This window comes from Tamandua tetradactyla, chromosome 4 (assembly GCF_023851605.1).
Source record: "Tamandua tetradactyla isolate mTamTet1 chromosome 4, mTamTet1.pri, whole genome shotgun sequence".
NCBI lineage: Eukaryota > Metazoa > Chordata > Mammalia > Pilosa > Myrmecophagidae > Tamandua > Tamandua tetradactyla.
In genome coordinates this window covers 794,887-865,516 of record NC_135330.1, presented here as the reverse complement: position 1 = coordinate 865,516, position 70,630 = coordinate 794,887, and the positions used below count along the sequence as shown (strand labels likewise).

The 70,630-nt window shown below is 49.3% G+C and overlaps 1 protein-coding gene across 3 annotated transcripts; it reads left to right on the top strand.

Annotated features, from left to right (window-relative positions):
• The first annotated feature begins 40,012 nt into the window (after window positions 1–40,012).
• On the top strand, window positions 40,013–65,563 carry ACP6 (acid phosphatase 6, lysophosphatidic). Of its 3 annotated transcripts, none has more exons than XM_077155898.1 (10): window positions 40,013–40,096; window positions 50,500–50,631; window positions 50,723–50,853; window positions 51,171–51,250; window positions 54,158–54,245; window positions 55,006–55,138; window positions 56,037–56,137; window positions 63,126–63,221; window positions 64,663–64,828; window positions 65,364–65,563. In XM_077155898.1, the coding sequence occupies exons 1-10, from the start codon at window positions 40,040–40,042 to the stop codon at window positions 65,505–65,507; spliced, it is 1,128 nt and encodes a 375-aa protein (XP_077012013.1). In that variant the 5' UTR covers window positions 40,013–40,039; the 3' UTR covers window positions 65,508–65,563. The 3 variants fall into 3 exon arrangements, with proteins under 3 accessions (XP_077012013.1, XP_077012012.1, XP_077012011.1); XM_077155897.1 differs by lacking the exon at window positions 40,013–40,096 and adding an exon at window positions 40,139–40,547 and having other exon boundaries at window positions 50,503–50,631; XM_077155896.1 differs by lacking the exon at window positions 40,013–40,096 and adding an exon at window positions 40,139–40,547.
• Window positions 65,564–70,630: the final 5,067 nt, after the last annotated feature.

Below are 70,630 nucleotides of genomic sequence, written 5' to 3'. Positions count from 1 at the left end.
AGCAGGCACACTCGGGGGCCCTCCGCAGGAAGCAGGCACACTCAGGGGCTCTCCTCAGGCAGCAGGCACACTCAGGGGCCCTCTGCAGGCAGCAGACACGCTCGGGGGGACTCTCTGCAGGCAGCAGGCACACTCGGGGGCTCTCAGCAGGCAGCAGGCACACTCAGGGCTCTCCGCAGGCAGCAGGCACACTCGGGGGGCCCTCTGCAGGCAGCAGGCACACTCGGGGGCTCTCAGCAGGCAGCAGGCACACTCAGGGCTCTCCGCAGGCAGCAGGCACACTCGGGGGGCCCTCTGCAGGCAGCAGGCACACTCGGGGGCTCTCAGCAGGCAGCAGGCACACTCAGGGCTCTCCGCAGGCAGCAGGCACACTCGGGGGCACTCAGCAGGCAGCAGGCACACTCAGGGCTCTCCGCAGGCAGCAGGCACACTCGGGGGCCCTCCGCAGGAAGCAGGCACACTCAGGGGCCCTCTGCAGGCAGCAGACACGCTCGGGGGGACTCTCTGCAGGCAGCAGGCACACTCGGGGGCTCTCAGCAGGCAGCAGGCACACTCAGGGCTCTCCGCAGGCAGCAGGCACACTCGGGGGGCCCTCTGCAGGCAGCAGGCACACTCAGGGCTCTCCGCAGGCAGCAGGCACACTCGGGGGCACTCAGCAGGCAGCAGGCACACTCAGGGCTCTCCGCAGGCAGCAGGCACACTCGGGGGCCCTCCGCAGGAAGCAGGCACACTCAGGGGCCCTCTGCAGGCAGCAGGCACACTCGGGGGGCCCTCTGCAGGCAGCAGGCACACTCGGGGGCTCTCAGCAGGCAGCAGGCCCCAGCCCTGATCTGGATTTGAAGTTTGATCTCTGGATCCAGGAAGGGAGCCTGGCCTGAGCCAAGCTGTTCTAGTTTGCTAGCTCCTGGAATGCAATATACCAGAAATGGAATGGTTTTTAAAAAGGGGAATTTGATAAGTTGCTAGTTTACAGTTCTAAGGCCAATCAAAGGCATTCATCCAGGCAAAGATACCTTGGTTCAAGAAGGCCAATGAAGTTCAGGGTTTCTCCCTCAAGTGAGAAGGCACATAGCAAACACAGTCAGGGTTTCTCTCTCATCTGGAAGGGCACATGGTGAGCATGGCATCATCAGCTAACTTTCTCTCCTGGCTTCCGGTTTCATGGAGCTCCCCAGGAGGCATTTTCCTTCTTCATCTCCAAAGGTCGCTGGCTGATGGACTCTCTGCTTCATGGTGCTACAGCATTCTTTGCTCTCTCTGAATCTCCTTTATTCTCCAAAATGTTTTCTCTTTTACAGGACTCCAGAAACTTATCAAGACCCACCCAAATGGGTGGAGACATGTTGTCACCTAATCCAGTTTAACAACCACTCTTGATTAAATCACATCTCCAGGGAGATGATCTGATTCCAGTTTCAAACATACAGTATTGAATAGGGATTATTCTGTCTTTTTGAAATGGGATTTTGGTTAAAACAGGGCTCTTCTAGGAGACATACATCCTTTCCAACCAGCACACCAGCAGAGCTTCATCTTAGGTGACTAAGAGCAGCACCGGGACACACACGTGGGCAGAGTATGAGGGAGGAGTCAATTTTCAGAATGGCAATAAACTGTTGATGGATAAGCTGATGAATAGAGCTACTGCAGGTAAGATTTAGTATTTCAATAGATATCGTTAAGGCCTGAAATCAAAGGGAGACTAAGAGTGAGAATTTCAGCCTCTCCCAATTAAGATGCTGGAGTGAGACATTTCAGGGCTCTGTCCCCCCGAGTGACACTTTGAACAAACAGCAAGAATGGGCAGCACTTCTTCCTCAAAGCTCCAGGAAACAGTTAACGGACTGCTGTAGTAGGGTGAGTGCCAAACCAGGATAAAGGTTACCTAAAAGTGTAGGACCTCCCCGCCCCTCACCAGCTCAGCCTGGGGCCAGCCGTGCACACACAGGGCACTGCGTGCCTGGTCCAGTGTGTCTGGCAGTGGCCTGAGGGACTCCCTGTCCCGGAGCTTGCTGGCATCTATGGGGAGCTGGCATCCACAGGGAGCTGTGAAGCAGCACTGCCTGGGCAGGGGACAGCTGGCTGGAAGACTTACACGCAGGGCTTAGGACGGAGAGAATGCCGTTTCCTAAGGAAGAGGGGACCTTGCAAATGGAGGATTCCCAGAGCCACATGTGCAGGCACCCAAGATACCAGGCATGAGGAGGCCTCTGCAGTGGCCTGGAGTGATCCCTCACTCACTGTACAGCGAGGCCCTGGAGGAGACACTGGCACAGGCAACCTGCAAAGACTCGGGACAATGTCTTCTCCCTTCCTCTCTCTCTTTCTTTCTTTCATTAGCTCCTGGTATTCAAGGAAAGCTCCATCATAACACTAGCTGGATACAACCTTAAGGAACAGAAGTCTTAGAGTCTAAATTCCAGGAATAACACACTAAAATATCAAAACATCCAGGTTGCAACAAAAGGTTATAAAACATACAAGGAAACAGCAAGCCACGGTCCAGGCAAAGAGAAGATGGAAGCGTTACATCCCATCCGTGAGGGAAACCAGACCTGGGACGTTCCACGCAAAGGCTTTTTAAAAATGATCCTAATTATGCTCAAAGAGCTAAAAGGAAACATGGACATTAAACTAAAAGAAATTAGGAAAACAATAGATGAACACAAAGAAAATGTCAATAGAGAGATGGAAGTTATGAAAAGGGACCAAAGAGAGCTGCAGACCACAGTAACAGTAATTAGAAATTCCCCAGAAGGGTTCAACGGCAGGGAGGGACCTGATGCCAAGACAACTGCAGTCATCCAGTCCGAGAAAAGAAAAAATTCAACAAATGACGCTGCAACAACGGGATGCTCACACGTAAAAGCGATGGAATGTGACCCCCCCCACCGCACAGAAAGAAGAGACAAATGGAGGCCACGAGGGGCACCGCGGCACATGCGGGGCCTCACAGCACCATGGGCTGCCCCCGTGGAGCCCCGGGCCGCGTGGGGTGGCGCGTTTAAAGGGCTGGAAGCACCCAAGGATTCCACGGCCGCGGCAGCGGTCACGCGGGGCGGGGCGGGGCAGGACGGGGGCAGAGCCGGGCCCGGAGAGGGGGCGGGGCGGGGTGGGGTGCCGCGCGGGGACGCGGAGGAAGCTCGGGCGGGCGGGTCCCGGGTGCGCGGGGCGGCGGGCGGCGGGGCGGGCCTGCGCGCTCTTCCTTGGCCTGGACGCGTTTCCCTGAGAACGCGCAGGTGCAGCCGCTGCCGCGCGTCGCCCGTGGGCTCGTCCCGGGCGTGGGGGCCGCGCCGTGCCTCCTCCCTGCACCCGCCTTCAGGCGCCTGGACTCCCCAGCTTCGCGAGGCCACGCTCCCAGACGTTCAAGGGGGAGGGACGCCGCCCTGCCGTGCGGGAGCGCCGGGCGCAGTGGGCCGGGGAAGTCGGCGGAGGGACGGCGCCCAGTGGAGGCCGCGCGCTCAGGGGCTTCAGGAAGGACCCGCTGACCCCCGCCGGGCCTGCGGGCGCCCTGCACGGGGAGCCGATGCCTGGACGCCCCCCTCGGCCCGGGCCCCCCTCCGCGCCCCCCTCCGCGCCCCCCTCGGCCCCTCTCCACGTCACCGCCCACGGCCACAGCACATCCCCTCCCCACGCCTGCGTGATGGCCCCGTCCATGATTCCATCCCACGTGCTCCCTGGGACTATGATGGCTTCCCTGTGGAGAAGTTGTGCGGTTTCAGCGCCCCGCACCAAAGCACGTATCTTGTTTGAGGCTTGACTCAAGACTCAGTCTTAAGAAAATAGAATAATAATGAGACCTAAGCTCACCAGAGAGGTTTCTGCTCCAGTGTTATGCATGCCCACGGCTGCTCTAGCAGCGCCCACAGCCCGGTCTAGCAGCGCCCACAGCCGGGTCTAGCAGCACCCACACCTGCTCTAGCAGCGCCCACAACCGGGTCTAGCAGCGCCCACAACCGGGTCTAGCAGCGCCCACAGCCCGTTCTAGCAGCGTCCACACCTGCTCTAGCAGCACCCACGCCCGCTCTAGCAGCGCCCACAGCCCGGTCTAGCAGCGCCCACAACCGGGTCTAGCAGCGCCCACAGCCCGTTCTAGCAGCGTCCACGCCTGCTCTAGCAGCGCCCACAGCCCGGTCTAACAGCGCCCACAGCCGGGTCTAGCAGCGCCCACAGCCCGGTCTAGCAGCACCTATGCCCACTCTAGCAGCACCCACACCTGCTCTAGCAGCACCCACGCCTGCTCTAGCAGTGCCCACAGGTTGCTTCACCAGCTGGGGCAAGTGGGGGCCTGAGGACGGTTTTACATTCCAGGGTTTTTAAAGGTCAGGTTCATGACTTCCACACAACACCCTCCAAACCAGTAGGGTTCCAATCAACTCCACGCATGTACCAAAGTCTCTCATGGATGGTCCAGGTGGCCACATTTCTTTGCTTCACCAGCCTCAAGTCTCTCTTTCAGCTCACTGGACACTACCTGAGGCTCTGAAGCGGAAGGTTTGAGCGGGAATGCGCCAACCTCAGGCTGGTCATTGTGGCTGAATCCCTGATTTAGCTGTGAAGTTTTAAGGGACTTTTACTGTGCCGATATATTTTGCATCTTAATTCCAGTTGTTTGGGACCCAGAAGATTTGATTTTTCCAGTCATACAAGGTCCCAATTTCTTTCTTTACTGTCCCTGTCTCCTTTAATTTTCCATCCCTTAATATATCACTACAAACAAATCTTCATCTTGTGGTTTTCTTATAAGTTCCTTGTACATTGTCTGTCTCCCTATTAGAATACAAATTCCACCAAGGCAGAGCCTTCTGTCTTGTTCAACAGTGCGTCCCAGAGCTTAGACCAGTGCCTGGCACAGAACTAAGCCGGTAAATAATATCAAATGAATGAGTGAACAGAGTAGGCAGAGACAAACACTTATTCAGTGAATGAATGAAAGAGCCAAATTCAGTGTTCTCCTTGAGAGGTGTTCTGGTAACATCATCTTTTTAATCTCATTATGTCCCGTGATGGTTTAGAGCCCAGTAATGTTTAGCAGCCCTTGTAGACTGGCACCATGGACCCTGCCTGGCTCGCCTGTGCCCAGCCTGGGACTGGGGGGGAGCAGAGGGCACATGTGGGTGGGATAAGGTGAAGCCCATGAAGTTTGATTGGGTGGGGGCAGCTCCACCACTGGTGACCAGTGAGGAGCAGGAGCTCCCTAAGATTCCAGCACCCCAGTTTTTGTTGGCCAAGCGAGGGAAAGGCAGCCCTTCCCTAAGAGATGCAGGAGGGAAGGGAATATGGCATTCTCGATGTTTCCCTTTAATAAGGTGTGCTAGTTTGCTAGCTGCCAGAATGCAATATACCAGGAACGGAATGGCTTTTAAAAACGGGAATTTAATAAGTTGCTAGTTTACAGTTCTAAGACTGAGAACATGTCCAAATTAAAACAAGTCTATAGAAATGTCCAATCTAAGGCATCCAGGAAAAGATACCTTGGTTCAAGAAGGCTGATGAAGTTCAGTGTTTCTCTCTCATCTGGAAGGGCACATGGTGAACACGGTGTCATCTGCTAGCTTCTTCTCCTGGCTTCCTGTTTCATGAAGCTCCCCAGGAGGCATTTCCCTTCATCTCCAAAGGTCGCTGCTTTGTGGTGCTACAGCATTCTCTGCTCTCTCCAAATCTCTCTCATTCTCTGAAATGTTTCCTCTTTTATAGGATTCCAAAAACTAATCAAGACACTTCACCTAATCCAGCTTAACAACCACTCTTGATTAAATCACATCTCCAGGGAGATGATCTCATTACAGTTTCAAACATACAGTACTGAATAGGGATTAGAAGAAATGCTGCCTTTACAAAATGGAATTAGGATTAAAACATGGCTTTTCTAGGTACATACATCCCTTCAAACTGGCACATAAAGTAACCTCTGACACCCTCTGGGGGCTGAGCCTGGTCTCACTTTAATCCGTAGTGTCTTTAGAACTTTCTAGAGGGTGGGGGCAGGGCTGTGTAGCAGCTAAAATTGGCTAAAAATAAACCCTGAAACAGACATTGTTTGTCAGAAGCAGGTGCTTTGGGGAAGAAAAATTCCACTTCTGGAAATGAAAACCCTCTGGGGTCTGCATCATGAGAGACAGGCACCTGGTGGCAGGGATGGGGTTTCCTTCATGCCACAGACCCCCAAAGGAATGCCGCCCCAGTCTTCCCCCACCCCTGCCCCGGCTGCCGCCACACCCCACAGCCCTAGCACGCCCTCCTGGGTGGCTTCACCACGTCCCGCCGGATATAGAGTCACAAAGCCAGCACCTCTGACTCAGGGATTATGGAGTTTCTCAAAATAAGTTGCGCTGAACAACTGCTGTGCCCGGAAACAGCCTGAGCGGACATTCCAAGGCTCTGGGCCTGTGCAGCCTAAGCTCCTGCCCGTGCCCTGCCCCTGCAGGCGCCTGTCCAAAGAAGCAAATAAACACAGCAAATCTTTTGGGTCATTTACTTATTTTTGCAACAAGAGGTTGGCCAGGTCAGTGCGTTTCAAGCTGACTTGTGGCACTGAAACTCTCCAAACTAAAGCTCCTGAGAGCCAGCTGCAGACCTGGGCGCACTGAGCAGCTCTGATTAAACTGTGGGGTGGGGAGAGGTGTGCGGCCAGTCCGCACCCAGCCGCCCCTTCCTGGCCCCCTCCCGGAGGGGTGGGCTGAGCTCAGGGCATCCCAGCAGGGCGGGCACTGAACACAGCCAGGAGGGAACGGGGTCCACGCAGGTCCACCGGCCCCCTGTCAGCACTGCCCGAGGACGCCGGCCGAACTGAGCCTGTGATGGAGGAGCTGGGCCGTCAGGGGCCTGCGGGGCCTGCGGGGCCTGCAGGGGCTGCGGGGCCTGCGGGGCTGCGGGGCTGCGGGGCCTGCGGGGGCTGCGGGGCCTGCGGGGCCTGCGGGGGCTGCGGGGCTGCGGGGTCTGCGGGGACTGCAGGGCTGCGGGGCCTGCGGGGCCTGCGGGGGCTGCGGGGCTGCGGGGTCTGCGGGGACTGCAGGGCTGCGGGGCTGCGGGGCTGCGGGGCTGCAGGGGCTGCGGGGACTGCAGGGCTGCGGGGCTGCGGGGCCTGCGGGGCTGCGGGGGCTGCGGGGCTGGGCCGTCAGGGGGCTGCTGGGCTGCGGGGCTGCGGGGGCTGCGGGGCCTGCGGGGCTGCGGGGCTGCGGGGCTGTGGGACTGCGGGGGCTGCGGAGGCTGCGGGGCTGCGGGGCCTGCAGGGACTGCAGGGCTGCGGGGTAGAAGCCAGGAGGGAGGAGCCGGCTGCTCGCCATGTCCGCGTGGGCAGGTGGCAGTGGGTCAGTGACGGGGTGACTCGCAAGGTCAGCAGGGGCGAGCTGAGAGCTGGATGTCTCCAACAGGAGACAGAAAACTTTCTGAGGGGTCACCTCCTGAAAGAGCCCCCCAGAGAGCAGCGGCCCTGCTCACGTGGCACCAGCTGTGAGGAGATCCAGGTCTGTGAAACGACCTCTAACACACGCGTCCCTGCGCGCGGAGGCCCCGCCTTCCCCCCCGCCCCACCTGGACCCCTCCGGAATGAGCGCTGCGCTGGGCATCTGCCCGGAACACCAACCCGGCACAGGGGCGACCCTCTTCAACTCTTGCAGGGGCTCCCCACTGAGGGCAGTCCAGCCCTAAGCCGGGCGCTCGTCCCCCACGCTGGGGCCAGACCCCTTCGCCACACCTGCCCCCTGCCCGCGCCCCCTGCCAGCCCACGCTCCAGCTGAGCCACCCGGCCCTCCCCACGGAGGACCCTCCCTGAGGCTCAGTTCTGATTTCATGGCCCTGGAAAGCCGTTCTCAGACCCTCGCGCCTGCAGCAGTTCCCAATGCACTGTTTTTGCCATGACTTTCTTGTGTTGATGATCAGTTTATAAAATGTTTCAGAATATTCTGTGGATATTCAAAAACTACAAACAGCTGTCCTGGTCCCAGGACACACTGAGCTTTCCAAGGCCGGCTCCTTTCCTCCTCCTTGTTCTGCGGCAGCTGAGCTCAGCACCAGGTGAGAAATGTCACCGGAGTCACCCCCCCGGCCCGGGGTCAGGGTTAGGGTTAGGGTTGGGGTTGGGGTTGGAGTTGGAGTTAGGGTTAGGTTAGGGATTGGGGGTCAGGGTTAGGGTCAGGGTTAGAGTTAGGGTTAGGGTTAAGGTTAGTGTTAAGGTTAGGGTTAGGGTTAGGGTTCCGTTAGGGTTGGGGTTGGGGTCAGGGTTAGCGTCAGGTTAAGGTAGGGTCTCACAGCGGAGCTGGGCTGGCGCTCTGTGGAAATAGCGTCTGGCTTCCATACCAGACCCCAGGAATTCACCCACCACCAGCTTTAGTCCCTGTACTCCCCACGCTCGATCCTCCCCGGTGCTGACACACACCTCATGATACAGTCTCTGGGGGAAACAGGCACTTAGAGGTGGTAGCAAATGATAAGAGAAGCCGCAGCCAGAGGAGGACGTTTACTGAGCAGCACCTGTCATGGCAGGCACTGGACGGGGCGCTTGGGAGAAACCTGGAGTTAACCACGGGGCCCCACCCATGTCTCCTGATAGGCTGTGCCCCACACTGAATTTCTTGACATCGAAAATATCTGCTGCAGAGAAACCTATGTACAGACAGGGAGGCTTCCAGGTTATCCCACAGGAACCCATTTCATCCATAACGTCTCTAAGTAGAGAGTCATAAAACTTTAGAAACCAAGCAGCCTTTAAAATTCTGTCCCAACAGAAACGGTCAGTCCAGTATGGCATGCCAGCCTGTCCTCCATGTGCTGTGCTGGCTGGTTTGGGGTCCCCTCTCCTGCACAGGGCCACCTCGTGCAGCCCCAGCTGGTTTGGGGTCCCCTCTCCTGCACAGGGCCACCTCGTGTAGCCCCAGTTGGTTTGGGGTCCCCTCTCCAGCACAGGGTCACCATGTGCAGCTCCAGCTGGTTTGGGGTCCCCTCTCCAGCACAGGGTCACCACGTGCAGCCCCAGCTGGTTTGGGGTCCCCTCTCCTGCACAGGGCCACCGAGCAGCAGGGGCTCTGTGTTCCGAGGGCTTCACCAGTGTAAATGGCCGCAGGGGCAGGCCCTGCTCTCTCCAGTGCTGATGTTGCGGCCTAAGGGTCCCCAGCACAAGGAGGAGAAGGGAACTCAAATGCTTCCTTGAGAGATGTGAGTCCTGACCTCAGTGGCCATACATGTGCAGTGGACATTCCCTTAGCGTCCCTGCAGCCAGGGGGCTCGTTGCATCGGCAGGAGAATATCAGAGTGGAAAAGATGTAAGGTGGGCGAACCCCACCCCACATTAGTGGATGAGGGGCCTGGCACTAAGGAAGAGCACGGCGTGCCTGTTTCGACAGGATTCACAGCCCCGTCGGGCACACTGTGTGCCCAGACCTACCTCTTCCTGCCTCTTTGTCTTAGTGGCACAACGAGGGGGACAGGAGGCAGGACATGTGGTGGGAAGGAACGCCAAGGGAAGCGCCAAACCCTGCCGGCCCACTGGCTCAAGAAGCCGCATGACCTGATGTCACCCGTTGCCTGTTTCACGTCCTTCTGCCCTCAAGGCAGCAGTAAGCATCCTTGCTTTTCTTACCCAGGCAAGACGTGCCCAAATTCCTGGGGGTTTCCCAGCTTCAGAGAAGACATGGGCTTGCACAGGAGAACACCTAAACACCCCAGTGCCTGCCACAGTGGTTCTGAGACCCCCGGGTCTGCCCTATAAGGGGTTCTAGGGAGGAAGGCGTCCTCAGGAGAAGCCCCGAGGGAGACCAGCTGCCTCCCTCCAGCTGCACACACCTTCCCGCCATCTGCCCAGGTTGTCATTTCTCCTCCCTCTTGCAGTTATTCTTGCAATAGCTTAAACAGTACTTCATATTCCTTGAAGAGTTGTTTCTCTAATTTCTCTATGTCTGGCAGTGCCCCATCAATATCACCGTTTAATTAGGGGTTCTGGTAGCTGGGGAGCGAGGCTCACCGCTGGGTGACTGACTTGTAGGAAGGGCCTTGCCCAATTCTGCATGTTCGGTTTTCCTTACAGTCCGGCTGATGCCGGCACGAGTCCATGCAGACGGTTTGCAGGCTGCGGCAGATGACCAGCTCTCCACTGTAGAGCACGCAGCGCCTCAAGTGCCGGCACAGAAATGCTGAGCAAACAGGCTCTCCTTTAATCCTCCCAAGGCTGCTTTGAGGCAGGTTGCTGTTGCTGTTCCCATTTTTCAGACAAGGAGACTGAGCCCTGATGTACTCCGTGAGCAGCCCACGGCTCCCCAGCAGGAAGAGGGGGATCGGGGGTGGCACCTAGGCCCATGGACTTGCTATGCGAAGTTCCCAAAGCTGAATAAAAATAGATGCACCTTGAAAAGTGCTCTTGCGTGAAGAAATGGAGAAACGTTCCCCTTTCACTGCCCTCAGCCCTTGCTCCAGGCGAGTGTTTCCATGGCCCGCCACAACCCCACAGCCCATGGAGGGGCCTGTGTGAGGGGGCCCGAGGCTGGCACCTTGTCCTGACGACGGGAGAGTCCCCGCTAGGCCAGCCTGAGGGCGCCCCGAGGCAGAGCGGGCCCTTCCCCATGGCCAAGTCCCTCTGAAGAACCGAAATGCCAGGAGGACCTCACGCAGCCCCTCTTGCCCCAGCCCCTGCTCTGCTGAGACCCACGGCCGCCCTCCCAGCATCAGGCCACTGCGCAGACCGCTGGGGACCCGGGCAGCACCGGGCATTGCAGCCCAGGAGACCAAGCCGATGTACGTCGTCCGGGCCTCCTCCTCAGCCCCTCTGCCCCTGGCCTCTCCTTCGCTTCCCCAGGAGACCGGGACTGAGTGTGTGGTTTGCTCAGTGATGACAGGGCAGCCGGCGCAGGGGAGGGGCAGCCTCCTGGTCACCAGCACAGCGGGCCCTGTCCCTCTCCAGGCACACGCCGTGGCCACTGCTGCTGCAGCAGCGACGCCGCACACCAGTTTTCAAGGGTCAAAGTGTTCCCCAGGGAGCCATTCACACCCCACAACTCCCTCACCTGCCCCGAGGTGCTGCTTTGCTCATTTCCTGATTTGCCGGTAAAACAAGGTCAAAGTAACTTCAGCTCCCTGAGAGCGGCCATGCTAACCAGCCGCCGCCCTCCAGCCCTGCTCCTGGTAAGGAATGCGTGGAGAGCGAACTGCAAGGACACGCATTAAAAACACAAGACCAGGCGTCTGGGTAGGAGGAGAAGCAAGAAGGAATAAAGCAGAAAACGTTATATGTGCCCGTTTGAAACTATTAGGTACCCCAGAAAAGCCACGTTTCAGTCCTCATCCAATTTTGTGGGGCCAAACCTATTGTTTGGGGTGGAAACCTTGGATTACATTGTTTCCATGGAGAGTAACTGCTCAATCGTGTGTGACCTTTTGATTGGCGGGAGGTGTGACTCCCCAGGTGGGCCTTGGTTAGTTCACTAGAGGGGAAATGTTTCGGAGAAATCCCAGATGCGGGCACTTGGAGAACAGAAGTGACAGAGCCAGCCGACAGGAGACCGGACCTTTGGAGATGCAGAAAGAAAACGCCCCTGGGGAAGCTGTTTGAACCCAGCCGCCAGCAAGGCCCTCCCAGCTGACGCAGGTGTTTCAGAGGCACCGGCCTTTCTTGAGTCAATGTGTGTTTCCCCGGGTGGTTGGATGCTTTCATAGCCTTAGAACTGTAAACTTACAGTGCAATAAGTTCCTTTTTTAAAAGTGGTTCTATTTCTATTCCCGGAGGCTGCCCATGTGGAAAAAAAAAAAGAAGCTGTTCCATTTCTGGTCTATCGCATTCCAGCAGCTTTAGCAAACCAATACAGTGTACAATTTAAAAATTCCCTAAATATGTCAAAAAGTGGGGATATGGGGGAGGGATATGGGAGTCTCTGCAGAAGAGAAGGAAATGCCTTCATATGGATGGTGGTGGTGAAGGCGTGGCTGTGTGATTACACTATCACCATGGATGTTTTACTTAGGCTGGATTGTGTGAGGTGTGAAAAAAGCTGTTTAAAACAGAGAACCAAGTGCTAGAGAAAATGTGGAGAAAGAGCTGTACCTGTTCACTGTCGGTAGGGAAGTGAGAGGTGCAGCCCTTGGAGGGCAGTTGGTGGGTCCACAGGAGGCTGGGGTGGGGCTGCCATAGGATCCTCAACCCCACTGCTCAGTGTACGCCTGGAGGAGCTGCGTGTGGGACACGAAAGGGCAGTTGCACACCGGTGTTTCTGGTGACAGTGTCACCATTCTCAATGGATGGAGGTGGCCTAAGGGGACAACAACTGAGGAATGGAAGGGGAACTGTGGTGTACACACACAATGGACTACTGAGTGGTCACAAGAGCGAATGAAATCATGAGCCATGCAACTAGGTGAATGAACCTTGAGGACAGTATGCTGAATGAAATGGAAGGAATAGAAAGACAAATATTATCATGTCTCATTCACTACAAACTTGAACAACTGAAGTTGAGAGCATGGGTTATCACGTTGGGCCCTATTGTAAAGCGTCCTGGACTGTCAGCTCTTACAGCAGTCACATATGTTCCGAGTTGTAGCTGTTATTGCTAAATTCTGAGATACTGAGCTGTTTGTGTATAACCTGGTCATTCCCTGAATCTTCAGGTATTTATGTGACACTTGAGACTCAGAAGCTATTTAAGTCATAATTATCCCATACAGCAACTATTTAAAAAGTTGAAAAAGGGATCAGACTTTGACTAGGAATATGAATGAAGCTGATGTGGATAGGACTAAGGTGTATCAGAAGACTGGGTAAAGGATGATATGCTCCATATGTTAAAACTTCATCTTCTGTGTGAGACTAAAGGAAGAGATGTTTATTTGGTACAGAACTTATATTTTGGGTAGGATGTTATCTAATTTAACTTGTATGGCCAGTTTATTTGACCACCAGTAACTACATGGAATTTTGACTCGGGTATGACAGCTTGTTGGTGTGTCCAGGTTAGTGTGATGCCCCAATACATCCCAGAGTAATTTGGGCAGTGAACAAAAAGTGTTTGCAAAGTGCCCTTGGGGGACTGGGGAGAAAAGAGAAAATATTCAACTTCCCCATTTAGAGAATTTCTGATATTCTCGTAAGCAGTGGGGACAACCAAATCAATAGGCCGAGCCCTTCATCTTGGGGTTTGCCCCTATGAAACCTGTCCCTGCAAAGGATAGGCTTAGCCTGCTTATAATTACGCCCAAGAGTCACCCCCAGAGAACCTCTTTTGTTACTCAGATGTGGCCTCTCTCTCAAAGCCAACTTGTCAGGTGAACTCACTGCCCTTCCCCCTATGTGGGACATGACTCCCAGGATGAGCCATGACCTGGCATCATGGGTTGAGAAAGCTTTCTTGATCAAAGAGGGGAAGAGAGAAATGAAACAAAATAAGGTGTCAGTGGCTGAGAGATTTCAAACAGAGTGAGAGGTTATCCCGGAGGTTATTGTTGTACTTTACATAGATACCCCTTTTTAGTTTATGGTGTATTAGAGAGGTTGGAGGGAAGTGCCTGAAACTGTTGGGCTGTGTTCCAGTAGCCATGTTTCTTGAAGATGATTGTATGATATAGCTTTCACAGTGTGACTGTGTGATTGTGAAGATCTTGTGTCTGATGCTTCTTTTATCTGGAGTATGATCAGATGAGTAAAAAAATAAGGACAATAAATAAAAAAATAATAGGGGGCATAAGGGATTGAAAAGTGGGTAATGGCCAATGAGAGGGAAGGTTAACGGGTATGGTATGTATGAGTTTTTTGTTTTTTCTTTTTATTTCTTTTTCTGGAGTGATGCAAATGTTCTAAAATGATCATGGTTATGAATATACAACTATGTGAGCCACTGATTGCATACTTTGGATGAGTTGTATGTGTGTGAAAATATATCAATAAAAATATATTTTTAAAAAGTCCCCTCAATAAACCTATGGTGATATGGAGGCATGAGCTGAGGAGTGTGACCAGCTCAATTCCCTACACCTGAGGTCCAGTAGAAACTAAATGAATGAAGAGGTGTGTTTTAGAATTAAATTCCAAGATGTTAAATCCTGGAGTGAGGTAAAAAGATGGCACCACTCACTCACAGACAGCAATTATCTACTTTGGGAAAACTCACCCATATTTACCCTCCTGCACTGACAGTATATACTTAAAATTATAGCCCCATATGATTATAATACAGTGCAAGAAAGTTCAATTCATTGTAGAAAATTCTACAAATTTACTTCTATCAAACGCATGAAGTTACGGTAAAAATGTGGTTTGAAAGAGACCCAGAAAATACAAAGGGACATAAAGGCAAAGATGTAGAATCACCACCACACTGTGTGGGGACACTGGGCCTCTTGGATTTCCCCGACCTCCTTTCCAACAGGACCCGCCTCCATTCCTGTGCTTAATGACAGCTGGCGCTTATATACAGGGTTTCTGTTCCAGGCGCTGTTTTAAGCACTTTAGATACATCATCTCACTCTGTTCTCACGACAGCCCTATGAGTAGGTGCTGTTTTCCCACATATATTGGTGGGTCTGCTCTCTCTGCCTGAGAAGGTGTCTGGCTCTAGACCTCAGCTTCCATGGTTCTGCGTTAGAAATTATTTTTCTTTCAATATGTCCATTTTCTGTCCATTTGTACAGATCTCTCTCTCTCTCTCTCTCTCTCACACACACACACACACACACACACACACACACACACACACACAAAACATGTTGGTTTCACATGCAGTACATGGGGGTTACAAACAACAACCATCAGACAATAGGACTTTTCACAAATCCTTTCTGGATAACTTCATTTCCAGTCCTGACTTGTACTGAAATGGCTGGCTGGTTCCATGTTCAGCTAAATCTTCACATGTGGCACCATTCTCTGGGGGCTTGTTTTCTGGAAGCTCAAAATTTTCCAAATCACGAATTTCTGGTTTCTTTGTGCCAAGAGTTCGGTTCTCAGCTTACCCCTTTCCTCTAGCATTTTACTATAAGCTGCAAGGAAAAACCAGACTGCAATTGGCCCATTTAGTCTGGAAATATTTTCAGCTAAATATCCAAACTCATCACTTTCAAATTCTGCTTTCCATCGGTCATTAATACTTGATTTTCCCAAGTTCTCTGCCACTTTAAAATGAGGATCACTTTCCTCTAGTTTGCAATGACACATTCCTCTTTTCTGTCTAAGACCTCAACAGAAGTGCTGTCAGCACCCTCATTTCTACCAACAGTCTCCTCAAAACAGTCTAGGCCTTCTCTCTCAAGCACCTCACAATTCTCCCAGAATCTTCTGCTTACCCATTTATGAAGCAGTTACAGCATTTTTGATATTTGTAATCTCAGCTGGTACCAAAATCTGATGAAATGCAATAGACCAGATAAAGTTTGGCTTTTACAACAGGGATTCATTAACTTACAAGCTTACACTTCTCAGTTGATGAAAATGTCCAAATGAAGGCATCAGCAGGCAATGCTTTCTCCCCAGAAATCAGCTACTGGTCTCCAGCTACTAGGCGAGCCAGTGTCTGCTCCTCCTCCTCTACTGGGTCATTGCCTTCAGCTTCTGGAAGAAGCTGCTTCTCTCTCAGCTTCTTTCTTTCTCTCCTAGCTTATAAAGGAGTCTGGTAAGGGCAATTAAGACCCATCTTGGGCACACCTCAACTGAAATAACATAATCAAAAGGTCCCTCCTTCCCCCACAATAGGTCTACACCAACAGGAATGGATTTGCTTTATGAACATATCTTTTCTGGGGTGTATATAACAACTTCAAACCACCAAAGATGTCCATTCTACCCAAAGCAATTTGCAGAGTCAATATAATCCCAATAAAAATTCCAACAGCCTTGTTTGCATAAATGGAAAAGCCAATCATCAAATTTATCTGGAAGGGTAAGTGTACCTGAGCAATCAAAACTGCCTTGAAAAAGACGAAGGAAGTTGAAGGACTCACATTTTCTGATTTAAAATTCATTACAAAGCCACAGTAATCAAAACAGCACAGTACTGGCACAAGGACAGATATATAGACCAATGAAATAAAACTTCGAGTTCAGCAATAAACCCCTATTTTTTATAAGGATGCCAAGCCCACTCAACTGGGAAAGAACACTCCCTTCAACAAGTGGTGTTGGAAGAACTGGATCTCCATATGCAAATAATGAAGGAGGACCCCTCCCTCACACTATATACACCAATCAACTTAGAATGGATCAACGACTTAATTTAAGAACCAGGACTATAAAACCTCTAGAAGAAAATTTAGGGAAGCATCTTCAGGGTCTTGTGTTAGGCAGTGATTTCTTAGATTTTATATCCAAAACACAACCAACAAGATAAAAATGTGATAAATGGGACCTCATTGAAATTAAAAACTTTTTAGTGCATCAAAGGACTTTACCATGAAAGTGAATAGACAACCTACTCGATGGGAGAAAATGTCAGAAAATATGTCTGATAAGGCCTTAATATCCAGAATATATAAAGATCTATTAGAACTCAACAATAAAAAGAAAAACAACTCACGGGCAAGACTTGAATAAACATTTCTTCCAAGAAGATTTACAAATGGCCAAAAAGCACAGGAAAAGATGCTACACATCATCAGTCATTGGGGAAATACAAATCAAAACCATAATGAGATACCATTTCACACCCACTAGAATGGCGACTACAAAAAAAGATGGAAAATAAGTGTTGGAGAGGATGTGGGGAAATGGGAGCACTCCCTCGCTGGGAGCATAGAGTGGTGTAACCACTGTGGAAGGCAGTTTGGCAGACCCTTAGGAAGTTAAGTGTGGAATTACCGTATGATCTGGCAGTCCCACTTTTGGGTATACACCCAAAAGAATTGAAAAGAGTCTCTGAAACAGATACTTGTGCACCGACGTTCATAGCAGTTCATCACAGCTGCCAAAAGTCGGAGGCAACCCAGGTGTCCATTAACAGATGAATTGATAAGCATCTATATAAAAGCAGTGTACACACAACGGAATAGTATTCAGCCGTAAAAAGAATGAAATTCTGATACATGTGCCAACATGGATGGAACATGAAGACATCATGTGGAGTGAAATAAGCCAGATTCGAAAGGAGAAATATTGCGTGATCTCGCTGACTTGAAATAATTAAATAAGCAAACTCACAGAGTCGGAACCTAGAATAGAGGTTACTAGGGGGCAGGGTGGTAAGGAATAGGGAATGAAGACTTTAAATAGTCCTATTTGGGATTATGGAAATGCTTTGCTAATGGGTGGCTGCCATGGTAGCACAACAGTGTGAATGCAATTAATAGATCTGAATTATATATTTCACGTAGTTAAAAGGGAAAATCTGAGGTTGTAAAAACATTATTTGAGGGCACTGTGACAGTGGCTCAGTGGCAGAGTTCCCACCTGCCATGCTGGAGACCCAGGCTCGATTCTTGGTGCCTGCCGATGCAAAAAAACAAAACAAAACAAGAAACAAATGTTATTAGAATACAATTTTTAAAAAACATAAGACTGTACAACACAAGCAAGGAATTCTAAGTTATACCATGGACTATATAATAGTACAATTATAACAGTGTTCATTCACAGTTGCAACAAATGTAGCACACCAATGCGCAGCGTTAACGATAGGGTGGTAACGGCGCTCTGTATTTTATGCATGACTTCTGTAAACCTACAATTCCTCTAATAAAGGAAATGTTTTTTAAAAAAGGAATGGAATGTTAGCACATGCTCTGACACTTTGTAAACTTTACACTAAGTGAGAGAAGAAGGTCATAAAAGGTTCCGTGGTGAATGGTTCCCATTACATGGACGGTCCAGCAGAGGCTAATTCCTGGCGACAGGAAGACCTGCAGTTCCCTGGGCCAGCGTGGGAATGGAGGTGGGTGTAGATGGGCAGGATGGATCTTTCTGGGGTGTTGAAATGTTGGTGAAACGCGATTGTAGGGATGGTCACAGAAGTCTATAAATACACTAAAAAATGATTGAACTGTACACTTGAAACATGTCATTTAAGTTAAAAAGAAGTAAAGAGAACACTAAAGAGTGTGGGGACAGCAGACCTAGGAAGCAGCTGCCCCCGAGGAGCGCGGCTTCCCCACCGTGTCCCCAGCGCTGAGGGCGGGCTTGCCAGACGGGCTGCGCCTGCAGCTCGCCGAGGGGCAGGGAACAACCTCTCGCGTGGGTGGGTGCCCAGCCAGCCCGGGGTCCACCCTCTCACTTTCCAGGGAGAGCTGTTCCTGGGTGGGTGCTCAGCTGAGAGAGCCTGGAGGGGAGCCGGGGGGGGCTGTGGGCCGCGGGGGCTGCTGACCAGCACACAGTGCCGCAGGGACCTAGAGCAGGCATTGCAGGAGCTGCCTGGGGAGCACTGAGGCCTGGACGGATGACCCTCTCCTACCTCACCGTCTCTCCAGTGCCCTCTGCTGACAAAGGAGAAGTTTTTCCAGCTGGCAAAGGAAAAGTAACTAAAGGTGCAGCCTCCGTTTGCAAAGCAGGCCATGGAAAATGACCTGGACGCTGAGACACACACCGCCAACTGCAGTGCCATCTCAGCGCTTCTCTTTTCTCCAGATCCTCCCTGTCTGGGTTCTCCTGGACGGCACATGGGAAGTCCGGCTGAAAGCGGAGGTCGGTGGCCACGCTGCGGACACAGAGTGGCTTTTTCAGAGCCTTTCCCCTGATCAACTGTTATAGCTTTATTTTAACCCAAATCCATTCAGGCCTGAGACATTCTTTAGAAGAGAGCAGGGTTTTTTCCTTCTGAAACCATGAAAACAGTAGAAAAGTGAGTTGACAAAAGGAGTGTTTCCTCCTAAGTATTCTGGTGAACGAGCTGCTGGGTGACCAACCTTGTGAGGTGACCACCAGGGGACAGACACGGCCCGTCCTTCCCCAGCCCTGGGAGTTTCCTTCATCTGCTCTGGTCTGGAATCCCACCTTCCCCACCGATTCCCGCATATGCCTGTCAGGCCGCTTGCCTTCTCAGGACTGAGCCATAGTAGCGTGTAAGTGACTTAAGCTCTCAGATTCGCAGTTAACACCAGCTGTCAGATGCCCATGAAAAATAACTGTGAAAACCATATTATGAGGTGACAAGGTACACGTGAGAGGTGGTGAGTGCTGTGAGATTCCAGAGACAGCAGAGTCAGTGCCCATCCGTCTTCCTTGCTGCAGCCTTTGCTAACCAGCCCACAGCGTTTCTGGTGTCATTTCAGCCACCTCTGAGGACACTCCCAACGCCTTCTGCCTGGGCTCTGCCAGCCGGGCCCTGGCCCCAGCCAGACCCCAACACCGCAGCCCCCCACCTGCTCTGCACTGCTACAAGTTCGCGTGTCCAGCCCAGGCTCTCAGAGAGCTTCGGAAACGACTTTGTCACAAGCTGGTCGCTTCGCTCTGTCCTTCCCCACAGCAGCTGTCCTTCCCCACCCCCCCACCCCCCAAAACGCCAGTCTCCTACTTCAAACACATTTGGAACAATCAGATGCGACTTCCACCAAGTTGGCGCCTGTTTACCTACTCCACTTCTCCTCTTCCAGACTAGAGGGAAGGGTCCTTTTTCCTGGTGACAAGGTAGAAAGGTGTTTGCAGAGAAGCATGTGGCCCCCGCGTGGGTGCAGGCTGAGCGGCTGGGGGAGGCAGGGGCGCCGCGGTCCCGGGGCTGGGGCGCAGGCCTGGCTTAGGGCACTGGGACGAGCTGCCTGTGTCCCCATCCTGCACCCATCGGACACACCGGGCCTGGGAGACGAATCATTTCCAGATTCGGCGCCACCCCGACGTCTGCGGGCCCACTGCCCCCTGCCCCCACAGCGTGGCCCAGCCGCACCCCGAGGAAGTCACCCGCTGGCCCAGCATGGCCCCTGTCCCCTCGCTACCTGCTGCAGATGTCGGGCCTGGCGGGCTTGTTTCTCCACCTGGGGACTGGGGGAAACCCTCCTGACTAACCTGAGCTCCCCTCCGAGCCCGTGAAAGGGGAAGCCCTCGTTCCGGCCGCCCTGTGAGCCACCGAGGACACTGTGTCCCCAGCCGATGGGGGTCTGGCAACTCACGTGGCGTGCGGACAGCCTGCTTTCTGACTCCCCTTCCCTGCCTGAGCCTCCCTCCTGAGTCTCTGCACTGCCACGTCCCGCAGGCGCCTCCTCTGCGCTGCCAGAAGCTGTCACCTCCCCTCCGTCGGTGGGTCCCCCCCAGTGCTCCCCAACACAGGGAACCCCCACCTCGAGGGCTGCTGGGGAAGTCGCTGGGGGGAGGCACCCCGGCTGCTGCTGGGCTGGGGGGGCCGGGGCTGGGGGTGGCCACCGGGCTGTCCCGCCCACACTGCCGCCCCTGGCAGCGGCACAGGGAACTGGGGCCGCACACAGAACCTGTCCCTGCGCCCTCAAGCCGCAGCTCCTCAAGCTGTGCAAACCAGGCGTGGGGGGCTACTTGTACCCCGTGGAAAACTGCACCCCCATGCGCACATTCACTTACCACCTGACGCCTTCGTCGGCAACAGCAGGCAGCAAGGGGCAGCCCAGGCGGCGTCTGCTGGATGGAGGGCCGGGAGGCGGCCACGTGAGGATGAGCCGCACCAGGTCCTCTGGAACCCACGGGGCCGCGGCCAGGGGCCGTCACTGCACGAGCTCCTGGAGCCGGAAGCGGGGCCCCAGCCTGAGGGGCCACCGTGAGCCCCGTGGCTCAACGCTGCCCTGAGAGCACAGCAAGGGGTCCGAGGCAGCCCCGACCTCCAAGCACTGCTGACCTTCCTGCTGGCCTCCGCCTGGAGGCTCACATGGGTTGCTAACATCTGCCAAACACCGCCGCGCTACCTGCCACTCTCGCCACCTGCACAGAAAGCCCCATCCTTTGGATGGAGCTTGTACGAAAGAATGCCAGGCATCACAGGGGGACTAAACCCCAGAGAAGAACTGTCTGATTTCTCAAGGTCTCATCTATCCTTTGGAATGAAAACCCCAAATTCTTCACAGCACTAAGACTGATAAAAATGTGCTCTCCAACCAAGCAGATTTAAAAGACCATAATTGCTCTTTAGAAATAAAACAAACAAAAGCAAAACAAATTTAACTGCTTATGTGTTTTGTAGGGGCAAATGAAATTATACGAACTGTGCTGTTTCCCTGGCTTAATGTTTTCTATCTACGCTCGATTCAAATGCGTTCTTTACTTTGGTATGCTGCAACTTTATGATTTCTGAAATTCTGTGGGTCTACTCACGCGGTGCCACTTAATCCAAATCAACCAAGTTCAGGGTGGACTCTGAATTGGCTTTCAGGCTCAAGGCAATTTTACCAATTTTCTTTTCTTTTCTTTTCTTCTGAAGCTCGGAAGTGCTCAGGGCCAGTCCTTGTGCTGCGCTTTGCGCACAGAAACTGAGTTGTACTGTCAAGCCCAGTCGGGAGACAGAACCTTTTTACAACGAGATGACCCTGGCGTATAGATGTCTCTTGATTCCCTCTATGTACTGTTTAACGTCGTCGTGGCTTCTTGTGTATGTCCCGGAACTGTGGGACTGGGGTGTTGTCTTTTGTGTTGCTCACTAGGAAATGTCTTGTCTGTGCGTGTTTGAGTCGCCCATCACCACGTCTGCATGTGACTACTGTGTTCAGGGAAGTGTTAAGACTAGCTGTCCCTGAGCCTAGACCTGTACTGAGGCTCCCTACTGAGAAGTGTGTAAGACTTAGCTGGGTTTCCATTGAATCTTCACATCTGTTGCATGGAAGAAAGCTGGATCTTGGGATAGAGTTGCATGGTATGTAATATTTTATGCATTAACCATTGTTAAAATGTGTCCCAGCATGAGGCTTACTCTTGGGAAGCTTATGTAGGTAGCAGAGAAGCTTAGCCTACCTATAGGCATGCCTAAGAGTTACTTCTGGAGGACCTCTGTTGTTGCTCAGATGTGGCCTCACTCTCTCTAAGCCCAATTCTTCGAGTGAAATCATCGCCCTCCCTCCAACCTGGGACATGACATCCAGGGGTGAAAGTCTCCCTGGTGATGTGGGAGAGGACTCCCAGAGATGAATCCAGACCCGGCACTGTGAGATCAACAATTCTGTTCTGAAAAAAGCGGGAAAAGAAGTGTAATTAAAAGTATTAGTGGCAGAGAGAATTCAAATAGAGTCGAGAGGCCACTCTGAAGGTTGCTCTTATGCAAACTCCAGTTAGATCTTGCTACCTATTATAACCTGCCAACCCCCAACCAGCACCATTCCAGCCAATCCTAAAGAACACCTAGGGCAATCTATAAGATTCTGCAAAGGTTCCATGCACTAGGGTAACTTTCCAGAAACCTACAACCTCCAGATGGGTCCCTGGACCAGATAAGTCCTGAAACCTAGAGGGCCCAGCCTCTCCAGAACATCAGCTTGTTCCATCTCCCTACCCCATATTAGTGGCAGACCCTTCCAATATCAAAAATTTAGAATAGCCACAGCCCAAACAACCCCAATGAGAGGTATGGAAAGATCAAAGGTTATGGTGGAGTTATACATAGAAGATAGGACTTAACAAATGAGTATGAATACTGAATCATTAAATTGATATCTCTTTTAGTCTCCAATATTTTAGAGCAGCTAGAAGTAAAAACCTAAAATTATGGAAATTGCAACCCATGTCAAAGCCTAAAATATGTTCTACAACTAATTGTGGTGCTGTGCTTAGAAATTTACAACTTTTTAGTATATATGTTTTTGTTCACAAAAAAAGAATGAAAAAAAGTCTATTGTGATGATAAAAGAGTATTTAAGGCCTCTAGCCTCCTAGATTCTGGGGCAGCTAGAAGGAAAAATGTGAGGATCGTATGGTTGCCCATGACAAACTCTGGGATCTGTCCTGCAGCCACTTGATGAAGAGTGCTTTGAAAACTAAAAAAATATTTGTGTCCCCAAAGTGGATGCAGCACATATAGGCAGTTTTCTGTCTTGTGCACAAAAAGTAAAAAAAAAAGTTGTTAAACCTTTGTTGTTTTCCACCCAAACATGCACCGAATAAACTCTATGTTCATTCAAAGGAAAAACAGAGTTTAGATTAGATGGTGCCCAAGGTCATTTTTCACGGGTCAGCTCTTTGGAAGCAGATGGAGTTTGGGTGTCAGGTGCCTCTTAGGAATCAACACCTGTGAAGATGCCTGGGTGGGCCAGAGGCAGGATCAGGTGGAGGAAGAAATTTAAATGAAATGCAGACGTGGAAAAGCCTTGGCCAACCCACTGGAGCAAGTACTGCCCACGAGGGTGACCCGCCTGGCCCGCATGGCTGCACCCTCACCTCACCTCGCCCACTCACACACGCTGGTCACACACCCTGGAGGCTGAGCTCAGGCTCTGGCACCCGGGGGCTGCCTGCTGGCCACTTGCCCCGCAGGTGGGCGGGAAGTTTTTCTTTGAAGGGAAATCGAGGCAGTGCGTTTCCGTATCTCCTACTTCCCGTTATGCCACATTTTCATATTCCTGTTGATTGAATGGACATATTTAGAGTAATAATACCATCTTATGTGGTGTTTTTATAATACATGGCATGCTGCCTAATGCGTAGTACTGAACCGAGAAGACGCAGAGATATTTTTTTAAAAGCACCACACACCTTGTTCACGTTTGTTTTTACCACCCCTCATTTCACCTCCGACCATCTTTTCTAAGGGTGGTTCAACTGTGAAATAGGTTATGTTTGTGCTCCCTCTTTCAGCACTTCTCTCCCCATGCTGGCAGCTCTTCCCCTTTTCCCTGTCAGACAGCTGCTGCTCTAATATCACAGAAGTTCCTTCACTCATTGTGACATCCCACTCAACTTCTCCGTCAGGTAGCTCCCTTTCCCTCTTTAACTGCTGAAACCTCAACTGTCTCAAGTTGGAAATGACCAATACATTGATGCACACAGTTCGAATGACTGATGACAAGACATTATTCTCCCAAACACATTTGCACGTCAAAAGAGATCCCCGCTGGCTGGCAAAGCCTTCAATCTATGGGAGTGTGATCTGATGTGGGGTATGGTCACTGGAGTAAAAAGTTCTCTGCAGTCATGAGCTATGTGGCGAAAAGCAGAGAATTTGACACCAGACACGAGGCCCAGTCCCCGCACCACTACACCCCACCAGCGAGACCTCGGACAACATGTGCAAACCTTCCAAGTCTTGGTTTCCTTTTCTGTAAAATAGAATCAACTTTATCTACTGTAATGGACTTTGCCTACCAGTACTCATTTACCCTTCTCATACGTGGATACCAACTGTCCCTAGGGAACCACCCCTTCTCTACACTCAACTCACAAGACCCGGGAGGCTGAATCTACTCCCTAAATCCTGGTGCGGCCGTGTGACCCAGATTCGGACGATCAGTACGTTCCCTCCCCTTGGGCACAGTGCTTGGATCCAGAATGGGCTTGAGATCCAAACAAGCTCAACACAGATGATGCCAACTTTTTTGCTGGAGCAATTAGGAAAGAATTGTTCTCTTTCGACAAAGGCTGCCAACCAGGTGGAAGATAATCCCAGAGTTAGTGCCGTCAGGTTACCCAGGAGGGGAGGGTCTACCAAGGATAGAGAAGCCACAAGAAAACCAGAGTCAAGAGAATGAGAGAGTGAGATTACACAAAAATGCTGCCATCAAGTCCCTGGACCCTGCAGTTCAGTAAATTTGTATTTTGTTTTTTATCACCGAGTTGTCTTTTCTGTCCCTTGCAACCAGAAAATTCCTGAATTTTGCCTATACACATATACCAGTTCTCAGGAAGGACCAGCCAATCAGCCCTTCAAAAGCCAATGTCCCTTTGTTTTGTTCTGCACAAAGCTCTAGACCTGTCCGTAGAGCAGTGACCACAGGGCTGGGCAAGTGAGGACGCATTTGACCTCAAGCGCACGTCTCATGTCTCACGGGCCACGGTTGCAGAAGGAGTATTCCACGCGGAAGCAGGCATGGCTCTCACCAACAAGGGTGGGTGACTCCATGGAAAGTGCCACACGGCACCAACCAGCATGGCAAATCATCTCTCCAAAGGTAAAGGGGACCCCCCAAACCTGGGACACGTGGAGTCCGAGTCTTCAGGTAATAATGATCGAGGATGCCTTTTCTCTCATCAGTCTAGGTACTAGTAACCTCCTATGAGTCCCTCAAAAAACAATTCAGCCCCCTATGACCTAGCATTTCCACTCTTAGGTATATAACAAAGAGAATAGGTATATACCCGCTGAAAGTATGTTCAGAGAAATGCAGGTGCAAACGGTTGTTTATACATCAGTATTCATACTAGTTAAAAGGTGGAAACCTAGATGACCATCAAAGGATGAACGGAAAAACAACATGTGGTACATTATTCATCCATAAAAGGGAACGACGTTCTGATGAATGCTTTGGCATGGATGAAGCTTTGAAAACATTATGTTAAGTGGCCTTATGTCTAGACACAAAAGGCCATATATTGCATGGTTCCATTTATCTGAAACGTCTTGGATCAGAAAATCGATAGAAACAGAAGGTGTATTAATGATGGCTGGGGAGGAGATGGGAGGAGTGGAGGAGCCCACGAAAGGGTGCGGGTTGCTTTTGGGATAATGAAAATGTTCTGGAAAACTGTGATGGCTTCACAACTTTGTGAATAACCTAAGAACACCGAATTGTTTATTTTTAACTTGTTTTTGGGGGGGGGACCGGTGCACGGTCCAGAATTGAACCTGGGTCCCTGCATGGAAGGCGAGCATTCCACCACTGAACCACCCGTGCACCCTGAATTGTATATTTTAAAAGGGTGAATTATACAAATATCTGAGTTAAAAACACTCGCACACAATTCAGATAGCTCCAAATTTGTGAAGATTTTCCCGAGCTTCCCCATTAGATTAACCACTCCCTCCTGTGCACAATCTTTGACCCACGTAAGGTTTTTTTTTTTGTAATGCATCAGACTTTGGACCACATAAGAGTCCTTTGTAACACATCAGCGTCCTCTGGTGATTGTGGGCACCTACACACAGGGCTGTGTCTCGTCGTGACTGTACCCACACTGGTCACAGTGCTTGAAACTTGGCACAAACTCAATAAATACGTGTCCGGTGGAAGAGATTATTCTCTGCGACTTTACAATCCACAGCAATATTGAGCAGATATCATTTATGACTTAATAAATATTATGTATACACTGTGTGCAAGACTTTGATGACATAAAAATGAATGGGGCATAGCTCTACCTACAAATTGTTGGCAGAAATAAGTGAATTTAAAAATTTAAATACCTACAACCAAGGCAAAAAAAAAAAAAAAACAAGCGCCCTATGAATGTATAACCATCTACATCTAACTTGATAGAAAGAAGAAATGACCACTCTGGGGGTAATGGGCTGTCCAGTGAAGGGCAGAAGGTGACTTTTAGGGATGATGTGTCTCCCAGAGCAACATGCAAGCATTTTCAGAGTAGGTGAGAAAAAAGCGAGGAAGAGTAGATAACTTTTAAGTTTTCACCTGCATTGATGGCATAAAGGGATGCTGAATTGGAGATCAGGAAGATTTTTTAAAAGGATTTCTCTAGATAGAGCTATTGGGTGCAAAGAATTCTATCCTCCCCCACATACAGCAAGGCAGGAGGGGGAGGAGGAGGAGGAGGAGGAGGAGGAGGGGGAGGAAGAGAAAGAGGAGGAGGGGGAGGGGGAGGAGGAAGAGGAGGAAGAGGGGGAGGGGAGGAGGGGGAGGAGGAGGAAGGAGGAGGGGGAGGGGAGGAGGAGGAGGAAGAGGGGGAGGGGAGGAGGGGGAGGAGGAGGAGGGGGAGGGGGAGGAAGAGGAGGAGGGGGAGGAGGAGGAGGGGGAGGAGGAGGATGAGGAGGGGGAGGAAGAGAAGGAGGGGGAGGAGGGGGAGGAAGAGGAAGAGGAGGAAGAGGGGGAGGGGAGGAGGGGGAGGAGGAGGAAGAGGAGGAGGGGAGGAGGAGGGGGAGGAGGGGGAGGAGGAAGAGGAGGAGGAAGAGGAAGAGGAGGAAGAGGGGGAGGGGAGGAGGGGGAGGAAGGGGAGGGGGAGGAAGAGGAGGAGGGGGGAGGAGGAAGGGGAGCGGGAGGAAGAGGAGGAGGAGGAAGAGGAGGGGGAGGAGGAGGGGGAGGAAGAGGAGGAGGGGGAGGAGGGGGACGAAGAGGAGGAAGAGGAGGAGGAGGAGGGGGAGGAGGAGGGGAAGAGGAAGAGGAGGAGGAGGAGGAAGAGGAGGAGGAGGAAGAGGAGGAGGGGGAGGAAGAGGAGGAGGAGGATGAGGAGGGGAGGAAGAGGAGGAGGGGGAGGAAGATGAGGAGGAGGATGAGGAGGGGAGGAAGAGGAGGAGGAGGATGAGGAGGGGGAGGAGGAGGAAGAGGAATGCATGATCCTTAGCTCAAAGTCCCGGACTTTGGCGAGACCACTTGCAGAATTTACATGTGTCCCTGACAGTGGGAAGGACACAGGCGAATGTGACTGGCCCATACCTGGTAAATGTCCATCTAAAGGGCTGAGGTGTAGGGAAGTAGCCGCATTCCTAGAGTTTGCCCAGGCACAGGGGGATTCCCATGGACCAGATTAGGTGGTCCGTGAGGGAAAGAGAGTTGGCGTGACGTTCTTAGCCCCTGTCCAGCCTGGCCTTCGGTCTCAGCAGAAGAAAGCTGCCGGTGAACTGCTTCTGAGTATGTGGGGCTGTCCAAGGTGGGGAGGGAGACGTCTCAGAGAAACCCAAGGCAGTCCCTCAAGAGGGTGGCCCACGTCCAGCCTCTGCAAGGTCCAGAGGGCACCACCTCGAGTGCCTTCCCCAGGCCAGTCGCCCAAGAACTGTGCCAACAGCCTCCCCAACCCCCACGTGCTGGACAGGCACTAGGAAGGCAGAAGAGAAGAAAGGGCACGACAGGAGGAAAGGGAGAAGGGAAGCTGGACTTCTCTTTTCCAGGCTGGAAAAAAGGAGAAACTTCAACACAACTTAGGTTTGAAGTCACAGTTCTTACCTGGGTCTGCCATTTTCATTCCTGCTTGCCCCTTCATTTTGTGACTTCGAGTGGCTAAGTACTTTTATTTCCTCTTAAGACAGCTGGGGTTTTTCACAGGGCACAGGGGAAAACAGTTGTTTGGTGCAGATTTAAACAGACAGTAGGAGTCAAAAATCAATTTTCTTTAAGGCTCCATTCTGCCTGCGGTACTCGTTCAGTGTAAGGCAGCCGGATCCAAGGTCTGTTTGGAAAGGACGCACGGGCACACATATCTGTATCAGGGTCCTCTAGGGAATTAGAACTGACACGCCTGTGGGGACAGGCAAGTCCAAATTCCATGGGGCAGGCTGTAAACCGAGAACTCTGATGAGGGTTTCTGATAAATTCCCCAGGAGAAATGGGCTGGCTGACATAGAGACGGAAATTCTCCCTTCTGACTGCTGAAATCATCACTTTTTTTAGGGTTCCAAACTGACTGGATGAGATGTCTCTCGTTGAAAGCGGTCTCCGCAGTCCATTGTACGTGTAACCAGCCACAGATGCAATCAACTTGCTGATGACTTAAATCCATGAAATGTCCTCACAGGAACAATCAGGCCAGGGCTTGACCAAACAACTGGACACCATCACCTGGCCAAGTTGACACATGAATTTAACTTTTTCTCTCATCTTATGGAGAGATTCTAATGCTGGCATCATGTTAGTAAAAATATTCATATTGATATTCTATTTGTGGGAAAGTCTTTGTAACAGATAAAAATCATTTTTGCATTACAAGTTTCACTTTGCTGAATGTTATTACGCATTATGGAGGCATAGAAATTGCTTTCTAAACAATTCAACCTATATCTGACAAATTTTTAATGAAGTGTGTCTGTGGTATGTCTCAAGATATAAATGACTCAGACTTTAGATATTTTAAACTCCAAAATAACGGTATCACACCAATAGAAACGCCAGCATTTCTAAAATAGTATGTGTGCTGGTTTGAAACTGTGACGTATCTCAGAAAAGCCATGCTCTCTTTTTACTAATCTGACCTTGTGGAGGCAGATCCATTATTTAGGATGGAACCTTTTGATTAGGTTGTTTACATTGAGATGTTTCTATGCCCATTCAAGGTGGGTCTTAATCCACTTAGTGGAGCCTTTTAAGAGGGAATCATTTTGGAAAAAGCTCAGTGCCGACACAGACAGAGACATTTGGAGATGCAGAAAGAAAATGCCCCCTGGGAAGCTGTTTGAAACCAGAAGCCAAAGGACAAGCAGACACCAGCCAAAGGCCTTCCCAGCTGACAGATTTTGGTACCAGAGAACTGGGGTGCCGTGGTTTGCAAATATCAAACATGTTGGAACGGCTTTTTAAATAGATCAGGGGAAGATTCTGGAAGAATTGTGGTATGCTTAAAAGGAAAGGTGCGAAATGCTTTGAAGAGACTGTTGGTAGAAATATGGATGCTAAAGGTTCTTCCAATGAGACCTTAGACTGAAGTGATGCATGCTATTGCAAACTGGAAGGAAGGTGACCTGTTTTAAAGTGGCAGAGAATTTGGCAAAATTAAGCGCCAGACTGGATGGTAGGCAGGATATGAGAGTGATGAACTTGGGATATTTAGCAAGTGAGATTTCCAAACTAAATGTGGGAAATGCAGCATGGTTTCTCCTTGCAGCATACAGTAAAACATGACAGGAAAAGGATGAACTGAGAATTGAACTCTTGGGTACAAAGAAACCAAACCATCAATTATGGGCTGGAAAATTCTGGTCTTTCAGAAAGGGAGACCCCAGAAAATAGTGCCCTACATGAGGATTTAACCAAACACAGAACCAGTCAGTCATCTCAGGAAAAGCCAGAATTGGAAACAGAGTTACCAGGAAGGATTTATGGCATCTCCTATTACCTAATAGGCATGACCTGTATGTACTGTGTGGAAAACTGACAAGTTTCTTGCAAGACCTGTGTAAACAGAACCACTGCCAGTCTGGACTAAAAGGGACAGAAAAGGGACAAATTGAAGGAAAAATGACCTCACAGGCAGAACCATGGAAGCTAAGGTCTGAAGCCAAGAAGTCTTGGGCCAGGAGATGGACCCACCCACACACTTGGAGAGGGTGAGTATGCCACGAGGGCAGAGGGCAGGCCTTCTGCCTTTATGTTCAGGAAGAGTTTGGTGCCCCAGGCCTCAGAGTGGGCGGAGGACCTTCCTTGGGGACTGGGGAGAATCTTTTTTTTTTTTTTTTTTTTTTACTTTTTTTATTAATTAAAAAAAATTAACAAACAAAACATTAAGATATCATTCCATTCTACACATACAATCAGTAATTCTTAATATCATCACATAGTTGCATATTCATCATTTCTTAGAACATTTGCATCGATTTAGAAAAAGAAATAAAAAGACAACAGAGAAAGAAATAAAATGATAGTAGAGGAAAAAAAAAGATTATACATACCATACCCCTTACCCCTCGCTTTCATTTACCATTAGCATTTCAAACTAGATTTATTTTAACATTTGTTCCCCCTATTATTTATTTTTATTCCATATGTTCTACTCTTCTGTTGATATAGTAGCTAAAAGGAGCATCAGACACAAGGTTTTCACATTCACAGAGTCTCACTGCGAAAGCTATATCATTGTTCAAACATCATCAAGAAACATGGCTACTGGAACACAGCTCTACATTTTCAGGCAGTTCCCTCCAGTCTCTCCACTACATCTTGAACAACAAGGTGATATCTACTTAATGCATAAGAATAACCCCCAGGATAACCTCTTGACTCTGTTTGGAATCTCTCAGCAATTGACACTTAGTCTCATTTTACTCTTCCCCCTTTGGTCGAGAAGGTTCTCTCAATCCCTTGATGTTAATTCTCAGCTCATTCTAGGGTTTTCTTAGTCCCTTGATGCTGAGTCTCAGCTCATTCCAGGATCTCTGTCCCACGTTGCCAGGAAGGTCCACACCCCTGGGAGTCATGTCTCACACAGAGAGGGGGAGGGTGGTGAGACTGCTCGTCATGTTGGCTGGAGAGAGAGGTCACATCTGAGCAACAAAAGAGGCTCTCTTGGGGGTGACTCTTAGGTCTAAATTTTAAGTAGACTTGACCTATTCTTTGTGGGGTTAAGTTTCATTTGAACAAACCCCAAGACTGGGGGCTCAGCCTATAGCTTTGGTTGTCCACACTGCTTGTGAGAATATCAAGAATTCAACTTGGGGAAGCTGAATTTCTCCCCGCTCTCACCATTCCCCGAAGGGGGCTTGCAAATACTTTTCCAGTCACTGATCAAATCACTCTGGGATGCATTGGGGCATCACTCTGGACAAATCAACAAAATTTCATGTCCTACCTGAGATTCCATGTTCTTATGACATTCAATCAAACTATCTACATGAGTTATATTAGGAAATGCTCTAGGCAAAATATAAATTTTGTAACAAATAAACATTTTTTGCTTTAGTCTCACACATAAGGTGACATTTTAAAGTATTAATTATCATCTATTTTCAGCACCCTGCAATAATGACATTCCTTTGTTCTTCCTCATGCGAAAACATTTTTAAAGTTTGTACATTGTACATTTCACTATTATTATACACTCTAGGTATTCCTAGATTATACCATCTCCATCTTTAACATCTATCTTTCTTTCTGATTTCATTTATGCCCCCAGCCCTCCTCCCTCTATCATTCTCACATGAAGCTTCATTCAGCGTTTTAACATAATTACATTATAGTTAGGTAGTATTGTGCTGTCCATTTCTGAGTTTTTCTATCCAGTCCTGTTGCACAGTCTGTATCCCTTCAGCTCCAATTACCCAATATCTTACCCTATTTCTATCTCCTGATGGTCTCTGTTACCGACGACATATTCCAAGTTTATTCACAAATGTCAGTTCATATCAGTGAGACCATACAGTATTTGTCCTTTAGTTTTTGGCTAGTCTCACTCAGCATAATGTTCTCAAGGTCCGTCCATGTTGTTACATACTTCATAAGTTTATTCTGTCTTAAAGCTGCATAATATTCCATCGTATGTATATACCACAGTTTGTTTAGCCACTCGTCTGTTGATGGACATTTTGGCTGTTTCCATCTCCTTGCAATTGTAAATAATGCTGCTATAAACATTGCTGTGCAAATGTCTGTTTGTGTCTTTGCCCTTAAGTCCTCTGAGTAGATACCTAGCAGTGGTATTGCTGGGTCATATGGCAATTCTATATTCAGCTTTTTGAGGAACCACCAAACTGCCTTCCACAGTGGTTGCACCATTTGACATTCCCACCAACAGTGGATAAGTGTGCCTCTTTCTCCGCATCCTCTCCAGCACTTGTCATTTTCTGTTTTGTTGATAATGGCCATTCTGGTGGGTGTGAGATGATATCTCATTGTGGTTTTGATTTGCATTTCTCTAATGACCAGGGACGTTGAGCATCTCTTCATGTGCCTTTTGACCATTGGTATTTCCTCTTCTGAGAAGTGTCTATTCAATTCTTTTTCCCATTTTGTAATTGGATTGGCTGTCTTTTTGTTGTTGAGTTGAACAATCTCTATAAATTCTGGATACTAGACCTTTATCTGATATGTCATTTCCAAATATTGTCTCCCATTGTGTAGGCTGTCTTTCTACTTTCTTGATGAAGTTCTTTGATGCACAAAAGTGTTTAATTTTGAGGGGCTCCCATTTCTTTTTTTCTTTCTTCAGTGCTCTTGCTTTAGGTGTAAGGTCCATAAAACCGCCTCCAATTATAAGATTTATAAGATATCTCCCTACATTTCCTCTAACTGTTTTATGGTCTTAGACCTAATGTTTAGATCTTTGATCCATTTTGAGTTAACTTTTGTATAGGGTGTAAGATACGGGTCCTCTTTCATTCTTTTGCATATGGATATCCAGTGCTCTAGGCACCATTTATTGAAGAGACTGTTCTGTCCCAAATGAGTTGGCTTGACTGCCTTACCAAAGATCAAATGTCCATAGATGAGAGGGTCTATATCTGAGCACTCTATTCGATTCCATTGGTCAATATATCTATCTTTATGCCAGTACCATGCTGTTTTGACCACTGTGGCTTCATAATATGCCTTAAAGTCAGGCAGCGTGAAACCTCCAGCTTCGTTTTTTTTCCTCAAGATACTTTTAGCAATTCGGGGCACCCTGCCCTTCCAGATAAATTTGCTTATTGGTTTTTCTATTTCTGAAAAGTAAGTTGTTGGGATTTTGATTGGTATTGCATTGAATCTGTAAATCAATTTAGGTAGAATTGACATCTTAACTATATTTGGTCTTCCAATCCATGAACATGGTATGCCCTTCCATCTATTTAGGTCTTCTGTGATTTCTTTTAACAGTTTCTTGTAGTTTTCTTTGTATAGGTCTTTTGTCTCTTTAGTTAAATTTATTCCTAAGTATTTTATTCTTTTAGTTGCAATTGTAAATGGAATTCATTTCTTGATTTCCCCCTCAGATTGTTTATTACTAGTGTATAGAAATACTACAGATTTTTGAATGCTGATCTTGTACTCGTTTATTAGCTCTAGTAGCTTTGCTGTGGATTTTTCAGGGTTTTCAACATATAGTATCATATCATCTGCAAACAGTGATAGTTTTACTTCTTCCTTTCCAATTTTGATGCCTTGTATTTCTTTTTCTTGTCTAATTGCTCTGGCTAGAACTTCCAACACGATGTTGAATAACAGTGGTGATAATGAACATCCTTGTCTTGATCTTGATTTAGGGGGAAAGTTTTCAGTTTTTCCCCATTGAGGATGATATTAGCTGTGGGTTTTTCATATATTCCCTGTATCATTTTAAGGAAGTTCCCTTGTATTCCTATCCTTTGAAGTGTTTTCAACAGGAAAGGATGTTGAATCTTGTCAAATGCCTTCTCTGCATCAATTGAGATGATCATGTGATTTTTCTGCTTTGATTTGTTGATATGGTGTATTACATTAATTGATTTTCTTATGTTGAACCATCCTTGCATACCTGGGATGAATCCTACTTGGTCATGATGTATAATTCTTTTAATGTGTTGCTGGATTCGATTTGCTAGAATTTTGTTGAGGATTTTTGCATCTATATTCATTAGAGAGATTGGTCTGTAGTTTTCTTTTTTTGTAATATCTTTGCCTGGTTTTGGTATGAGGGTGATGTTGGCTTCATAGAATGAATTAGGTAGCTTTCCCTCCACTTCAATTTTTTTGAAGAGTTTGAGCAGGGTTGGTACAAATTCTTTCCGGAATGTTTGGTAGAATTCACATGTGAAGCTGTCTGTTCCTGGACTTTTCTTTTTGGGAAGCTTTTTAATGACTGATTTTATTTCTACTTGTGATTGGTTTGTTGAGGTCATCTATTTCTTCTTGAGTCAAAGTTGGTTGTTCATGCCTTTCTAGGAAGTTGTCCATTTCATCTACATTGTTGTATTTATTAGCATAAAGTTGTTCATAGTATCCTGTTATTACCTCCTTTATTTCTGTGAGGTCAGTGGTTATGTCTCCTCTTCCATTTCTGATCTTATTTATTTGTGTTCTCTCTCTTCTTCTTTTTGTCAATCTTGCTAAGGGCCCATCAATCTTGTTGATTTTCTCATAGAACCAACTTCTGGTTTTATTGATTTTTTCCTATTGTTTTCATGTTCTCAATTTCATTTATTTCTGCTCTAATCTTTGTTATTTCTTTCCTTTTGCTGCTTTGGGGTTAGTTTGCTGTTCTTTCTCCAGTTCTTCCAAATGGACAGTTAATTCCCGAATTTTTGCCCTTTCTTCTTTTTTGATATAGGCATTTAGGGCAATAAATTTCCCTGTTAGCACTGCCTTTGCTGCATCCCAAAAGTTTTGATATGTTGTGTTTTCATTTTCATTCGCCTCGAGATATTTACTGATTTTTCTTGTAATTTCTTCCTTGACCCACTGGTTGTTTAAGAGTGTGTTGTTGAGCCTCCACATATTTGTGAATTTTCTGGTGCTCTGCCTATTATTGATTTCCAACTTCATTCCTTTATGATCTGAGAAAGTGTTGTGTATGATTTCAATCTTTTTAAATTTGTTGAGACTTGCTTTGTGACCCAGCATATGGTCTATCTTTGAGAATGATCCATGAGCAGTTGAGAAAAAGGTGTATCCTGCTGTTGTGGGGTGTAATGTCCTATAAATGTCTGTTAAGTCTAGCTCATTTATTGTAATATTCAACTTCTCTGTTTCTTTATTGATCCTCTGTCTAGATGTTCTGTCCATTGATGAGAGTGGGGAATTGAAGTCTCCAACTATTATGGTAGATGTGTCTATTTCCCTTTTCAGCGTTTGCAGTGTTTGCCTCACGTATTTTGGGGCATTCTGGTTCGGTGCATAAATATTTATGATTGTGATGCCTTCTTGTTGAATTGTTCCTTTTATTAGTACATAGTATCCTTCTTTGTCTCTTTTAACTGTTTTACATTTGAAGTCTAATTTGTTCGATATTAGTATAGCTACTCCTGCTCTTTTCTGGTAGTTATTTGCATGGAATATCTTTTCCCAACCTTTCACTTTCAACCTATGTTTATCTTTGGGTCTAAGATGTGTTTCCTGTAGACAGCATATAGAAGGATCCTATTTTTTAATCCATTCTGCCAGTCTATGTCTTTTGATTGGGGAGTTCAATCCATTAACATTTAGTGTTATTACTGTTTGGGTAGTACTTTCCTCTACCATTTTGCCTTTTGTATTTTATATGTCATATCTAATTTTCCTTCTTTCTCCACTCTTCTCCACTCCTCTCTTTTCTGTCTTTTCGTATCTGTCTCTAGCGCTCCCTTTAGTATTTCTTGCAGAGCTTGTCTCTTGGTCACAAATTCTCTCAGTGACGTTTTGTCTGAAAATGTTCTAATTTCTTCCTCATTTTGAAGGACAATTTTGGTGGGTGAAGAATTCTTGGTTGGCAGTTTTTCTCTTTTAGTAATTTAAATACATCATCCCACTGTCTTCTCACCTCCATGGTTTCTGCTGAGAAATCTGTGCATAGTCTTATTGGGTTTCCCTTGTATGTGATGGATTGCTTTTCTCTTCCTGCTTTCAAGATCCTTCTTTCTCTTTGACCTTTGACACTCTGACTAGTAAGTGTCTTGGAGAACATCTATTTGGATCTATTCTCTTTGGGGTGCACTGTACTTCTTGGATCTGTAATTTTAGGTCTTTCATAAGAGTTGGGAAATTTTCAGTGATCATTTCTTCCATTAGTTTTTCACCTCCTTTTCCTTCTCTTCTCCTTCTTGGACACCCACAACACGTATATTTGTGCGCTTCATATTATCATTCAATTCCTTGAGTCCCTGCTCATATTTTCCCATTCTTTTCCCTATAGTTTCTGTTTCTTTTTGGATTTCAGATGTTCCACCCTCCAGTTCACTAATCCTAACCTCTGTCTCTTGAAATCTACCATTGTAGGTTTCCACTGTTTTTTTTTTATCTCTTCTATTGTATCTTTCATTCCCATAAGTTCTGTGATTTGTTTTTTCAGACTTTCCATTTCTTCTTTTTGTTCATTCCTTGCCTTCTTCATGTCCTCCCTCAATTCATTGATTTGGTTTTTGATGAGGTTTTCCATTTCTGTTCGTATATTCTGAATAAGTTGTTTCACCTCCTGTATCTCATTTCAACTATTGGTTTGTTCCTTTGACTGGGCCATATCTTCAATTTTCCTGGTGTGATTTGTTATTTTTTGCTGGCTTCTAGACATTTAATTACCTTAATTCGTTTATTCTGGAGATTGCTTTCACTTATCTTACCTAGGGTTTTCTTGCTAGATGAGTTTGTTGTCTATCTGTTCTTTGACCTTCAGTTCACCTTTTTCTGGGTCTCTAGCTTAAGTTTTATTTAACAGAGAGTAATTCTTCAGTTCTTGTTTTCTTGACCTCTGCCTTGACCAGGTTCACCTGAGCTGGGGGCCTATTTTTAGTAGTCAGAATTTGTTTATGAATGCCACAATTGGTGTTTGGTTGGACTCAGTCCCTGCTACTGTTAGAGTCTCTTTCCTTTCCCTCTGGGAAGCCGCCTGTGGGCGAGGGGCACCGGGCACCAGCCGCCGTGGCTTGGGGAACTCATGGTTCCTGAGACTCGCAGCCAGTCCAGCTTGTCCAGACTGGGGCACGCTGTGTGTCCGGTCACTATCATGGCTCTGGGAGCTGTTCTGTACTGTTTCTGGTTATTTAGTAGTTGTTCTGGAGGACGAACTAAAATGCGCACATTGGTAAGCCGCCATCTTGGCCTCCACTGGGGAGAATCTTGCTGCTGCCCCCATTGTTCTGAGGGAGTTGAGTGGGTGCCCCAGAGATGCTAGAAAGCCCAGGTGCTTCCCTGATGCTTGGAGAGAGGGGCGCTGGAAAAGCAGGTGGTCTGCCCAAAGTCCCCCAAGGTTGCAACCCTCACCCCAGCATTTTGACAGAACAGGGCCACTGTGAATGAAGCTCTTGGAAAAGGTGGGACTGCGGCTCTACCAAGCCCTGAGGTTGATAAATGACTCTCGGACTTTGAAATGCAGTGGAGTTTGCCCGGCAGGTTTCCAGAACTGTTCAGGTCCAGTGACCCCTGTTTATGTTCCAGTTTTTCCCTATTCAATGGGAGCATGTATCCTATAACGGTCCCTCCTTTGTATACTGGCAGCAGATAACTTGCTCTAAGTTCACAGGTTCAGGGCCAGAGAATTCTGCCTCAGGACAGACCATGCCTGTAAGTGACTTCGATGAGATTTTGTTCTGTTTCAACTTTGCATTGTTACTGAAATGGATCAAGACTTCTGCGATTTGTGGTAGAATGAATGTATTTTGTATATGGGAAGAGTATGTCTTTTGGGGGGTCAAGACAGCGGAATGTGCTGGCTGAAGCTATTACATATTCCAGAAAAGCCTTGTTCTTTTTTCCTAATCCGATCTGGTGGATGCAGACCCGTTGTTTATGGTGGGACCTTTTGATTAGGTTGATTCCATGGAGATGTGAACCACCCAACTGTAGGTGCGACTCTTTGATTATGTGGTTTCCATGGAGATGGGTCCCCACCCATTAAAGATGGGACTTAATTTGCTTACTGGAGTCCCTTAGGAGGGAATCATTTTGGAAAAAGTTCAGCACTGATACAGGCAGAGACATTTGGAGATGCAGCAAGAAAACGCCCCCCGGGGAAAGCTGCTTGAAACCAGAAGCCAAGGGACAAGCAAATGCCAGCTAAGCACCTCCCAGCTGACAGAGGTGTTCCGGATGCCATCAGCCTTTCTTGAGCAAAGGTATCTTTCTCTGGATGCCTTGTTTTGAACATTTTCATGGCCTTAGAACTGTAAACCTGTAACTTAATAAATCCCCTTTATAAAGGCAACCCATTTCTTGTATACTGCATTATGGCAGCATTAGCAAAGTCAAATAGTATGGAATACCAGAGTAGCAGAATACTGAAAACTGAACTTGTAAATCATTTTTCTGTGAACAACGGGAAGCCAAATATATATATATATAAACAGGGAAGTGACAAAGACATATGAACACAGACATACCTAGTTAGAGATGCAAGAGTAGCAGAGGGTATTAAACCCACCCCTTCTGCTAAAAGGCCAGCAACAGTTACTGACAATGTACATAAGGAGTTGATTAATGAGGGGTGGAAATGTGGGAGAAAAGCATGGAAGCCATTTTTTATTTTTCCTTTGGCACCCATTCATCTTTTTTTAGTAAAAAAAAAAAATCCTCTGAATGTTTGAAGAACTGCCTGCACTCATGTATCTCATTTACCTTGCATGGGTTTGATTCCCTCTTCAACTCCAGGGGTGGTCTAAACAATTTGTTCATGAATTAAGAACTGTCCCAATTCTGGCCAATGATTTTGAAACTAAGGATTTCCATTTATATGGGGAGGGAGGAGGGCTCTTTACTTCCAGTTAGACTGAGTGCCAAAAATAATAAAACTGCTACAGCTTTTTGTGACCCAGGGGCCAGCTAAGAGGCACCAGTAAAGTTTGAAAATAAAGTTGACAAATTAGAAGATGGAGCTGGAAACTACAAAAGAAATCAGAAACCAATTTTATTTCAGCTTCTACCTAGCTAAATCTGAAGGCAGTTTTCCTGAAGTTTTTTTCTTTTTCTTGTATGCTAAATGGTATATATATTTTATAGCCATTGTAGGTTTATAGAAAAATCATGCAGAATATACAGAGTCACCATATAACTAGTCCCCCACCCCGACCCATTTCCCTAACGTTAACTGTTTTCGTTTCCTAGAAGATACCATGAAATGGTTTATCTTCAACAATGGGAATTTATTAGCTTGCAGTTTGAGGCTGAGAAAATGTCCAAATCAACATCTTCAAGGTGATGCTAAGACTGGTTGCTGGTGACCCTTGGCTCCTCTGCCACATGGTAAAGCACATGTCAGCACCTGCCGGTCTCTTCCTTCTCTTCCAGGTTTTGTTGCTTTCAACTTCTTGCTTCGCTGTCTCTTTCATTCTTTCTTTCTCTGAATTTCCTTCTCTCATAAAGGACTCAGTAAGAGGAGTAAGACCCATTCTGATTGAGGGTTGCACATGGAAGGGGTCATTTCCCAGCCGTGTCTTCACTGCTTCCTAGGCAGAGTCCCCTGAGCCATGGCACCCCCCTCCTCCACCTCTTCCCCTCCCCCTCCTCTTCCCCTCCCCCTCCTCTTCCCCTCCCCCCACCTCGTCCCCCTCCCTCCCACTTCTAACCGGCTCCAAGCCCCGCCCACGCATCTGCGGGTCCTGACAGGTCAGCAGCCCTCCTGATGCCGAGGTGCCCACCGCACCGGGTGAGGACGGGGCGGCGCGGCCGGTCACCGCTGAAGCTATCACGGCTGCGACCGTCTGGGCCTGCGGACGCCTCTACACAGGAGGGGCTGCGGGCTCCACCTGGAGGTCCTCGGGCTCCGCAACAGGCCGCTCGCGCGGGCGCCTAGGCTCCGCCACCGCGTCCCCGACTTGAAGGTCTGCGCTGGACACTCGGCCGCACCTCCTTCCGCTCCGTCTCCGCGGTTCCTCCGGTCTGGGACTGGCCAGACCGCAGGCTCCAGCCGGGATGCGGGATGCCCCCCCTCCCACCTGAGGCCGGGATGACGGCCCCTCCCCAGCACCCCGCCCTCCCACACGGGGTCGTCTGCGCGCTTCCTTCTGGGAGTTGTAGTTCTCTCCGCGCGGACTCGTGGATGAGGCGCCGCCGAGAGACTCGCTTTCCCGTGCTCCTCTGCGGGCTCCGGGGCCTGGTGCGTGATGTTGGGCGGGAACTTCTCTCCGGAAGTGGGAAGGGCGGGCGGCCGTGGCAGGGAGAACGCCGGCTCGGCGCTGGAAGGCAGTTTGACGCTCCTTGGGGTGCCGTGCCCGCGCACTGTGGCAGGAACGGTCCAGCTTGCCCCGGACGCGGGTGTCCGCCCGCGGTGACAGCTGCCCCGGCCCCCTCGCGAGCGGAGGGAGCGCACATTGCCCCGCGGCCGCACCATGATCGCGCGTGTCCGTGGCCCGCGCCTGTGGGTCCCCGTGGGCGTCCTGGGCTCCCTGGCCTACTGGCTCCACCGGCGGTGGCGAGCCCGGGCCGAGGTGCGCGGCCCGGCCGACCCGCAGCCCGTGGACCGCCGGCGACTGCAGCTGAAGATGGTGCAGGTCGTGTTTCGACACGGCGCGCGGAGCCCCCTCAAGCCGCTCCCGCGGGCGGAGCAGGTGAGGGCTCGCGTGGGCGCACCGCGGGGTTCAGCCTCACCCGGGACGCGGGCGCGGCCACCCCGCCCCGACCCATGGGCCTGCGGGTGTAGACGCCCCAGGACCGCTGCCCCTTGGCGGGTGTAAACGCCCCAGGACCGCCGCTGCCCCTCCGCGGGTGTAGACGTCCAGGGAACGGCGCTGCGGTTCGGCGGGTGTAGACGCCCCGGGACCCCCGCTGCCCCTCGGCGGGTGTAGACGGCCCCGGGACCACCGCTACCCCCGGCGGGTGTAGACTCCCCGGGAACGGCGCTGCGGCTTGGTGGGTGTAGACGCCTCAGGACCGAATCTGCCCCTCGGCGGGTGTAGACACTCAGGGACTGAATCTTCCTCGGCGGGTGTAGACGCCCAGGGACCGAATCTGTCCCTCGGCGGTTGTAGACTCCCCGGGTCGGAAGCTACCCCTTAGTGGGCATAGCGCAGCCCTTCCTGCCAGGCCTGCGCCTGAGGGTTAAAGTGCAGGTGTGATTGCTGGGTGTGGGTAGGGCCTGAGGAGTCTTGGTTCTGATGAGTTCCGGGTGTGTGCACTTCCCGTGTGACCGAGCGGAAGGGACCTTGGTGTCAGGAACCGTGCAGCTGGGTCACAGCAGAGGGCAGAGGTCTCAGAGCAGCTCTCTCCCAGGTAGGGCTTGCTGGAGACCCCAGACCTCTGCAAGGTTCTCCGTGACACCTGCTGTGTCTTGGGACTCGCCTGTTCCATTGGGCATTTCAAGTTTATAAGAAAAATTTGAAAATTGGCTAGACTTGTGGCTCTATTGTCTCAAAATCTACCTGATTTCATCAGGATAATTATGATTAATACGTACGTTTCTCGGTGTAGCCCTTCCTGGATGGGATTCTTGGGAGAACCAGTGGAGGTTTCATAGCAGGCAGAGAACTGGATTCCTGGGTGAGAACAGGCCTGAAGTCACCGCCGGGAGTCGCAGGGGCCTGGGACACTTCCCTGTGGAAGGTCACTGCCTTGTTGAGCGCTGCGAACAATTTCCAAACCTGACGTTAGGCGCGTGCTTCACGCTTACAGATCTTCGCAGAAACCCTCAGGGTTGTATCTTGCCTTCATATTGTACAACTGAAAAGCCAGTTTTAGAGCTGGCCACACCTGAAATCAAACCCCTGAAGGGCTTCCCGCGTAAATGAGTAAGCGTGGCAGGCGCTAGGTTCTGTTGCCAGGTTCCTAGTTTGCCGCTGTGTGGCTGTACCACTTTCTAGTACCTGCAGTTCTTTTCTTTTTGATGTTCTGCTTAGATCTTTTTTTTTATTCTCTAGCCTTGCCTTTTCATATTAACGAGGTCACTCAATTCTTCTTATACTTTTGGTACGCCTTGTCCATCTTGCATGTATTCCCTTCCCTTCTCCATTCTTGTCGGAGGAGGGCTGGACTGTCAGAGACGGAGTTGTCAGTTGTACGGAGACCAAATCAGTGTCTGGGTCTGGGCGGTATGTCCGGTACCTGCTCCGGGCACGGCCTGGAAGAAGCTTTAGATTCCTTCAGGACTTTCCCCCGCACCTGTGGGCGTGATGGGTTTCTCGGGCCTCGTGTTGGAAGCGGCAGTTTCAGCTCAGGGAGGACACCGGCTTTGTTGACCTTTGTCGGCGTCGTCACTAAACGCGAGCACGAGTCCACGGCCTCACCTGTGATGGGGAAGGCGCTGCCTCTCTGCTGGCCGCTCCTGCCATCCGCTCCCGGGCAGAGATTTAACAGTCTTTGGACAGCTCCTCGGTGGCTTTGCTTAGAAGCTGGGGTTGGAAGTAATTCTCCTTCGACTTCGGCGCGGCCGGGTGACACCAGGGTCCTATGGCTTGTTTCTAGATATTCTCGTTCAGGTTTTCTTTTCGAGATCCGGGTCGATAGAGGCTGTTATTGAGATTCTGGGTTGGCTGTTAGTTACAGTCTGAAGGGACTGTGTGGTAAGAATTCTACAACTAAAAGTACCTTTGGTAGATGTTTCCTGACTTCTGACTGGTTCATAGATAAACATATGTGACGAGTCATTTCATTCGATTACCTGGCAAGTCCTCAGAGAGTAGCATAGTTTAAAACTGGGTGTTTGCTTGAGTTTTTTGACAGCTTGGATGGCTGTTGGCTTAACCTGTCTTAAGATGTCCCCTTGCTGAATGTTCTTATCTGAGCATTGGAAGTAAAACTTTGGAACTTGATTGGCCGTTTTTCCTCACCATGTAAATGGGCTCAGGCACAGTCCCACAGACAAGTTTGCTTTCAGGTTTCCCTCAGCTCTGGCCAGACGGGGTGGGCTCACCCAGGCAGGCCCCTCAGTTTTCCTACAGTGCCCCCTGCCCCAGCCCCACTCTTAGGTAAAACATTTGCGCCTGTATTTATTTGACAACATAGACGAGGAGGGCACGTAATGCCAGTCATCTTGCTGCTTACTCGCAGCCGGAGGTCAGCGAGGAGATGCAGCGTCCAGGTGCCACGCGTGGAGCACCTGCTGGTCCTCTGCACAGTCCGGGGCTTGGTGCTTTAGCCTTGGCTGGCGCTGCACCCCATTAGAGACCTGAGGAACCCACCCCCCCCCGCCAGGCCTGGCTTCCTCCTAGAGGTGGGGATTTGATTGGCCTGGAGTGTGGCCTGAGCGTCTGGACTCTGTAGAAGTTCTCTGGTAAAGCTGTAGAATTCTCTGGACTGGACAGCGTTTTGAAACTGAGGCCCCACTCCGAGAGACTCTGATAAGGTCCCTGAGGGGCTCGGACATTGGTAACTTGGAAAAGGTTTCTCGGTGATTCTAACGCATGCACCCATGGATTAAAACTGCTGCTTAAGTCTGAGATCTATATAGTTGGAAGGTTTTGTTCACTTTTATGTATTTTTTCTCCAAACTAGGATGTAGTATATAGAATCGCCTTCGCTGTAGTGTGCCGTCGTTCTGGGCTGAGGGAGCTACGGAGCTCGTGGCTGTGACTCTGAAATGATGTTCATCCGTTACCCTGTCTGTCCTCTCCGCGGGACCCTGGGGAGTGATTTTTCTCAGCATTAGGACCGTTAGTTGGCTTGCTCTCGTTTTTAAGCAGTATATTTAAGCATGATCAAGTTTCTCCAATCTGTGGCTCACTTATAAATATCAACCCCCCCGCCTTGGGATGCAGTTTTTGATAACTTCACTGCTGCATCCATTTTTTCCCTTTTGGTCTTTATACTTGTTCGCGTTTGTCCTCCTTGCTACATTGAATTGGTTGTCCTCTTATATTTTAGGTATTGCTGTGATCTGTTTAGTTCTTGCGGTTGGGGTATAAGTAAATGAGAGATTAAGAAGTTAGTCTTTGCCCCTAACTCGAAGTGAAAGAGCAGAAATGACAGTGGGCGGGGGGGACACCCCCACGAAACTGCCTCATGTATTGTTGTGGAAGCTCATGCTTTAGACTCAAGCGATGGCCTGGACGTGCAGGAGCCACCTCCTGGTAAGCAGCAGAGGCCCTCTGTGGGCGAGTGTGCATTCGAGAAGGGGTGGCTTAGACGGCCGAGCAGGCCTGGTGGGCCTCTGTGTTAGGCCTGGGCTGGACACTGGGCTTAAAAAGATGGATAATTCATCTTAGCCCTAAAGGAGTTTAAATATGGTAAAGGGGAGAGACATAGTAGGTCTCAATTTTGAGAATATTCTGGGGGCACTGGGAGCACGGAGGAGGTACCTCAGACTTCAGATGTCCAGAACTGAACTCACCTCTCTGCTGTTCTTCTGTCCTGGTCTCAGTTATGGTCAAGGAATCCCTCCATTGCTCTTGGCACCTTAGGCTCCCGGCTTCAGAATCAGAATGAATATTTATTAATTTTTCCTTCTTTAACTACTGCTTTAGTTTGCTAAAGCTACTGGAATGCGGTATGCCAGAAATGGAATGGCTTTTAAAAAGGGACTTTATTAAGTTGCAAGTTACAGTTCTAAGGCCATGGAAATGTCCAAACTAAGGCATCTAGAGAAAGATACCTTACCTCCAAAAAAAGGGCTGATGAAGTTCTGGGTTTCTTTCTCAGCTGGGAGGGCACTTGGTGATGTCTGCTAGCTTTCTCTCCTTGTTTCATATTTTTCTTCTGCATCTCCAGAGGTTTCTGGCCATGTGGGCTCTGTAGGTTCTAAAGCTTTTACCAAAAAAGTTCCCTCTTAAAGGGCTCCAATAAGCAACACCACCTTGAAGGGGTGGAGACACACCTCCATTGAGACAATAAACAAGCTCCCACCAGCAATATTGAATGATGATTTAAAAACATGGCTTTTCTGGGGTACACAATAGATTCAAACGGGCACACCTGCCAGTACTACCTCTAAATAAAGCTTTCATCTACTCATTTGCCAAGTTTGATCCAGTGTTTTATATCCGTCTGTTCTATTCCTGCTGCCTTAGTTGAGGCTGTAGGCTCTAGACTACTTCATCTCATCTTCCCAATCCAGTTGTGATCTTTACTGGGGGGTTTCGGACAATTGCATGGAGCCTGCAGCTAAAGAGATGCTGAGTGATGGCTCTGGGTACACACCTCTACTCCAACTAGACCAACACCAGTTTTTCCATTAAATTACAAATCTAAAGTTAAACTTCACATGATATTTGCTAACTAAAAAGTTGGAAAACCACTCCCAGGTTGAGGCAAACCGAACCACTTCTTTCCTATACTCAGTTTTCTCTGTCTGCTTTGCTTGAGCTTTCAGGCTGTCATGGAATTGTGAACATCACCCATCTCTTCTTAACTCCCACATTTCCTCACGTCCAAATCTTTGATTGTTTAAATCCTATCTATTTCAAATGCCATTCCTCCCATGAAATTTCCTGAACCCCCCAGCTGGAAGAGAAGGTCTGTCTTGCCTTGAACTCTGCAGCCCCCATTTGGTTTCTTGCAGCGCGTACGGTTTCTGTTATGGTATTGCTGATGTTTACATTTATTGCTTGCTTTCTCTAATAACCTGAGATCTCAGAAAAGGCAGGGTCATGTAATCTCAATCTTGGTGTCTTCCACAAATCTGGCAGATTGCAGCTGCTGTGTGCCAGCTCCTCTGTTGGGCATCCAAAATGCAGAGTTAATAGGGGACCCAGGCTGTGTTCTCAGGAAGCTCGTTCTCTTGGGCAGGACAGACCGTGGAGGAGCGCTTCTAATACAAGTTAGTTCAGGCTACAGAAGAGAGCTACCGAAATGGCCGTGAGAGCACAGGGCTGAGGTCAGGGCTTCTCTGAACACTTAAGCTGAATCTTGTGGAATGAGCAGCCGTCTTTCTGGATGAGAGGAAAAAGAAAATTCCAGGCAGAAGAAACATGATGTTCAAAGGCTAGGAGGTATAAGGATTGTGCTATAGGAAGCAAAGCATGGCTAGAAAGTAAGTATGCAGGGCAGAGAAGGGGTGGCGAGGGGCGGGGAGGACTGCCCGGGAGGCAGCGGGGATCACTGTGCAGCTGTGAGCGCTGGACGGGCTTCACACGGGGCACTGTAGTGTCAGAACTGCAAAAGAGGAGCTGTGGCTGAAGGTAGGAAGAGCGTCTCTGCTCCGATCCGGTCTTTTGATAGCAGTTGGCACACATGGCAGTGAGGGAGGCTTGGGTGTTGGAGACACCAGCATTCAGCGTGGGCAGGACTGAATGCCTTCCGGAAGGACGGGGGCTTCCTCTGGGGAGGACCTGGGCACTGCCAGTGGCCTTCTTCTCCATACTTCTGGGAGGCGTGAAGATAATACCATATGTGACTGGTTTTCAAATGCTAGGTTTCAAACAAAAAAAGAGGCAGTAGAAAATTGAGTTAGTATTGCTCTTTTGACTGTAATGAGCATGCTGGGAGTGCAGATAAGATGGTCACTGAAGGCTGGAGTGGCCAGTGCTGGGGAGTAAACACTTGAGCTGTCATTGGCTGTCAGAGGGCAGTAGGATGGGCCGATAGGGTAGGGAGGTGAGCCGAAGGGGGTGCCTTTTACTTTTTGCAGCATCCGTTCCACTGACGTGTGCTGGAGTGAACAGGGCCTGGCCTGGGGAGGGCGAGTCATGGTGCCACTACAGCTGGGCGCTGGGACTGGGCCAGGTAGCATCCGTCTTCGAGGGCCAGGTATTTTCCTCTGAAACCCTGGAAACAGCTACTGATAGGATCGAAGTGGCTTAGCAAGACTCGTCGGGTGGTTATGCATGTGGGAAGGAGGGAGGGAGCCCTGGGAGGCTACCGTGAGAGGTAGTGGGCTTTAGAATTCTGTCAGGAAGATAGGAGGAGGAGCATTGGGAGGGACTGTTTTTCTAAGCAGTGATGCACAGGGCTTGGGGCAGGGATGGTGGAAGCGAGCAGAGTTCAAGTTTGGGTTTGGAGTGGCGGGGAGTTGAGGTGGTAGTGAGAGAGTACCGCTGTGTGGTATTAGAAGAGCACCGCTGTGTGGTGTCAGAAGAGTACTGCTGTGGGGTGTCAGAAGAATACCGCTGTGTGGTATTAGAAGAGTACTGCCATGTGGTATTAAAAGAGTACCGCTGTGTGGTGTCAGAAGAGTACTGCTGTGTGGTGTCAGAAGAGTACTGCTGTGTGGTGTCAGAAGAGTACCGCTGTGTGGTATTAGAAGAGTACTGCTATGTGGTATTAGAAGAGTACTTCTGTGTGGTGTCAGAAGAGTACTGCTGTGTGGTATTAGAAGAGTACTCTGTGTGGTGTCAGAAGAGTACTGCTGTGTGGTATTAGAAGAGCACTGCTACTGCTGTGTGGTATTAGAAGAGTACTCTGTGTGGTATCAGAAGAGTACTGCTGTGTGGTATTAGAAGAGTACTCTGTGTGGTGTCAGAAGAGTACTGCTGTGTGGTGTCAGAAGAGCACTGCTGTGGGGTGTCAGAAGAGTACCGCTGTGTGGTATTAGAAGAGCACTGCTGTGTGGTATTAGAAGAGTACTGCTGTGTAGTGTCAGAAGAGTACCGTTGTGTGGTATTAGAAGAGTACTGCCATGTGGTATTAAAAGAGTACTGCTGTGTGGTGTCAGAAGAGCGCCGCTGTGTGTTGTCAGAAGAGTACTGCTGTGTGGTATTAGAAGAGTACTGCTATGTGGTATTAGAAGAGTACTTCTGTGTGGTGTCAGAAGAGTACTGCTGTGTGGTATTAGAAGAGCACTGCTACTGCTGTGTGGTATCAGAAGAGTACTGCTGTGTGGTATTAGAAGAGTACTCTGTGTGGTGTCAGAAGAGTACTGCTGTGTGGTGTCAGAAGAGCACTGCTGTGGGGTGTCAGAAGAGTACCGCTGTGTGGTATTAGAAGAGCACTGCTGTGTGGTATTAGAAGAGTACCGCTGTGTAGTGTCAGAAGAGTACCGTTGTGTGGTATTAGAAGAGTACTGCCATGTGGTATTAAAAGAGTACCGCTGTGTGGTGTCAGAAGAGTACTGCTGTGTGGTGTCAGAAGAGTGCCGCTGTGTGGTGTCAGAAGAGTACCGCTGTGTGGTATTAGAAGAGTACTGCTATGTGGTATTAGAAGAATACTTCTGTGTGGTGTCAGAAGAGCACCGCTGTGGGGTGTCAGAAGAGTACCACTGTGTGGTGCCAGAAGAGTACCGCTGTGGGGTGTCAGAAGAGTACCACTGTGTGGTGCCAGAAGAGTACTGCTGTGGGGTGTCAGAAGAGTACCACTGTGTGGTGCCAGAAGAGCACTGCTGTGGGGTGTCAGAAGAGTACCGCTGTGTGGTGTCAGAAGAGTACTGCTGTGGGGTGTCAGAAGAGTACTCTGTGTGGTATCAGAAGAGCACTGCTGTGTGGTGTCAGAAGAGTACTCTGTGTGGTATTAGAAGAGCACTGCTGTGTGGTATTAGAAGAGTACTCTGTGTGGTATTAGAAGAGTACTCTGTGTGGTATGAGAAGAGCACTGCTGTGTGGTATGAGAAGAGTACTCTGTGTGGTATTAGAAGAGTACTCTGTGTGGTATCAGAAGAGTACTGCTGTGTGGTATTAGAAGAGTACTCTGTGTGGTGTCAGAAGAGTACTGCTGTGTGGTGTCAGAAGAGCACTGCTGTGGGGTGTCAGAAGAGTACCGCTGTGTGGTATTAGAAGAGCACTGCTGTGTGGTATTAGAAGAGTACCGCTGTGTAGTGTCAGAAGAGTACCGTTGTGTGGTATTAGAAGAGTACTGCCATGTGGTATTAAAAGAGTACCGCTGTGTGGTGTCAGAAGAGTGCCGCTGTGTGTTGTTAGAAGAGTACTGCTGTGTGGTATTAGAAGAGTACTGCTATGTGGTATTAGAAGAGTACTTCTGTGTGGTGTCAGAAGAGTACTGCTGTGTGGTATTAGAAGAGCACTGCTACTGCTGTGTGGTATCAGAAGAGTACTGCTGTGTGGTATTAGAAGAGTACTCTGTGTGGTGTCAGAAGAGTACTGCTGTGTGGTGTCAGAAGAGCACTGCTGTGTGGTATTAGAAGAGTACCGCTGTGTAGTGTCAGAAGAGTACCGTTGTGTGGTATTAGAAGAGTACTGCCATGTGGTATTAAAAGAGTACCGCTGTGTGGTGTCAGAAGAGTACTGCTGTGTGGTGTCAGAAGAGTGCCGCTGTGTGGTGTCAGAAGAGTACCGCTGTGTGGTATTAGAAGAGTACTGCTATGTGGTATTAGAAGAATACTTCTGTGTGGTGTCAGAAGAGCACCGCTGTGGGGTGTCAGAAGAGTACCACTGTGTGGTGCCAGAAGAGTACCGCTGTGGGGTGTCAGAAGAGTACTCTGTGTGGTATCAGAAGAGCACTGCTGTGGGGTGTCAGAAGAGTACCACTGTGTGGTGCCAGAAGAGCACTGCTGTGGGGTGTCAGAAGAGTACCGCTGTGTGGTGTCAGAAGAGTACTGCTGTGGGGTGTCAGAAGAGTACTCTGTGTGGTATCAGAAGAGCACTGCTGTGTGGTGTCAGAAGAGTACTCTGTGTGGTATTAGAAGAGCACTGCTGTGTGGTATTAGAAGAGTACTCTGTGTGGTATTAGAAGAGTACTCTGTGTGGTATGAGAAGAGCACTGCTGTGTGGTATGAGAAGAGTACTCTGTGTGGTATTAGAAGAGTACTCTGTGTGGTATTAGAAGAGTACTCTGTGTGGTATTAGAAGAGCACTGCTGTGTGGTATGAGAAGAGTACTCTGTGTGGTATCAGAAGAGTACTGCTGTATGGTATTAGAAGAGCACTGCTACTGCTGTGTGGTATTAGAAGAGTACTCTGTGTGGTATCAGAAGAGTACTGCTGTGTGGTATTAGAAGAGCACTGCTGTGTGGTATTAGAAGAGTACTCTGTGTGGTATTAGAAGAGCACTGCTGTGTGGTATTAGAAGAGTACTCTGTGTGGTATCAGAAGAGCACTGCTGTGTGGTATTAGAAGCATCATCACACCTGACTCGTGAGTGTGAGAGTTGTGCGGGCAATTGGTGATGTGAAACCAGTGGCTTTTTGGGGTGTTTTGAGAACCATTCGGTGTAGTTGAGCAGGAGCCAGATTGCAGGCAGTGAAGGAGGTTGGTGAAGCAGCAGGGGCTTCTCAGATGGCAGCTACTGTTTGAGAAGGAGGTGAGGGGCAGGGACCGGGTGGCAGGTACATGAGGCATGATGCCGAATCTCAAGGCGGAACCCCAGAACCTGCAGGCTTTCTTAGACTTAGGGTTCTTACCGCTGTGCGATCACGAGACCACGTTAGTTCACTCGCTCCCGACGTTGGCGTCCCAGGGAACCTAGCTGCTTTTTCCGTCCTTCGGTGTAGGGCTTAGTGCCAGACAGCCCCAGACCGGGTGTGTTCCTGCAGCAGTGACAGGACTTGGGCTGAAGACACCTGGGAGAATACACACAGTCTCTTCTTCTCTTAACTGCAGCTAGAGTTCAGCTTTCCTTCCTTCCTCTGGGAAGGCTGCAGGTGTAGGATGGGGCGGTACTAGCCGGGTGCTCTGACTGCTGCTGGACAGTAATGTGTAAATTTCAAAGACCCTTTTCTAACAGTGTCGTTCCTTTTGGGTTGCAGCAGGTAGAGTGGAGCCCCCGGCTGTTCGAGGTCCCGCCCCAAACCCAGTTTGATTACACGGTCACCAGTCTCAGCGGTGGCCCCAAACCGGATTCTCCTTTCGACTCTGAGTACCACGAGACCCTCCTGAAGGTGAGCGGCACGGCCCGGCTCCGGGGCCTGCAGCAGTGCTTCTCGGGCTCCCCCAGGCTGAGCCCCCTTCCCACTCGTGTCTGCCCCTCAGGGGGGCGTGTTTGCCGGGCAGCTGACCAGCGTGGGCATGCAGCAGATGTTTGCCCTGGGCGAGAGGCTGAGGAGGGACTACGTGGAGGACATCCCCTTCCTCTCCCCCGTCTTCAGCCCTCTGGAGGTCTTGTAAGTCACTGGAGCAAGGACCTTCCTGGCGGAAGGGTTTCGGGTCTTGAGCTTGAGGTGACCTGTCGGTGCCCACTCCCCCCGCCCCGGAAGGGTCCCAGGCTCGGCTGAGGTAGTTTGGGGACACTTGGGGTTGTCACAGGAAACCTACCTTATGTAGCAGCCTTTGGGACTTCCCGGGGCACCCATCCCGCAGGGGATAAAGGGTTGCCCCGCTGTGCAGTCTTGAAGCCTCCCAGCTGCTCTGTGGAGTAAGGCAGCATGTAGATCGTTAAATGCACCTTTCATGAGTGTCTCTGCCTTTTAATTCTTTCCAGTGTTCGTTCCACTAACATATTTCGGAATCTGGAATCTACTCGGTGTTTGCTGGCTGGGCTTTTCCAACGTCAGAAAGAAGGTTTGAGTTTGGGGTCTAAACCCAGCCCCTCTCCCTTGTGCTTCGTACTCCCGAAGACCCGCTCTCCTTCCCGCTGCTGCTCCTTGGGGCTCCCTTCTCCTCCTGCAGGGGCTGCTGCAGTATTCCTACCCTAGCGGGCCCTTTCCTGTCCGGCATCTGCTGCCCTTGCAGCTGGCCCCACGTCAGGGGCACTTCTGCTCTGAAGGGCCTCCAGCTTCTGATTTTTCTCAGCTTTCTGTGCAGGCTGCACACGGCAGGCCTAATGACGCCCTGTGAACTGTGTGGGGCTTTTTGCTTAGGTGAGACACTGTGGAGAAGAAAGAGGGTGGGAGGGACACTCAGCCACTGAGCCCGCTGCTTCGCTCTGGGCGTGGTGAGAGTCCACAGCTTGATGAGGGCGGTATTAACAGTTTTCTGTTTAGCCTTTCCCAGTGGAGGAAGTCTGTGGAATTTGGATTTTGATATATTCAGCGAATGAATGATCGCACTCGCTGGTTCCTGATCATTTCATCACGAAAGACCACGTTTATTGTTTTCCCTCATGAATCCCATGTAATGAAGGCCTTTGACTGTCAAACGAAGGTGCATTTTGTTATTTGTAATTGATTCAAATGTATATTTAATTGGTGGTCTGAGTTTCAGATCAGCATGACCTTATCAGTATTAAAACACTAAAATGGTACCATAAGGCAGAGGTTCTTGTTACTTTCTTGAGTCTCTTCAACAGTATTTCAAATTGATAGGAAAACTTTTAGCAGGCTTTAAAAACACATGGGTAAAATAATAGACCCTCCAGGCTAAGAAGCAGGCCTTGCCCTGGTTAGATTGGGTGCTGCTGCTGATTCTGGCTGAATTTAGCTGTAACACAGGAATAACATGTATCTGGGTGACAAAGCAGAGCTGTTATTCATTCCTTGGAATCCCTTAAATTAGGAGTACTCCACAGTGCCTGACCTTCAGAAAGCTCTTCACTTGCTCAGATTCTAAAAGGCACAGGCTTCCAGCAGGGAGGGAGGCAGCTGCCTGCCCCGCACGGAGTTCTGACTTCTGTCACAGCTGCTTCCAGGCCTTCCCGGTATCAAGGGACTTGAACAGAGACCAGGAACCCCAGACAGGGTCGCTGTTAAAGCAGGTGGTGCCAGTTTGGGATATGGCTTCAGGATTAAAAATCCTAGAGGAGTCCCAGTACATGTGTGAGCTATAGAGAATCAGACTGTGGGGGCAGCTGGAGCTTCCTGGTCTGGCCCCCTGGGCTGGTCATTCGTTCAGCATTTATTGAGTGGCTACTGTATGCCATGTTGATTATGAACTGTAGGTCTTGATCCAGTATCAAACTCCAAGCACATGTAAATTATCATGTGTTATATTAGAAGTTTTAATCATAGTTTTCGTTATTATAATAAAGGGCTTACCATGTGCAAAGCATTGTTCTAGGAGCTTTGCCTACATTAACTTAATTCTTACAGTAGCCCTGTGAGGTCGGCACCATTGTTGCCACTTGGCTGATGAGCAGCTAAGGCACGGTGAGGTGGAAGGCTGCCTGGTGTCGCACAGCGCACAGTAGGGCGAGGGTGCACGCGCTGGTGGTCTGGTTTCCGAACCCCTGCTCATGCCTTTATGCACTGCTGCTTCTTAGAGAACATGGGTCTCTGGGAGAACCTCTCATCACTGGTCTGTACTTCTCACAATGTGAGAACTACAGGAAAGGAGCGGGTGGGGCCTGGAGGGGACTGTGCTTTGGATCCCTCCCTTGCAGCCACAGCATCTTTCCTTTCATGACTTTATGTAGTAGTGTACAGGGACAGAGGGGCCCACTAATTTTAAAACATTTGAAAATGGCTGATACAGCCCAACCCGTTTGATCTGCAGATGAACAGCTCGAGCCCCTGAGAAGGGAGTGGCTCTCCAGGGCCACCCTGCTGGCTCGTTGTAGCTACAGGATGAAACTGCAGGTCTTAGGGTTTCCAGTCTGGTTTCTTTCTTCAGTCCAGACAAATGGGATATTTCTGAATTCTGATATTCTAGTAAAGTTACCGTAGGTTACTTTGAAAGCTCTAGGTTTTTTACTATTAATGATTTGTTTGGGAATAATAGCCCTTCAAGGCTTAGATTTACCTAATCATTCTGTGGCTTGACCTCAGGAAATTCCGAAGAGCTGCTGGTGGGAACTATTTCTTTTGCCGTCAGAGAAGGTCAGCCTTGAGTAGCGTGGAAAAGTGGGGCATACAGGGAACCTACCATGGCCATTGCCTCTCTGGTACAGAGCCAAGCATGGGAGGTGTTAGAACGCTTTTGGGCATTATTGGAGGGACCGAGCTCCGAGCAGCAGGGATCTCCTGTGAGATGCAGAAAATGCATCATGTGTAGTTTGATCTTCAGTTCCTGGTAGTTCCTCTAGGAGCCTGCCTTTCCATGGGTGAGGCCATGGGTTCTGAGAGGATTTGGAGGTGTCCCAGCCTTGTGGCCACCTGTCTCAGCTTGTCATGGATTCCCCACGTTGATCTGTGAGGTTAGACTCTGGGAAGCAAGAAGAGAAAGTGTTCTGAGAAAGTGAAGAACAGTTCATTCTCCATTGGAATGTCCAGGGAGTGGTCGTGCCTGAGACAAAGATTTTCTGAGCTACTGGGAAGTGCCAGCTGGTCCGGGTTGGCTCCTTCTCTGCCCTACGCGTGACCCAGTGGGGACAGAGGGGTTGCGAGAGACAGAAGGCTGCTGCCTGCCCTCTGCCTGGCCTCGGTCGTCAGGGGAACCCTGCAGGCAGGGCATGTTGAAGGCATTCACTGCCCTTGGAGTGTAGACTTGACTGTGTGCCTCCTGGAGCACTTCTGTCTCCAGACAGAGAAGATGACGGAAGTGCTGGGGAGCATGAGCTGCAGCCCCGTTACGCCTGTGCTTCCCTCCTTCCAGGACCCATCGTCATCCTCACTGATGAAGCACGCTCGGAAGTCTTATACCCCAACTACCAAAACTGCCGGAGCCTGAGGCAGAGAACCAGGTAACTGCCTCTGGGTTCTTGCTCACCGGCGGGGTGGGCAGCCTTTGTCCACACCTGCTGCAAGACTCTGCCTGTGCCAAGGGCCTGCCCGCTGTTAGGTGAGGGCCAGGAGGGACCGAATGACCGGCACGGGCTGTCGTCTTGCCCCCAGTGGCAGGCTCCGAGCAAAGGCACAGAAAACTGGGAACGGCCACGTGCTGACTCACGGCTGTAAACGAGGCTCTGCCTTTTGCAGAACTTTCATCCCAGCATCGGGGTGTCAGGTGGGGTAGGTGAGGTGGGAGCTAGGCTGGTCCTCAGCAGCGATTCCCGACATGCAAGCAGAAGAGGCTGTCCATGTCTTCTCTCTTACCGCAGTAGTGCCTTGTGGGATAAATTGGTTTGGTGATGGCACATTTTAGTTTTTAGGTATTTCTGGGCAGTGCTAAAACTATCATATGTGTTCCATAGAAGAAAGGAAATGCTGCTTTCAGACAAACAGGAGCCATTTTTGCACTGTTTTTCATATAATAGAAAAAAATGTAGACTGGGATTTTAAAAATCCAGACTTTGATTTTATTCCTGGCACTTGCTAACTTAACTTTTACAAGTAATTTAACTTCATGCAGTTGTGGTTTATCCAGCTGTAAAATGGAAATAATGCCAGCCATCCCCAGTGGGTTTTTGTGAGGATGGAGTGAGATCCGGATGCTGCACGCAGCCCGCGCTGATGAACTGCTGTGCTCCACACGGGCTGAGGGGTGACGTGTTACTCTGGTAGGGGCCGGAGGCAGGCTGCCTCTCTGCAGCCAGGGATCTCAGAGGATTTGACAAAGGTGAAGGAAAGGATGGGCATGGACAGCGGTGATGGGGTGGACTTCCTCATCCTCCTGGACAATGTGGCCGCCGAGCAGGTGGGTGCTGTCCACCGGGGGGGCGGGGGGGGGGGTCTGGGACGAGAACCGCGGTGGGAGCAGCGGGTGGGAGCCCACAGGTGGAACGGGTCTGGGGACCAGGGACAATTCAGGAGGGGCAGGGAGTAGTCAAGGAGGGTCCCTCAGCTGGTTAGGGCCCTGTCCTCTAGACCGGGTTCTTGAGGCCTGTCCCTGGGTGTGTGCTGTGGACAGGCTGCACTGGGGATGGAGGGGCTACCATCCCCTATTCTATCCGTTACACCCCGTCAGCACAGTAAACAAATAGGAGAGGCCCGTATAAAGAAGGCTGGGTAATCCTGGTTTTAAGTCTGTTTTCTCCAAACTTAGTTAGCTGTAGAATCTTTTCCTTATGTAATGAGTACCGTAGAATGCACAATAGCAAATGCTTCTCTAGATTCAAAGGCCAGCCAGCCAGTGCGGTACTACTCACACCTCGCTTCCTTCTCATGGGAACCTTCCCTGCGCTTTTGTGGAAACGACGACCTCTTGCTGAGGATCTAAAATAGAAGGCGAGGGTTTATTGAAAGTATTTGTATGGCAGCATTTTCAGGAAAATGAAGGCCAAGTTGAATTTTCTTTCCCAAGTAGCAATTTTCGAATACCTTGCATTTCATTTTATTCGTGTGTCTTTTTAAAAATTTAACAAAAGTAAGTGTTTTTTGTTTTGTAGTGGATGGGAAGTCATGAAAAAGGGAGAGGAGCATGTTTTTTCTGGACTTGACAGTCTCTAGGAATAGTTTTTGAGGGCCTTGAGGACATAGCTGTCTGAGTGCTCGACCTCCTAGCAGGGGCAGGCCTCGGTGGGCTCCTCGGGAGCGAGTTGCCAGGCCCCACAGGTGAGCTGCGTTTCCTTCTCGGACTCCCCCGGCCCTTTCAGGTCCACGGCCTTCCAGGCTGCCCCGCGCTGCAGACCTTTGGGCGGATGATTGAACAGAGAGCTGTGGACACTGTCTTGTACATCATGCAAAGGGAAGACAGGTGAGGGGCCCTTCGGCCACTGGCATAGAGCACACCTGGTCAGATTCCCTCGGGTGTAGGGAGAAGGGTCCTCAGCCTGCCTGCACCTGCCCGCAGGCACCTTTGTGAGGAAGGAGACTGAAATGCCCCCTCCGTTGGCCTGTGCAGCTGGGCTGGTGACAGCTGCCATTCACCACCACGCCGAACAGGGTGCTGCAGCCCTGCTGGGTTTCTCTTAATCACCGACCTTTTCCTTCTGCTTTTATGTCTCAGAAGATTTGGGTGGGGAGAGCTAAAGGAAGGATACTTACTGCTAACTTTATTCATAGTGTTACAGCTTACAGATCACTTTCACGTTCTAACTGTGTGACAGGTGTGACTGTCCCTGGGCAGGTGTCACTGTCCCTGGGCAGGTGTGACTGTCCCTGGGCAGGTGTGACTGTCCCTGGGCAGGTGTCACTGTCACTGGGCAGGTGTCACTGTCCCGGGCAGGTGTCATTGTCCCTGGGCAGGTGTGATTGTCCCTGGGCAGGTGTCACTGTCCTGGGAAGGTGTGACTGTCCCTGGGCAGGTGTCACCATCCCTGGGCAGGTGTCACCATCACTGGGTAGGTGTCACCGTCACTGGGCAGGTGTGACTGTCCCTGGGCAGGTGTCACTGTCACTGGGCAGGTGTCACTGTCCCTGGGCAGGTGTCACTGTCACTGGGCAGGTGTCACTGTCCCGGGCAGGTGTCATTGTCCCTGGGCAGGTGTGATTGTCCCTGGGCAGGTGTCACTGTCCTGGGCAGGTGTCACTGTCCCTGGGCAGGTGTCACTGTCACTGGGCAGGTGTCACTGTCCCGGGCAGGTGTCATTGTCCCTGGGCAGGTGTGATTGTCCCTGGGCAGGTGTCACTGTCCTGGGAAGGTGTGACTGTCCCTGGGCAGGTGTCACCATCCCTGGGCAGGTGTCACCATCACTGGGTAGGTGTCACCGTCACTGGGCAGGTGTGACTGTCCCTGGGCAGGTGTCACTGTCACTGGGCAGGTGTCACTGTCCCTGGGCAGGTGTCACTGTCACTGGGCAGGTGTCACTGTCCCGGGCAGGTGTCATTGTCCCTGGGCAGGTGTGATTGTCCCTGGGCAGGTGTCACTGTCCTGGGCAGGTGTGACTGTCCCTGGGCAGGTGTCACTGTCCTGGGCAGGTGTTACTGTCCTGGGCAGGTATGACTGTCCCTGGGCAGGTGTCACTGTCTCTGGCTTGCTAGACAGGACAGCTGGGCGACAGCTCTCAGTGACCCTGCCATGCTTTACTGCCTCTTGGGGGTCTATCTGCTGAATGTCTCTTTTCTGGCCATCAGAAGGAAGAGTTCTTTCATACCACATTTCAAAGGCCTCCTCTTTCTGGGATCAATTGACAGAGCATTCAGTTTTCCTGAGTGGCAGGAAAAAGTATCTGTTTCAGGAATTTGCATCATCTCTTGCATGAGGACAAGTCTGCCTGCTTTCTTCCTGCTCAGAGCCAGCCTGTCCCCTATGCATGCAGCCTCCTGTGTCCAGGCAGCGCTGGCCCAGCCACCCGGCTTCCCTCTCTGCCCACTGGGTGGCCCCTCCCTTCCTAAGTTGTCACCTACTGCCCCACCCCCAACACACATGCACACACGTAGTGAATCTTTTAGGCTCTGTTGGCCGTGCAGTCTCTGTTGCAGCTACTCATCTCTGCCCTTGTAGCATAAAAGTAGCCACAGATCTTATGCAAATAAATGGACATGCCTCCGTTCCAATAAAACTTTATAAAAACAGTCATGTAAGCTGGATTTGGCCCATGGCCAAAGTTTGCTTTCTTCTGGCATGAAGCATTTAAAATAGGGCCTGGTCCACTCCTCACTGCATTCCAGTTAGTCCTGGTTTCACAAAACTTGTTTCTTCAAGGACAGACAGTCCCACTCAGTGTGGCCGACATGCAGGCTTCCGGAAAGAAAGTCCCTCATGCACTGCTCATGCCTTCCTCGATTTATACAGCTGGCAGTTTTTACCTCGTCTCCATGAGTACTGATTGGTCTCCCGTGCTGTCCGTCAGTGACTGCGGTAGGAACAGTGCTGCAGACAGGTGAGAAGTGAGACGTAGTACATCTCTACGCTGGAACATTGCTCAGCTGCAAAAAGAAACGAAGTTCTGGCACCTGCTACAACGTGGACAAACTTGAAGATACCATGTTGCAAATTTATTTATTTTTAGTTGTGGTAAAATATATATAACATAAAAATCATTTTAACCATTTTAAGTTGGCAATTCTTTGATATTAAGCACAGTGAGAGTACTATTTATTTTCTTGCAATTTTCATCATCCCAAACCAAAATACTCGTTTAGCAGTAACTCTCCACTCCCTTCCCCCCACCTCGTAACTATTATTCTGCCTCCCATCTCAGTGCATTTGGGTATTCTGAGTATTTCATAAAAGAGAAACCATGTGCTGAGCAGTGCTCCAGTGCATGGGGTGCTGCGTCTCGCTTCTCGTTCGTCTGTGGATAGACAGTCGTGTAGCTTCCACCATTTGGCTGTTGTGATTAATGCTGTGATGAACACTGGTGTGCAGACTGCATCTGAGTCCTGCTTTCAGTTCTTGGGTGAAATTGCAGGTGCCGTGGTCATTCTAGGTGTAGCTTTCTGTGGCACTGTGTTTTCACAGTGGCTGCTGCATTTTATGTACCCACTAACAGTGTACAAGGCTTCCTGTTTCTCCACGTCCTTGCCAACACTTGTTATTTTCAGATTTTTTAAATAGCCATCCTAGTGGGTATGAAGTATCTCATTGTAGTTTTAATTTGCATTTCTTTAATGGCTAATGATGTTGAGCATCTTTTCGTGTACTTTTTATTGGCTCTTTGTATATCTTCTTTGAAGAAATGTCTTTTCAAATCCTTGGCCTATTTTTCTTCAAATGTAATTTTATTGAGATATTTTCATACACCATACAGTCTGTCCGAAGTGTACAGTCAGTGGTTCACAGTGTCATCACGTGGCTCACAGTGTCATCACATGGTTGTGCATTCGTCACCAGGGTTAATCTTAGAGCACTTGCATTACTCCAGAAAGAGAAATAAAAAGAAAAAAAAAACCCTAAACATCTCATAGCCCGTAGTCTCCCCTTTCTTGACCCCAATCTTGCATTCTACCCAGTTTAAGGACAGACAATAAAGGTGAGTTGACGAAGGCAGTGTGGTATTGTCAGAGATAGATGTACAGCTCAGTGCAGCTGAGTAGACCATCTAGAGGTGGGCCCATGCACACATGGGCAGCTGACTTTTTTTTTGCTATGCAGCTATAGAGTCATCAGTAGATCAGGGCTACGGGATTACAATGCATCAGTTTCTGGATTTTCTTCTAGTCTTCTGTTAACTAGAAACTAAAAAGAAATGTGTATATAATGCGTCAGTGTAGTCGTAGTCGTTTGTTAAAACCATGTGTCTCCGTCACACCTCCTCCCTCATTTAAGCATTCTCTCTGATATCTGTGCAGTGACCATTCTGACTTCTCATGCTGGAAAGGGGTGTCGGCCTTGCGTGGTGGAGGGATGAACCTGTCTGATGCTCTTGGAGAGACGCTTGGAGGGACTTCTGTGTTTTAGGACTTACCTGGCATAGAAACAATCTGGAGGCCTTGAGTTTCTGAAAAAAATAAACTTACCAAGTAAAACAGTTACAGAGTCTTAGATAGAACCCAGGTATTCTTTAGGGATTTTAGGAATACTGTGGGTTGGGGGTTGGCAGCTATGGCAATTCGCAATATCTGGCTGATGCTTGCATAAGAGAAACTTTGAGAATGACCTCTCAACTCGAGTTGAACTCTCTAAGCCACTGAAACCATTTTGTTCCATTTCTTTTCCCCCTTTTGGTCACTTGGCCCACTTTTTGATTGAGTTGTTGATTTTTGTTGTTGAGTTGTAGGAGTAATTTATAGATTTTGGATGTGAAACTCTCTTCAGATATGTGGTTTCCAAATATTTTCTCACATTCTTTAGATTGTTTTTTCACCATCATGATAATGTCCTTTGATGCACAAAAGTTTCTCATCCTGATGAAGTCCGTTCTGTTTTTTCTTTTGTTTGTGCTTTCGATGTAAAATCTAAAAATCCATTGCCTAGTACAAGGTCCTGAAGAGATTTTCCTGTTTCCTTGTAAATATTGTATAGTATTAGCTCTTATGTACTAGCCCCACTGCTAGTCGGCACTGTGCAGGGAATTCTAGCCAGAGCAGTCAGGCAAGAGGCATCCAAACTGGAAAGGAAGAAGTAAAACTATTCCTATTCACAGATGTCAGGATCGTATATATATAGAAAATCCCAAAGAATGCACAAGAAAGCTATTGGAGTAAACAAATTCAGCAAAGTTGCAGGATTCAAGGTAAACGTGGAAAAATCAGTTGGGTTTTTACATACCAGTAATGAACTATATGAAAAGGAAATCAGAAAACAGGTGGTTGATCCATTTTGAATTAATTTTGGTATATAGTGAGAGGTAGACGGTGCATTCTTTTGTATGTGGATTTCCGGTTTTCCAAGCACCACTTGTTGAAAAGACTATTATTTCCCCATTGAATGGACTTGACACAGTTGTCAAAAATTGCCTGGCCATAGATGTGTGGATTTATCGCTGGACTGTCACTTTTACTCCATCTATATGCCTTCCCTTATGGCAGTGCCATCCTGTTTGAATTACTCTTCCTTTGTGGGAACTTTCGAAGTCAGGAAGTGTGAGTCTTCCAGCTGGTTCTTTTGCATCAAGATTGTTTTCAATATTTGGGGCCTCTTGCAATTCCATATGATTATGAGGGTCAGCGTCTCCACTTCTGAAAAAAAAAAAGGGCTGGTGGAATTTAACAGGGATTGCATTGAATTTGTAGGTCACTTGAGGCAGTTTCACATCATAACAGTATTAAATCTTCCAGTCCGTGAATGTGGGAAGTCTTTCCGTTTATTTAGGTCTTCATTAATCTTTTTAGCAATGTTTTGTAGTTCTCAGTGTACAAATCTTACACTTGCTTGGTTAAATTTTTTCCTAGTATTTTATTTCTTTAGATGTTATTATAAATGTAACTGTTTTCTGATTTTCTTTTCATATAGTTCATTACTAGAGTGTAAAAACCCAATTGGTTTGTCCATGTTTACCCCCTGCAACTTTGCTGAATTTGTTTTCTCTAATAGCTTACCTGTTCATTCTTTGGGATTTTCTATATATAGGATCCTGGCATCTGTGAATAGGGATAGTTTTACTTCTTCCTTTCCAATATGGATGCCTCTTGCCTGACTGCTCTGGCTAGAATTCCCCAGCACAGTGCCGACTAGCAGTGGAGACACGGGCATCCTACCATCTTAGGGGAAAGCACCCAGTTTTTCGTCATTGCAGATACTTGCAGGGGTTTACATAAATGCCCTTTATCATGTTGAGAAAGTTCCTATCTACTTGTAGTTTTCTGAATGTTTTTACTATGAAAGGATGTTGGATTTTGTCAGATGACTCTTCTGCATCAGTTAAGGTGATCAAGTGGTTTTTTCCTTCCTTCTATTAATGTGGTGTATTTTGCTGATTGATTTTATGTTGAATCATCCTTGAATTCCTAGAATAAATCCCACTTGGCTGTTGTGTATAATACTTTTAATATACTGTTGAATTCAGTTTGCTGATATTTTGTTGATGATTTTTGCATCTATATTCCTAAAGGGTATTGGTCTGTAATTTTCTCTTCTTGTGCTGTCTTTATCTGGCTTTGGTATCGGGGAAATGCTGGCCTCATTGAATGAGTTAGAAAGTCAACCCTCCTCTTCTAGTTTCTGGAAGCGTTTGAGCAGGATTATTGTTAGATCTTCTTTAAAAGTTTAGAAGAATTTAGCAACAAAACCATCTGGTCCTGGGCTTTTGTTTGGGAGGTTTTTGATTACTGATTCAATAGCATTTCTTATTATAGATCTGTTGAGGTTTTCTGTTTTTGTTGTATCAAAGTAGGTAATTTGTGTGTGTCTAGGATTTGTCCATTTCATCTTGGTTTTCAAATTTGTTGGCATGTAATTATAGTACTGTCTCATAATCCTTTTTTTTTCAGGTAGTTCAGTAGTACTAGCCCCATTTTCATTCCTAATTTTAGTTATTCGTGACTTCTCTCTCTCTCTATCAGTTTGTCTAACGGTTTGTTGATTTTACTGATCCCTTGAAAAAACTGGCCTTTGGTATTGCTGTGCCTCTCTGTTGTTTTGCTGTTCTTAGTTCACTGATCTCTGCTCTAATCTTCAGTTTCCTGCCTTCCTCTAACCTTTGGGATAGTTTGCACTTCTTGTCCCAGTTTCCTTAGGTGTGAAGTTAGGTTATTGATTTGTGGTCTTTTTTCTTTCTTAATTTGTGCATTCACAGCTGTGCATTTTCCTATGAGCACTGCCTTCGCTGCATCCCATAGGCCATGTAAGTTTTGGTATTTGACAGCTCAGCTTTGAGTTGCAGTGGCCGTCCTGTGGTCATGAGTGACAAGCCTGAACGTGGAAATGGGGAGCCACAGAGCCCACCATGGGGGCTGGCCTCTTGTGCGTCTTGTCAAACCAAGTAATGAACAAATAAGAAATGTCCCTGTGGTCTCAACTCCACAGAAAGGAGAACTGGCACAGAAGAGCAGTTGGGAGGCTGTTGTATTTCCTTCTGATCTCGTCTAAGGGCCTTCTGGAAATGTCGCCCTTCCCAGCTTCACTCTTTTATTCCTAGAGACCAGGTTCTTCCAAACATGTCCTGGTCGCTGCGCTCCTGCCCCCCCGCCCCCCATCTCAGTCGCATTCATACCAGGTCTGTGTCCTGGTGTTTTCTTTACTGGAGGTCTTTGTGCACAGGGAGCCCTAAAACTCGACGCTGTGCCGTTTCTCTCCCTTCTGCTTGTCCCCAGCCCTTGTTCACTACTTGTCTTCTCAGCTTTGTCTTAAGGCAGAACCAGCCTCTGTGCACCCTTGTGCTGGGCCTGCCAGCTGCTCACACGTTGTTCACTCACCACAGGGAGAGTCTCCAGATGGCAGTAGGCCCTCTGCTCCACATGCTGGAGAGCAACCTGCTGCAGGCCGTGGACCCTGCCTCCGCACCTGGCTCGCTCAGGTACAGTGCAGCTGGGGGTGGGGGAGGGGCGGGGGGGCAGGGTTCTGGCTCTGCAGAGGGCTCTGGAGTAGGGGTCAGTGAGGCTGTCAGTGACTCGGTGCCTGCCTCAGAGGCCATGGGCTCCTCAGAGTGTCACAAACTTTCTCTTTCTTCCTGCTGTACCCCTCCTACCAGGTTTCCAAATTTGTATTTTAGCAAAAAAAATGTTGAATTTGTTCATTCTTTCCTATAAGTTACTAATTGAACGAGTGTCAGAATAGCTAATTATGATCTCACACTGATTTGATATTATGACAGCCCCAAACAAAGGTAATTGTTCAGTAGATAGTTCAGTGGGGACAACTTGAATAAATGCGTAGATGTCCATTGGGTGTTTTAAGATGTTGAAAGTGGCTCATTAACCTGCATTGCACTTTGATAGAGCCTGGAAGCCTTGAGGACCACAGATTTGGGGTGTCACTTGACACTGGTTTCTCAAAGGTGAGCTGTAGACAGAAGCTTCCACCCTGCTGGGAGCTTGTCGGTCCAGGTCCGAGGCTGGCCTGCTGAGTCAGCGTCGCACCTGAGCACAGTCTCCAGGGGATGTGTGTACACCTGAGGGTAGGAGAAGCACTGCAGGAGGGAGGCTTCCTTCTTGGGGAGAGGTTGCACCCAGCTAGAAATTCATGGCAGGTGTGAGACATACAGGGACAATAAGTTGAAACATGAGCATTTGGGGACTACAGACCAAGAATTTTAGCAGGAAATCATGTGAATGCCCGTTCCAGTACTTGTGATGACAGTACATTTCTTGCTGGCGTTCGCAGCCTGCCATCTGTGCCTTGTACCTGTGGGTGGCTGTGGGGCTCAGTGTAGTCTAGTGCAGGGGCTCAGTAAAATCTTCGGTCCTTCCCAAGAGACTGATACAGAGGTCAGGCAGGTATAAATTAAAATGGCACCTCGATTACTAACAGAAGCCATTTGGAGGATGTGTGGAGGGCCAAGTAGGCTTATTAATCCTCTTTTGAAATGGACCTGGTCCCCCAAACTGTCAGTCTTCCCAGCAAGGGGCACAGCTGCCCTACTGGGTGCATCACACAGCTGGAGTAGAAGACGGCGTGTGACAGGGAGGCGGGCCCCAGAGGCAGAAGAGAGGTAGAGTGAACCACCGTGCTACATTCTCCTAAACTCCGAGGAGAGAAGTAAAGGAGGGGAGAGCAAGCCGGTGCATGCCTGCAGGCAGGAGGAGACCAGAAGACTTCCCTCAGCTGGGGTCCCTCCTCATGAAAATATGAGGAGTGGGGAATACAGGGTTTTCATTTTAAAGGCGTTTTAAAGCAGGCTCAGCTGATTTCCAGATGTCGCCTGGTCTCGGGCACATGGTAACCCTCACACGAAGGAGGGCGGCAAGCTCTGGCCTCCAAAGCTCCTAGTAAAGAAGTGGGGATTGTCTCCTCTGCAGAAAGCTGTACCTCTATGCTGCTCATGACGTCACCCTCTTGCCTCTGTTAATGGCCCTGGGGATTTTTGACCACAAGTGGCCTCAGTTTGCTGCTGACCTGACCATGGAACTCTACCAGCACCAGGAATCCAAGGAGTGGTTTGTGCGGCTCTCCTACCTTGGGGAGGTGAGGCTTCTGGGTATGTCGAGGGCTGGCTGGACACTTGCCCCCCAACCCACCCACCTGGGTGTGGCACCCAGGCTCCCTCCCCAGGCCTGAGGAGCATCCTGACCCCAACTCCCTGCGATCCCTGGCATATCCTAGTTCTGTTACAGACCTCTGGGTACAGCGCCCTCCTCTCCTCCTGACGGTCTCCCAGGAAGGTAATGTCCTCGCTGGGAGACCTGTTTTGAGAATGATGATGTCTTAAGGAGGTGACGTGGACTCAGTAGTGGCCTCATCAGGTCCATGTGCAGGCAGGGCACAGAGCCCCCCAGTATGAGACCTTTAGCTCTCAGCCCAGGGACGTAGCTGGACTGTGTCACTCCAGTCCGTTCCCTGATACTTCTTGAGTCCCTTCTTAGAAGCAGGGCATTTGCTCTGAGGTCGGGAAGCTGGCCGGGCTGTGGCCTTCCTGGCTGCGCGTGTGCCCATGCTGCGAATCGAGCCTCTTAGACCTCGAGGTCCTCAGTGGACCTGCTGAGCTGTGTCTCTTCCACAGGAACAGGTGCCAAGAGGTTGCTCTGAAGGGATCTGTCCACTGGACAAGTTCTTGAATGCCATGTCGGTTTATACTTTGAGCCCAGAAAAATACCACACACTCTGCTCCCAAACACAGACGGTAGAGCTCGGGACTGGAGAGTGACTGATTGATATAAGTAAGGTGTATTTGTTTTTTTAATAAAATGCCTTTACATGGTGCCTTGGACTGTGTGTATTTGATGGGGGAGGAGGGCTGGTGTGCTTCAGGCACAAGGTAAGGTGTTTCCTTCAGCGGGTGCACAGCGTCTCTTTCTGACAGGAAGGGGAGACCAAAGGGATATTTCTGTTTTGTGGCTTAATTTCCATCCCCAGAAGCATCTGCCTGTGACAGGGCTGGGACACCATGGCCCTGTACAGTTGTGTTGTTTTGAGATTTCAGTTCTACTTTCATTCCACAAACATTTTTTGAGCACTTACTAAGTTTCTCATTATATGGGGGAAAAATTCTGCCCTGAGGTCCAGTGGGAAGGCTGGAAGGTCAGTCAGTGATGAGAATCCAGTGTGTTTCATGCTCTGGTGAAGGGATGTGAGGGGCTGTTTGCAGAGAAGAGACTCTTGACCCTGCTGGCAAGGGTTTAGTGGAGACGTGAGGAAGGACTCCAGGGCGGGTCTGGCCTGGGCAGAGTAGGGAAAGCTAAGGAGGGGTTAGCTGGGTGGGCAAGGGGAGAAGGCGCTGAGTGCAGGTGTGGAGGGCAGAGGGCACTGTGGGGGGTAGGGTGGGGCCCTGCTCTGGTGGTCCAGCCTCGGGGGGCTGCAGCTCCAGGATGAGTGATGGGGGCTTGCAGGAGTGGGCAGGGGCCACTGTAGATATAAGGACTCTGCCTTTAACGGGGTCCAGGGGTACCTGATGATCCTCCAACTTTCTTGTCAACGTTTCCATTCTTTCCCAGAATCTGTCTCAGGGCCCCTCCAATCTCAAATCACCAGTCCCTTCACCTTGCAAAGAAAACAGTTGTGGAACCTGTACTGCCTGTTGCCCCAAGCTTATCCTCATCAGAGGAAGAGGGGCTCTTGTCTGAGTCCTTTGGTCTCTGCCCTTTTACTCACCTTTGTTTCTGGTTCCTCTACTGGCTTTTTCTGTCAGCATTTAAACCTATTCAGGATGCATCTCTCCCTCAAAAATATGAAACACCATGTGAAATATCGTAACCCTCATGTTCCCTTCCAGTGCTACCCTCTCTCTAGCCAGGCTTCTCAGAGCGGTCTGTGGGCTCACCTCCCGCTCCAGTTCTGAGCTCTGGTCCCCTCTCCCACGTGCCCCACTGAACTGCCAGGGTTATTGCCGGCTTTTCAGTCCTTATCTCACTTGACTTTTTCCCACATTGAACACTTGTGATCACTCCCTCTTCTTTGGGCTATTCTTCCTTTAGTCTTTATAACCTCACACTCTGCTTTCCTCTTATGTCTCTGACCACCCACATTTGGTCCTCTTCTTCCTGGGCATCCTCATCCGAAGGCTTCACCTCACCTTATTTTGACAACTTTCAGATCTACTTCTTTTGCTTAGGTTTCTTTTCTGAGCTTCAAACATTCATGTCCATTCGGATGCTTCGTAAATGCAAAATTCATCTCATCAAAATGACCCTCCCCCCATCTTCTGGGAAGACGGGGACTAGGAGAGGTGGAGTTCACCTCTGCTCCCAGGAACAGCTAGAGACGGGACAGGAAAACGGCACCCTGGAGCAGACTCCGGGGTAAAAGTGACCCGGGAGGGTCTCTGCGCCAGGCAGGAGGCCTCGGCTAGAGAAGCAGTAGAACTGGGCGTGGAGAACCTGAGAGCGGCCAGCTGGTGCAGACAGCAGAGCGCCCTCGGGAGCGCACAGCAGGAACACGGGACAGGAGGTAAGACAGGAACCACCACCCTCGCGCACTGGCCCACGCCCGGTGACCGCGACCCACCCACACCCCACACACCTGAACCCCGTGACTCGTGCTCCAAGCACCCCTCCCCCCGACCCTCCCAGCGCATCGCTGCCCCAGCCTCGTGCCCTCTGCAAACCACAAGTCTGTTAGCCCGACCCACCTCCCACCTGCAAGGGCAGTCTCACCCCGCCCCTCCCAGACCCGCATGCCCGGCGCTCACCTTCACACCCCGGCCGCACCCATGCCCAGCCCATACAGTCACTCAACCCTGCCTAGCCCCCCTGAGCTCTGTATACCTGCACACCAGCATCTGTACCCCATTTCTCGGGCATGCACACGTGCCCACTCATGCTGCTCCCCGCAGCTTTGGGCGAGTGTTAACCTACCCATCTGGGCTGTGCGCACCCCAGAGCCCCAGCCCCCAGGCCTGTGCACAGCCACATCCTCCCTGACAGGCACCCACGTATCCGGGCACGGACCTCCTGACCCCTGCACCTCACCCCCTGCTCTGCACACATGCACACCTTTGCCCCACCCCCCAGCACAAGTGCCCTTCCCCCACACCTGGTAGGGGCTCTTGGGCACATCTGTGCCACATAGCCTGTGCCCTGCACAAGCAGGCACCCTATGGCGCCCCACCCCTGCACCTGCAGACCCATGGCAGGGCCCCGGCCCCCTGACATCACATAGCAACGCATGTCCCACAACCTCTCTGACTTGTGCCCTGCACCTACACACTCACACATCTGCATCCCAGCCTCACTGGACCTCTCCTCACTGTGCAGGGACACACCTGTTCCCCAACTACCTGAGCCCCAGCATCTGTGCCCTGCACCCCACACCCTGACACCCATGATGCACAAGCTCCATGTACCCACCCACATCCTGTCCACAGAGCAGCCCCAGCACAGCTGCTCAGACCCCCATCCGCCTCCTGCTGCACACTACCTCTGTGGCCCCCACACTGCATCCTGCTCCTGAGTGTACCTTGTCCCCAGGCCCCGGGACAGCACATCCACAACCCTGCGACCTGTGACCCACACCCCACACTCACAGGCAGCACAGCAGAGTCCCCAACCCATGCAGATACCTGCACCACAACCCATCACCACACTGTGCCCCTCCCCAGCCCCACGTCCTGCTCCTCACCCACCCCACAAATGCAAAGCTTTCGACTACTGAAGGAAATCAACATCCACACTAACCCTAGCAAGGTACTTACATGCCGCGAAGACAGCAGAAGATCACTTACCGTGTGAAGATGCACATACAGCCCAGTCTAATGACCAAATTAAAACACTGGAGACACAGACTTTGGAACAACTAATCAAAGATATTCATATAACTCTACTAGATAAAATAAATGGGATGGCTAATGATATAAAGGAGATCAAGAAGACACTAGAAGAGCATAAAGAGGAATTTGAAAGAATAAATAGAAAAATAGCAGAAATCACGAAGATTAAAGATACTGTAGACAGGTGTGATAGTAGGTGGACCGCTCCAAGATGGCGACTTAGTGAGGAGTGGGATTTCATTCGTCCCCCAGAGCAGCTCTTAAATAGCCAGGAACAGGACAGAACAACTGCTGGGGCCACAGCAGTGATCAGACACAGCCTACCCAAGTCTGGAGAAGCTAGACCAGCCGCGAGCCCACCCAGAAACTGTGAGTCCCCCAAGCTGTGGCAGCCAGTACCCCTCCCCCACAGACTAGTTCTTGAAGGGGAAAGGAAAAGGACTTTACCAGCAGCAGGGGCTGAGCCCAATAAGCTCCAATTGTGGGATTAATGAGCAAATTCTGACTACTAAAAATAGACCACCAGCTCAGCTGAACCTTGAGTAAAGAGGAGGTTGCTGGGTTTTGTCCTGGCGCAGAGGGGGCAGGGCTGACAAGAAGAAGAAGGAGGAGGAGGAGGAGGAGGAGAGACAAGAAGAAGAAGAAGAAAACAAAACAGAGGTTTTTTGGATCGGACAGCACAAAATACTTGAAAGGGTCTGGGTCCTGAAGGAAAGGAGGAGACACAGGACCTGGAGATACAGAGAGCAATGTACCAATTTAAGCCCTTGATCAGCAAACCCGAGGAACGGGGTCCTGCTCTGAAAAGGATTTTCTCTTTTCCTTTTTGTGTCTGTGTTTCTATGGCTTGACTGCTCTTTGGATACAACTGCAGGGCTCCTCAGGCTCCAACTGCCCCAGGCAACAGCGGAAATAGCTTGTCTGAGAGTTTGTCTGGAGGCTGTACCTTCCCCAGGAGAGGGGTGGGGCCCAGCTCAGGTGGAATCCCTCCCCCAAGGAAGTCAGATCCCAGGGTCTGGAAAAGTGAAGCAATTAAAGCCAGCCTACATTCTCCTCTGTCTCCACCATGCCCCAGCAGGGACAGTCTGCTGAAGTTAAAGGTACCACATCATTTTATGCTGGTGGGACCTGCAGGCAGACAAGCGCCACATACCAGGCAGGATAGGAAAAACAGCCCAGAGGCTTCACAGGAAAGTCTTTCAACCTGCTGGGTCTCACCCTCAGGGAAAACTGATGTGGGTGACTCTTTCCTCCTGACAGGAGGCCAGTTTGAACTGGGAAAATCTGACTAGGGTCTATAATACCTATGTAGACCCTCCTAAGGGGGGTAAAAAGGCACCATACAGGTAGTGCAAGAAATAAGAAAACAAGAACTGAAAAATCCTGATCTGTTCAACAGAACCTAAGCTAGAGGTCTAGAATAAGCTGAACTGAATGTCAAAGAACAGATAGACAACAAAAGTCATCCAGCAAGAAAATCCTAGGTAAAAGAAGTGAAAATAATCTCCAGAATAAACTAATTAAGGGACTTAAATGCTTAGACACCAGCAAAAAATAACGAATCATACTAGGAAACTTGAATATATGGCCCAGTCAAAGGAACAACCCAACAATTCAAATGAGATATGGAGTTGAAACAATTTAGGATGTTCAAACAGACATGGAAAATCTTATCAAAATTCAAATCAGGGAGGATATAAAGAAGGCAAGGGACAAACAAAAAGAAGAAATCAAAAGTCTGAAAAAACAAATCACAGAACTTATGTGAATGAAACGCACAGATGAAGAGATGAAAAAACAATAGAAACCTACAACTTTAGACTTCAAGAGGAAAAAGATACGATTAGTGAACTGGAGGATGGGACATCTGAAATCTGAGAAGCAAAAGAAAATACAGGGAAAAGAATGGAAAAATATGAGCAGGGATTCAGGGAATTGAATGGCCACATGAAGCACACACATATATATGTGTTATGGGTGTCCCAGAAGGAGAAGAGAAGGGAAAAGGAGGAGAAAAACTAATGGAGGAAATGATCACTGAAAATTTCCCAACTCTTATGAAAGAC

Excerpts from the sequence above, each read along its gene's own strand:
- ACP6 (XM_077155896.1), top strand. The coding sequence starts at position 40,329 with ATGATCGCGCGTGTCCGTGGCCCGCGCCTGTGGGTCCCCGTGGGCGTC. Across the intron at positions 51,251-54,157 it reads TTTCCAACGTCAGAAAGAAG|GACCCATCGTCATCCTCACT; the intron begins GTTTGAGTTTGG and ends CCCTCCTTCCAG. Across the intron at positions 54,246-55,005 it reads AGCCTGAGGCAGAGAACCAG|GGGCCGGAGGCAGGCTGCCT; the intron begins GTAACTGCCTCT and ends TTACTCTGGTAG.